The 72089-nt window shown below is 35.8% G+C and overlaps 4 protein-coding genes across 4 annotated transcripts; all 4 read left to right on the top strand.

The window, feature by feature from the left end:
- Positions 1-8460: 8460 nt before the first annotated feature.
- Positions 8461-13739, top strand: LOC134845993 (uncharacterized). Its single transcript, XM_063863144.1, has 5 exons — positions 8461-8635; positions 8702-8833; positions 11655-11976; positions 12097-12347; positions 12711-13739. Exons 1-5 carry the CDS (start codon positions 8499-8501, stop codon positions 12943-12945), a joined length of 1077 nt encoding a protein of 358 aa, XP_063719214.1. The 5' UTR covers positions 8461-8498; the 3' UTR covers positions 12946-13739.
- Positions 13740-14518: 779 nt separating this feature from the next.
- Positions 14519-18748, top strand: LOC134845730 (serine/threonine-protein kinase PLK4-like). The gene is made up of 2 exons (XM_063862789.1): positions 14519-17338; positions 17642-18748. Exons 1-2 carry the CDS (start codon positions 14735-14737, stop codon positions 17939-17941), a joined length of 2904 nt encoding a protein of 967 aa, XP_063718859.1. The 5' UTR covers positions 14519-14734; the 3' UTR covers positions 17942-18748.
- A 4012-nt stretch (positions 18749-22760) lies between these two features.
- On the top strand, positions 22761-54184 carry LOC134846893 (cholinesterase 2-like). The gene is made up of 3 exons (XM_063864306.1): positions 22761-22824; positions 39028-40586; positions 52712-54184. The coding sequence occupies exons 2-3, from the start codon at positions 39920-39922 to the stop codon at positions 53980-53982; spliced, it is 1938 nt and encodes a 645-aa protein (XP_063720376.1). The 5' UTR covers positions 22761-22824; positions 39028-39919; the 3' UTR covers positions 53983-54184.
- Positions 54185-65771: 11587 nt separating this feature from the next.
- Positions 65772-66113, top strand: LOC134846596 (trypsin-like). The gene has a single exon (XM_063863980.1). It carries the CDS (start codon positions 65772-65774, stop codon positions 66111-66113), a length of 342 nt encoding a protein of 113 aa, XP_063720050.1.
- Positions 66114-72089: the final 5976 nt, after the last annotated feature.

The raw sequence follows: 72089 nt of genomic DNA, 5'->3' as shown, positions 1-72089 counted from the left end.
CTGGATAACTTTGTCAGGAATGTCTCCAAACACCTGTTCAGGGGTTCAAAGGCTGTGGCCATTGTCGTAGCATCTCTCGAGTGCCCCGCCTGAGTATCATTGCACCTTGTTAAGTGCTCTGTATTCGGTGCATCCCTGTAATCCGAATCGCCGTGACTGTTTCCCCCTTGGCCCACATGACTCCTCCCTGAGCTCGCATGTCTCCTGTTACCGGAATCACCTCTCCCAGTCGCATGTGTGCCTTGCTTTGGTCGTTCGTTTGAGGTCTGTCTGTTCCCTGTTGAACTTGATCTACTGTGTGGGCCCCATGTTCTATTATTCCTCGTGGCATAGCCTGATGAACTGCCCCTACCTCTAGTGGATCCATGTGTCCTCCTCTTTTGATGGTCATTGAAGTTCACCTTCGGTTCCCTGCTGGGACCCCCCGAATTCGGTTCCCTGCTGGGACCCCCCGAATTCGGTTCCCCTTCTTTTGGTCCACTCCTGCTGCCTAATAGCCTGTCCAACCTATCCATGATAGCCTGAGTTCGCCTCTCCATCATCGCATCTATCTTTGTGTCAAGAGTCCCAAGAGACTGCTTATGCTGAATTCTTAACTTCTCCATGTCGTCCCTTAAGCGTAACTCTCTCTGTTCCGCTTCTCTTGTCATTCGCGACAAGTTCTTCGCTATGTGCTCGTCCGTTCTTTACTTTAAGCGTTTCTCGCTCCTACCAATTTCTTGTCTATTGCGGTTTTTTTCTTCCCGCAGACTGTCTCTTTCAACGTGGACTGCTCTTTCTAGTTCACTCATTCTTGTGGACATCTGTTCATTTTGTTCTTCTATACTGCCCACTATGTTGTTCAAGGCTTCTTCTAATGATGCCCCGTTTTCCACTAGTGGCGTCACTAGTGGCGGTGTCACCCTGTCGATCCCAGGTAGCTTCGTGCTGGTCGAGATTCGGGCTTTGATTCTCTGCCTTGACGCCTTTTCATTATGCACCTCAGGATCCGCCGATGCGTTGCCTAGCCCTATGTTTCTATTCTCCCCAGTTCGCGTCCCTGAGTTTGTCATACTCGCAAAATCTCTTGACTGGCCTGATGTGTTTGTGTCTTTACTTATCGTTCTCACCACACCAAATTTGTCCATGGTTCCAGTCTTTCTGCCGGTGTATGCCTCATTCTCCTGGGTTAAACTATTGAGGCTGACTTGAGATCCAAAGTCCACTTGCTCCTCATCGTACTCTTCTTCTTCCTGGGATTCACCTTCATTTCCTGTGCCCGCTCCCATGGTAAATGGAAAGATGTTTCCGAAAGTGTTCTTCATTCTTTCTGAGAACGATGAGGACGTTGTCTGTTTCTCCGTCACGCCTGCCATCATGGTGTTGTCTGTCGGAGATCTTCTAGTTGCCACAATTCCAGTAGAGATGTCGGACAGTTCCGACATCTCCTCTCGGTCCAGTGTCCCAGTGGAAGTGGCGAAATTTTGGCCTTGTTCTACCGGAGTAGATTCACTCGCCAGCATTCTGTCTCTCCCCTCCGGTCCATGTATTTCCTGGTTCTCATTCATGGCATGGTCCGGATGGACATCCACTTCTAGCATAGCTTTTAGCTCTTCTGAGGACTTCTGACTCCTGGTTTCAACCATTCTGCCTGAAACCGTCTCCCCTTTGTCGGTCCGGGTTCGTGTGATCCGTTCCACAAAACGGTCGGTCATTGCTTTTCTTTGCTTTTCAGGTATGAATTTCCTAGAGCTGTTACCTCGTTTAGGTATTCTCGACTTGTCTAGACTCATTTTCACTTCTTACTATCTATACACTCAGTTCGATTATTAGTTGTCTTTTGATCTGACTCTAATAACACAACACAATAAATTCCAAAAATTTCTATTAAATAGTGACCACGAATCCTTGTATGTTATCACGGCACAGCGTATTTACAACTTATTCTCAACAATCGATTATTAGTCGTAAGATTTGAGAACTAGCACAGTATGATGATATCAGTCAATTTAAAAGATAGTGTATTCACTACCCAATCAAGCACAAACTGTTGATTTAAAACCAGATATAACAAAATAAGAATATTTTTATGAAAAACGTATGTGTATTGTACTTTTAGGCGGTCGCAGTACAATAGTCGAACTTGCTTTATAAAGAAAGAGCTTTCCCTGCTTGGTGCTGCACCAAACAGACAAAACTTGAAGGCAATAACTTTCTCAAGTGGGTGTCTATTGCACCCACCGAGTCCTGTGTTACCTATCTGTCTTCGGACTGCCCGAGCTAGACCTACTAAAATCCTCAGGGCAGTCACTTTTCTCAAAAACGTTTTGGATTTCAATCCACACCAATGAGTTACACACTCTTTTTTAATTTAAAATTAGTGTCGCGAATATCCGAGTTTGGACCTGTTTTGTTTTGGTCTGGTCTTTTTTTTAAAGGCAAGTTACCAGTGCAGTCACTGGTTCCTAGCCTGTCTCTTAATAACCTATTACCCCTCACTATTATGTTTTCTTCTCTTTGCCTAAGTCCTTTAATAAAATAATACCCCTCCGGGTTGACAAAAAACAGTACCCCTCCGAACTGGCAAAAGTAGGACCTTTCCGGATTGGCAAAACTGAGACCCCTCCGGATTTGGACCCCTCCGAATCAGGAAAAATTTGGACCCCTCCTGATTGTGACCCCTCCGGTTTTGTAAAATTAGCTTTTCTGAGACTTCCTTGATTTTCAACCTATACCCCTCCAGATACGTTCTCCGATGCTATTATGCTGTTTGTATCAACTAGAAGGGTATGTGGTCCTTCCCTAGACCCTTCCGGATTGTAGTTAGGCCTCTTATTTGACAATTCACGCTAACGGTGAAGGGTCTTATCGCTAGCCTAATTCCGGCACTATTAAGGTTTTCTGGTGCCTTTAGCCTTCCCTATTCTTCTAGAACAGCGTAAAATTGCCTTATTCAACCGTTTCTACCCTTTGGTAGGGGTGTAAGGGCTTTCCAAAATTTTTTTTATAAAACGTGAGGGGTCTACCCTCCCGAATTGGTGAATTTGCTAAAAACAATCTCAAAAATTTTCACGCTTACTTTTTCGAATAACTTTTGTTCCTATTAGTAAGATCAACTAATTTCTGATCTATTGGTACCAAAATTAACTGGATCTGTCCAGTAGCTCGAAAGTTATTAACCAAAACGTCTTAGTTCTGAAGTCAAGAAATTTCTCTCTTATAGGTTCCGCCTAATTTTTTCCGCGCAATTCTGTTCTTTTCAACCTAAAAATTATTGATCCGAGCTCAGAAGGCCTATACTCTTCTAGTTAAAGGCAAAAAACACGATCTAAAACGCTATAGTTAAAAAAAAATTACGAAAAACTATGCTATTTGGACCCCTCCGGATTGATGAATCCACTGAATCAAACACGTTAGGTTCAATTTCTCTGTAACCCGGAAGGCTTTCGGTATGCGGGTTTTAGAACCTGTAGATTCACTAGTGGAAGTTGTCCGAATAGCTACTTTTTCTGTCCTAACTCAAAAATTAAAAAAAAAAAATTCTGATTTTATATTGTTCCGTTTTCTCAAAAATCGCGAAAATGCGGTTTTTGGTACCAAAATAGTTCCAACCACTTCCGAACTAAACTTAACCGGTTCTACCTACTATAGTAGTGCAATTACGATGTAACACACCAATTTAGCGCTTTTTTTGTTTCAAAAAATATCGATATGTCAAAAATCGCGATTTGTGGGGGGGATCAAAATATCGCTATTTTGACCCTAAAAACCGGTCCACTTACTGTGTTTTTCACTGAAAAACGATATAGGAGTATTAATATAGGCTATTTAAGTAATAATATTAGTAATACTATACCCCTCCGGGTTTGTTCAATATATAAGACCCCTCCGGATTGGGACCCCTCCGAATCAGGAAAAATTTGGACCCCTCCTGATTGTGACCCCTCCGGTTTTGTAAAATTAGCTTTTCTGAGACTTCCTTGATTTTCAACCTATACCCCTCCAGATACGTTCTCCGATGCTATTATGCTGTTTGTATCAACTAGAAGGGTATGTTGTCCTTCCCTAGACCCTTCCGGATTGTAGTTAGGCCTCTTATTTGACAATTCACGCTAACGGTGAAGGGTCTTATCGCTAGCCTAATTCCGGCACTATTAAGGTTTTCTGGTGCCTTTAGCCTTCCCTATTCTTCTAGAACAGCGTAAAATTGCCTTATTCAACCGTTTCTACCCTTTGGTAGGGGTGTAAGGGCTTTCCAAAATTTTTTTTATAAAACGTGAGGGGTCTACCCTCCCGAATTGATGAATTTGCTAAAAACAATCTCAAAAATTTTCACGCTTACTTTTTCGAATAACTTTTGTTCCTATTAGTAAGATCAACTAATTTCTGATCTATTGGTACCAAAATTAACTGGATTTGTCCAGTAGCTCGAAAGTTATTAACCAAAACGTCTTAGTTCTGAAGTCAAGAAATTTCTCTCTTATAGGTTCCGCCCAATTTTTTCCGCGCAATTCTGTTCTTTTCAACCTAAAAATTATTGATCCGAGCTCAGAAGGCCTATACTCTTCTAGTTAAAGGCAAAAAACACGATCTAAAACGCTATAGTTAAAAAAAATTTACGAAAAACTATGCTATTTGGACCCCTCCGGATTGATGAATCCACTGAATCAAACACGTTAGGTTCAATTTCTCTGTAACCCGGAAGGCTTTCGGTATGCGGGTTTTAGAACCTGTAGATTCACTAGTGGAAGTTGTCCGAATAGCTACTTTTGCTGTCCTAACTCAAAAATTAAAAAAAAAAATTTTCTGATTTTATATTGTTCCGTTTTCTCAAAAATCGCGAAAATGCGGTTTTTGGTACCAAAATAGTTCCAACCACTTCCGAACTAAACTTAACCGGTTCTACCTACTATAGTAGTGCAATTACGATGTAACACACCAATTTAGCGCTTTTTTTGTTTCAAAAAATATCGATATGTCAAAAATCGCGATTTGTGGGGGGGGATCAAAATATCGCTATTTTGACCCTAAAAACCGGTCCACTTACTGTGTTTTTCACTGAAAAACGATATAGGAGTATTAATATAGGCTATATAAGTAATAATATTAGTAATACTATACCCCTCCGGGTTTGTTCAATATCCGAATTAAGGTGCTTAACTCGGATGTTCGCAGTTCGGTGAAGGGTCACTACAGTGCAGCACTGTCGAGCCCCCCACAGATTACTATCATAATTTTGTACCAAAAGGGATACAAAACTTGTTAACGATACCCAACAGTCGACTTTTGTTGTCGTTGAGCCCCTCTTTGTTGCTCCTTGTACTGCTTGCCGGATCAGTCTTCTCCCAAGACCCCTCCGGATTGAGCGCAAATCAGCAGACCCTTCCGGATTGAGCGCAAATTAGCATTAACTTGCTTAAATACTCAAACAACCCTACAATCCTCATAAACGGGCTACAAAATGATCGTAGCGATCCTGATTGATATAAATGCCTGTAACAACAATGTATCTATCAACAACAAACGGGAGGGTCGGATCACATCTTGTCTGGGGGGATGATTTCTACTGATTTTTTTTTCTTTTTTTCTACTGTTTTTGGTTTTTTCGGTTATTTTTTTACATTTTTTGTTTTTCTTGGGTACTATACTAATTTTTGTTTGGTTTTATTTATATCTTTAAGTGTTTTTGGTCACGGAGCTCTCAGGGAACGAGGGGATGGCCGATCCCCCACCCTTCCTTGTTCGTGAATTTTCGGTCTTAACTAGGTTAAAAAGCTATTCACGGTAATCCGGAAGGCTTTCGCCTTCCGAACTACCCTTCCGCCTCGGCGGTTTTGGCCTATTAAGGGTGTTAATGTGAGCATCCGCTCAGCGCGGAGTGCTCGTTAACGGTTCTGCCGGTCATGATGTTAAAAAAGAATAACACCCAGGAGCGCCATAAAAACATCTATGTAACATTCGCCCGGAAGTACATATCGACGGAAAATAAAGCTAAGCTATAAAGCGACTGGCCAGCGTCTAAACTAAGCTTTACCTACTTTTCACCGTCTCTACCAAAACCAGTTCTTTTGGTGGTCTTTCTAACATCGGGTCGACAAAAACGTTACTGCTTTCGGCTTCGGTCAAAACACTCAGATTAACTTAATTACATGCAAAAAAAGTGAACTCATGGCTGGGTCTCAGTATCCCCAGACCACGAGGTCACTCCTAAAATCAGGGCTACTACTACTTATAATATTTTTATTGTTTTTGTTCAGTAGATAAAAATCATCATCTCCATCGAAGATGGATCAACCCTTTCCCCCAACTGCTAGCTTCTCATCCTTGCAAAATGAATTCAGATGTTATTTAAATTTAATTCAGGACATAATAGGGAAATTAAAAGTTTGTATAAAATGATATCAGTTCCAGTCCCGAGACCCCTCCGGATTCTTGAATCCGGGGAAATAAGACCCTTATCTTCCTTCCGGAAGGCTGTCCTCTACCCTTCACCGTTGTTTGCAACGGCCTTGCATCTATTGTAGTAACACAATAGTTGCAATTCGGAACGGTCTCTCTCTGCTACTCCTGTTTTTCTCCGATTCTGATTCTCAATTTTCACGTTGTTGTCGTCGTCGCAACTATTGTTGTTCTGTTTTTATTTTGGTTTTTCTCCAAAATGGCCGTTCTTGACGTTTCTCAGAATTATTCCGTCATCATTTCGAATTTTTAAAATTTCCGAATCCTTCAGCTTTCACGATTTGTCTAATTGTCTGAATAACGCTCTTAATCCTTCAAAACTGCCAATTCGGAAGGTTCGCTGCTAAAAACTCGAAACTGTTGTATCTGCATTTTTGTCCATTCTGGTCGAATGTCACAGTCTAGTACAAGTCAAAAGGTAGGTAATGTGAATATGAATGCTGTTTGAATTGGTATCACGTAAAATGCGATGATATATTAGATGATGGGTATCGAAATATAAGTGAAACTGTCTGGTACTCTAGAAATTGCATCGCGATAAGGTAGAAAAATAAGTCAGTGCAGCAAGCTAACTTTTTTCTCCGTTACGTTGACGATATTGTGAAAACAGTGAAAAGTGATACTGGAGTGGTGCAAGTTATTTTTATAAAAACAGGAAAATTATTTGTTGATGTTATCAGAAACCAACAGATAAAGGAACCATGCTACATCTTAGAAATTGCGCCTCTTCGAGTACAAGAGAAATGCGTTGAAACTATATTGAGAATGCGTTAAAACTAAATTCAATCGAACGTTTTCGCACATTTTTGTGCATCTTCAGGTTTTAAAATTCTAAACTATCTGTACGAAACGATCAAAGATCACAAAAAGTGTCATACAAATCATTATTTTCTCGAGTCGATTTGTTTTTAATGAAGAAACGTAACCCGTATTGAGTTTAATTTTTAACACAGCAACACTAATAATCTCCTTTTTACCATTATCCTTTTCATATCTAAAAAATTTCATGGGTTTTTTCTGGAATATGTGATGGAGGGACTCCTGACTGAAACCTTGGTTACTCTGGTACTCTTGACCATAGTAGACAAAAAAAGAATACAATTGCTGAAAAAATACTCGTTAATTACAGTCAATAAACTACTAAAGTTACGACTCCTGTTAGGAGAAACTAGTCTTGACTTGGCTCAACGCCTTGGGGTTACAAAAGTTGAAATCTAAAAAGGTCGAGGTGTTTTATGGTTCATTATTGTTCTAAACTTTCGATTCGCCATTTGTAATTAAAGTTTGTATTCTTAATTGACTTTTGAAAGAAAAGAAAAGAAAAACTTTCTTTGTAAAGGTTAAGCAACCGATTCAATTGAAAAAAAAAGAAAACAATAAATGGCATCCATTTCCAAAGTTCTGCAATTGCATTGAGTTTAAAAAGGACAACAAGATGGAGATACTTTATTTATGGTAACGATTACTAGCCGCGTCTTCCAATCTTCTGATGGATTGGTACATTATATATAAAAAAGAGCACTTGAATTGCAAAATGATAAGATATAACATGATGCAAGTGTAGGTCATGCAATTTTTGTCTAGGATAGTAAATTTTTACAGAATACTAGAGTAACAATGATAATTTAAATTGTTTCCACGATGTTTTTCCATAGGTTGCCAGAGAGATATCTTTATTGAAAATAGATAGAAATTAATTCTTAAATTTAAATTTCATAGTTTTATAACTTAAGCTGCTGTTGGTAATGTTTGCATTCTTGCTTTCAATTTGGTTCCATTCTAAATTGAATTTCTGAAAAAAAACTGTTTTTGATATAATGACTGCTGAATTTTTCTTTGAAGTCTAATTTTTTTGTTATTGTTCTCATCAATTTGGTTCTCGTACTTGATTTTTAGGTATGCTGGTAAGAGATTATGTTTAATTTTCCAAAGGTGACAGACTAATTTCCAATTGAGAAACATTGAAACTGGTAGTATATTGTATTTTAGTTTAAGATCAGATGATGAATCCTAAGAAACAGCGCTGATATCATATCAATGTTTTTTTTTCAGGCAAAACCATGGTTGTTCCAATATTTATATCGACTCAATATAAAGAAGCTAAGGATCTTGATGCTCAGATAGGGGAAGCTGACGATGTGGAGCACCTTGAGAACCCTAATTTCGAATTCGAAGAAACCTTCGAAGTGGAAGCAAGGTATGTAAGTTTTCAATAGAAAAGTTCGAAGATTAAACTTATAAAAATATTTCTTGTAATTTTCAGGGATTTGAAACTACGTCCAGTCAGAAAGCACAAGTCGGTCTGGCGTTCTGGATGGTTCTTATTCTGCATTTTCATCCTTATTTGCATGGTTGGAGTGCTGAGTTTCCTTGTGAGCAGCTATATCTCAAAATTGTGAGTTAATTTGCCTATGTAGAAAGTAGCACGGATTATTCTCACCATTCAATGGTCTGTCTTTGTTTGAAGAGGGTAGTTGCCTAACATTAATATTAAGCTTAAGGTAATATGAGTTAACATGAGAGTAAATAATCGGTATGGTCGTCTACTCTTTTCTCATTCAATCTTCCTAAGGAAAATGGTCAAAATAAACCAGTGCGAGGATTGTGCAATTTTATATCGCAATAGATTGTATTGCAGAAAAAAAAACGTCTCTGTTTATGCTTAAGAAACATATTTATTTACTCTAGCGTCAGCTTAGTGTGTTATTAAGAACCTTCTTTTTTTTAACCTAACTTGCAAATAAAAGTGTTCATTAAAAGTCTTTACTTATTAGGAAATTTCACTGTAGCATTGGAAATTGCATAGCTTCTGTTCTCTTCTTTATTTGTGGCTAGCGTTTAATATTCCATCTTTCTGTGTACTAATAAGCGTCCGTGGCCCGAGTGGTAAGTGTGTGTGACTCTAAATCGGAAGATCTGAGGTGCGAATCTTAGACGTAGCCGAATTTTCGCAAATTCGAGGCTTATTAATACTTTTTCATATTGTACTTAATAAAGCTGCTTGTCGTGTTCTCGCTAGTGTTTGCGTAGCGAAGCTTTCCCTCTGTCTAGAATATTTATGGGAAAACTGAAATATCGGTTTTATCGACAATTATGTTTTTCCCATGTAAACAATTCTTATTATATCAGTATAAACCATTCTTCTATCAGAAGCATTGTTAGCTGTAGTGGAAGTAATGGCATGTTGGTTTTCTGGAAAATGGATATTAACATTCAAATGGGCGAAAAGTCGCATAGAAACGAATTACTTAAGGTCGTTTTTTTCTGAATACATGGATTTGGATTTTTTAGTATCGGCTTATTTGACTGACAAGGTCATTTAAATGCTGGAAATAGATTTTGGCGTGTGTGCGCTCAGTTTTTACTTGCTGGAGAGTTTTCTTACGTGACTAATATTTTTGCTGGACTGTTTTGCTAGCGCATTTCATCTATTCTTCAAAGCGCAAAATGAGACAAACATTTGAAAGTATTGCAGTAATGAACTTTTTTCAAACTTTTTTTAAGAGTCATGAACGTAGTGAATACTCATAGGTTTTGCTAATTTTTTTGTTTGCTTTCATGAAAGTTTTAAAAATTTTTCAGACAAAATTTGATGTTTCGCGGTGTTTAGCTTTTGAAGTTTTTTAAGTTCACCTCATTTCATTTGTTGAAAAGAAGGCAAACTCCACTATCGAACAGCATAAGTGTAAATGTCACAAAAAACGTGATCTAGCTTCGAAAGTGGATTTTAGTTTTCAGATTTCCCAGCGGAAATAAATTTCACCTATTGATCCAGTTTTCTCAAATTGTTTTTTAATCAAAAGAAGTGTCAATCATAAATTGCTCTGGAAAGTCAAAGAGCTTCTAGGATATATACATATTTTGCGTTCATTGGCTCTTTTTTCCAACTGTTGGCTATGTTTTCTACTTCGAAAAAAAAAGGATAACCTATTGATAGCTGCTCTAGAAGTAGTTAGCTAACTCATCAAGTTGCTATTAAGTAATTTAGGCTGAGATAATCATTCAAAATATGGCATCCCTTTAAATTTGTTCAAGCTAAATCTGATTTTTTTGTGGTTTGGCTTCTGAGTTATTTTAAAATTAAAATCAAGTTTGTTAGCTGAAAGGAAGGCAAATCTAATTACGAAAGTATAAATGGTGCAAAAAACGTGAATAACTTCTTTTTTCGATAGTGGTTGTTTTTTGGATTTTCCAGCAAAAAAAAATTCTTAAATCGATTCATTTTTCTCAATTGAAGTTTTTACCAAAAAAAATGTCGATCATAAATAGTTCATGGATATCAATTTGATTCTCTGAAGCTGGAAACTTGAAGTTTTCAAATTTTTTTTTTGGTTTCCTTGCGTTAGTTGATAATTTTCCCCCTGTGTGTTGACTATGTTGACTGCTTTTAGCTCAATTTGAAAAAAAAACTCAAACGGTGATTTCTTGCAAGATAATGGGGTTTTGAAAATTGACCATTTTGGACCAATTCGCGGTAATTAATGCGCATTACTTACGTGTTTATCAAAGGCTAATACTGCTCGGAAATTATTTCAAAATAAACGAATGTAAGGTAATTGCTTCAAATAATAAAATAATACATAAAACGCGTGCTTATCCTTCCGTGCAGGTATAAGTTGGGTTTCGAAGTTGTAAATTTTTCATTTGAATTTTTAAACCAAATTTACATCAAACACGGTAAAGGACAGTTGTGACCTACAAAGCTTCTCCCTGATACGAGCAGTCTTGTTTGCTTGCAGTGCCCTCAAAATAAGAGTACAGAAAAATTATTTGATAGCTTTCTAGGTTAACTGCCTCAAAATAGATGTCGATATCACCCCCCATTTTTCTAATTAGAGTCACTCTCTTCTTTACACTATTTTTTTAAATCCAACCTAACTCGCAAATAAAAGTGTACATTAAAAGTTTTCTCTTATTTAGTGGCCTTTTTGCTGTAATCTTGATCTGTTGCATATGAAGTTTCATAGCATCTGTTCTATGCTTTATTTTTGGCTGGTGTTGGTGATGTTTTAAGCGTCTGTGACTGAGTGGTTAGTGTGTGAGACTCATCATCTCTAGGTCGTAGATCGAAACTGAGACTTAGCCCAATTTTTCTAATTCGAGGCTTGTTCTTTTTCTTATTGCACTTTATAGAGTTGATTTTTGTCGTGTTCTCGCTTGTGTTAAATATGTTACTGGATAAAAAGAGATAAATTTAATGTTGACAATCCACCTAGGTATGGCGGTCGACAGAGAACGGGGTGGTGCAAAGTTGAGTACTCGGTCGAATCTTTCAACCGAAAAGCCCACCATGACTTCGTTTATGGACCCGGACGCCATGTGGCGAGAAGCGAACTGCCGAAGACAGACGAGTGGATCCGACTGAACGATGGGGTCTCGTGGGAATTGGAATCGGAGGGAGAGTTCAATTACAAAATTGTGACTGATCTCGAAACAGACATGTCTGCTCTGAAGTTTGTGGACTTTATGGATGGGAAGGACTACTGCTTCATTGGATCACGATATGACTTCGGCCTTCCCTCATACAGGGATGTTGAGGTTAGTAGCTGACAGACAAGGTTAATTCACCCAACTTCTATGACATGAACTCGAACTAGCTTAGCAAGGCTTGGGATTTAATCGGGCCATTTGATGAATGATTCTTTTTTGTTTTTGTAGTCTTTCCTGGAAAACCTGCACGATAAGGCGGAGATATTGGTGGACCATGTTCATGAGATCTACTTCCTGACTGCTGGAGACCTTCTCCCCCCTGGAGTGTACCTGGACCCCCCAATCAGGCAGCTGTGTGGACCTGACACCTACAAGTTCTCCGTGGCTGCTATCAACCCGGACAATGACCCAGATATTGGCCGAGTGGCCAAGGCAGAGGCATACTACTACTCAGCCAGCAAGAACGTCGACATGAGACAGTATGTGTTCAGTTATGAGACTTTTCTTTTAAATTGAAAGTTTTAATTCGTGAATTGTTTCATTGAGTGGCTTGCGAGCACGCACGCCAGCTTTTTTTTTCTGGCAGATTTTTTGCTAGCTCAATGAATTTAACAAATTAAAAGCTTTATCGAAATGTCTTAAAAAGCTTCTGATTGAAATATAACCAAAAACGAGATCTGCATTTTTTTCGTGAATCAAGAATCCAACGAGGAATTGCGAGATTGCTTCCAAAGCTCTATAGATTGCTTTAAAGCTTTAATGATGACCATAGGTTGCTTCCAAAGCTTACTTTGTGATTAAATTGATTTTTTTTTGGAAAAAACGAAAACTTTTTTTTTTAGACTGGAGGACATCCTGACTGTGATGCAGACCCTTCAGCGACTGCAGGAAGTGCTGGCGTATCTGCCCAGTGGTGGATACGTGACTCAGAGTGGAACTGGAAGAGTGGTCTCCTTCGAGATAGTCCACCCCAAGTCAGCTCTGGACATTAGCACTGGATCTCTGTCTCAGTATCCGGCTATACAGAACAACGCAAACAAAGAGGTCAAGGAAAGCCAAGAGAAGAAGGATGAATAAACAGAAAAGCAGTAAAGACGGCGTTTTCTGATTACTGCTTCACGCCTAAAACTTATTTTTTATGTCAAAATCTGCATGTGTTCTAAATTGTTCGTAAATTGGGCGAAAGGATTAACAAAATTAGTCAATGTAGGAGTATTTTCATGTCTTGGCATCAAAATTTATAGTTTTACGTAATACTAGGTTGTTTTTCGATTTGTTGACCTTTCGACTTATTGGCACAACAGTTATCTCAGTGCTTGTTTGCTGTTCTAACATTTAAAGCGGCTATCGCGGCTTTGACATCCAAATGCGCAACCAAAGAACCCAATGTACCAAGAAGAGAACGAACACATTCGAATTTTAAAGAAATTTGCTTCAAATTAGTAGTTTAATGCTGAATCTATGCACAATTGTAGAATCAAGTTGAAACGCTGTGTTGTCTTTAGAACTAAACCTAGAATAATCTTTCGGGTGAGTCTAAAATGAGCGATCTGAAAGCTTTGAGAGATACGTACTCGTAGTTAGAATTTGAAGAAGAATGCAAATGATGCTGATGATAATCAGCTACACTGACAGCCTTTCTTCAGTTTTATCTTTCATGCTACCCCATTTTTAAATGAAACATTAATCGTAGTTAGATGAAAATTTACTCTATTATAAATGAGCTATATTAAATATAAATCCTAATATAACGGGATTGGTGAAGGGATGTTTTGATGAAGACTAACCATGTTTTCCTTTATAACTAACATAGTGCACAAATGGAACCAGTTTGTATAAATTAAGTGAAATCAAAACTTTGTTTAATTTTGTATGATTCGAGGTTTAAGTTTGAACTAGACGTTGCAACGAAGCCTACAATTTGAAGTTTTGTGAAAGGTTCCTCTGGAACCGAGTGCAAATTTAGAAGCTGGCTTGTTGGTTATAATTTTCCAATCTCTTTTACCGCCTCCAAGACCCTTATTGCAAAGAGGGAGTGTGAATATATTAAGTAGGTACAATATTCGACATGTGCATTGGCGTGAAATAATCTTGTATGGTGGTGCATATTTTATTTATTTTTATTTGGGGGGGGGGGGGGGGGGTGGGGTCAGTTTAAGAGGTCAAGTTTTTCAATAAGTCAAGCGGCGCTGCAGTACTTTTTATTTTATAGCAACCGTGTGATTTTCATAGTGCGAGCAAATGGTATCAAAATTGGAGATTGAGCGATGCTTTCTAGTGCTATCAACGATGAATATATTTTTGGATTGAACCTAGTATCGGGCAGAGCAGTTTTTGAAACACCACGCACATACTGTAAATTGAATTAATTTTTATAACTATCATATACTTTTTTTTTCGCTCAGTTAGAAGTCATTAGAGGTTCTGAGTTGCAACCGTAAGGAAGGAGCAGAGTTCTTCTTTATGACTCCTTCGAAAGGCTGCAACAGAAACAGTCACTAAATTATTGCAAAAGTATGAATATCAAGAGAGACAAAAAATATGCAGAGTTTATGAACGTTTATTCGACGTTAGCTATCGGATTCAATCGATCAAACAAATAAACCTGTCGGATTACTTTGGTATAAATCAGTTGACTCTATTTTAGATGTCATGAAAAGTGACCAGCCGCTCTCTTGCTGGCATGAAGATGCATGTATGTCCTGAAGATTGTCTCTAAACGCCAACAAGCAAAACTACTTACAGACCCCATATTCCAATCATTCACAGCATTTCGAAATTGAATTGAAACCAACATGCTTATTATAGTGACCGCAGATCCTGAGTTCACAATCGCGACGTAAAGTGTCCCAAAAAATTTCGAAGCATGCAGCAAGCTTGGTTACCTAGTAGCCATTCGAGCAATGCTTTATCCGACGGCCGTTCATCCTCGCGTGGAAGCTCCAAAGAACGAAGCGGGAGAAGTAACGACGTCGAAAAGATTTCGAATTACGAAGTTCTTGACTTGCTAGGAAAAGGCGGGTTCGCTTGTGTTTATAGAGCTTTATCTAATAGAACAGGACAGTATGTAGCTATTAAAATGATCGACAAAAAGCTAATGAAAAGCGCAAATATGGCTGGTAGAGTTAAAAACGAAGCTGAAATTCACTGTCAATTAAAACATCCGTCTATTGTCGAGCTGTATACTTACTTCGAGGACAAACATTACGTATATATGGTCATGGAATTATGCGCCAAAGGTGAACTTTACACCTATATGAGATCTAATCAGAAAGTGTTCACCGAGTTTGAAGCTCAAAAATTGTTCCGAGAAGTGATTGAGGGCGTGGTTTATTTGCATTCGCATGGAATTATTCATAGAGATTTGAGTTTGGCGAACTTGTTGTTGACGCATTCTGATCATTTGAAAATATCCGATTTCGGACTAGCTACTCGAATGACAGACGTGAAAGAACAACATTTCACGATGTGTGGAACCCCGAATTTTATTTCACCAGAAATTGCCTCGAGAAGCGCGCACAGTTTCGAAACTGATGTTTGGAGTCTGGGATCCATGCTTTATACGTTCTTAGTAGGAAGACCTCCTTTTGATACGGAAAACATCAAATCAACTTTAACCAGAGTGGTGAATGCTCAGTTTGAAATACCGCATCACTTGTCGGCTAATGCACAGGACTTGATACAATCACTTCTGAAGAAAGCTCCTGCGCAAAGGCTGAAGCTTTACGAGATTCTTGACCACCCTTTTATGAAGCAATCTCAGCTTATGTCATTTTCATCAATGCCTGTCAGCAAGTCCCAGGAAATGTCAAACTCAAATGACAGTGGGAACTGCACTATGGGAAGAACCGGAAATGATTCTAGTGCCAACTTCAAAAACTCATCCCGTAGGAATTCCTCGATTTGCAATGAGAACAATGGCCGAGTTGCACATCCCAAAAAAGCGAGCTCTAATGACGAATTGCCGCCTAAGCCTCCTAATTGCGTTACAAGTAATGGGAACTGCGCAAAGGAGGAAAATTTATCTAATAAACAATATCATAGAAGTCGCTCAATGGAAGTTTCCATTGTCTCAGAAAAGTCGGAAAATGTAGTCAAGTCGCGGAACAACTCGGTTGAGTGCATGACTAAGAATCGGAAAGCAAATGGACACGACAATCAGTCGAAAAAACGAGACATCGATCAAAGTTCGTCTCGAGGTAGTAGTCGGCAGAATTCGGAACAGTTTTCGGAAAGTAGTTCGAGGCTGCCTCCGGTGATTCCTCCGTCATCCCACAAATCACGTGACAAAGAGCGCGATAACAGCGAAACGTCGCTTTGCATGCTAACTCCACCCTTAGATTCGAGTCGTCTAAAACCGATCAAACAAGTCACAAAAAGCGCAACTATTTCCATTCTCGAAGATTGCACTGTGTTGTTGGAGTTCTCAAAGACAACAGCTAAAAAAGAGAAAATATCGACGGCGCTTAGTATTTCGCCCGATGGAATGAAAATCACGCTGGTTGAGCCGTCGGGCAAAGGGAACAATTTAGGTAAAGGACCGTGGAACCCTGATAATAGTAAGACATTTACTTATCACAATCTACCTGCTAAACACTGGAAACGATATCAATACGCGGCCCGATTTGTTCTTATAATTCGATCAAACACTCCAAAAGTGACGTTATACAACAGTAGTGGTAAGTTTATGCTAATGGATAACGCTCCGAACCCTGATTGTGAAGCTGTTTACAGAAATAGCAGTGCCAAAGTCCGAAAAAGCAAAGAGGGGATTAAAATTGTCGACACTTACGGAGAAAACCACATGTTCGAGAACTTGGAACAACTGCATACTTATCACGACTCAAAGGTGAAAGACCTATTCAGTCATGCTGCGAAAGCTTTTAGCTACTGCGAGAAAGTGGAAAAAGGTATTAAGAACCTAGAGGAAACTTTGTCGGCCGACTATCACGAATCGCTTTTCCCGATCACGGTCGGAAAACGAATGGCATCAATCAGCCCTAGCTCGACTCCTAGTTCAAACGCCCAAAGTCAACTTACAATGACTGGGGGCGAATTCTCAACGACAAGTTTTGGTCAAATAAGCATGTCATCAACAGCGTTGGTTTCCATGGCTTCCAAGAACGGAAGTTCGGATCGTACCCAAGGGTTCCTAAATGGCTCCGGAAATTCCCTTTCAACGACGTACGACAATGAGAGACAACCGGCTGGTCGATTGTCATCGACTGGTAATGTATCGCCAATTCAAGCCAAACATATGACAACGTCATCGCCTCTGGTCAATGCAATTATCGCCACACCTGGAAAGCAGGTCAACAAACCTCAAATGGGGTCATCATCAGCTCACAAACAGGGTCACCACCAAAGGTCATCTTCAGCTCAGCCGGTATCACATCATGCATTGGGTTCATCAGCTTCAACTTCAGCGTCATTTGGTCAATCACATTCTGGGGTCACTGGGTCAGATAAGGTAGGGTCAACTTAAAGGAAATGATACGAAAATAAAGGAAATGATATGAAAATGATGAAAGCTAAGTTCATAGCTAGTTTTTACTTGCGTAGTGATACATTTTTTTCTTAAGAACTCCAAAAATAGTATGACTGGTTTGTTTATATCGAATTTTTTCACCAATGAAATTTTGTTTTGGTGAGTATCTTAATCCAACTAGTTTGGAATCCAACTAATGAAATCACAGATCTTAAAGATTTTTTCAGATTTTAAGTTCTCGAAATGTTTCTGGGTCATTTCTAAGTCTGCTTTTCCCTGAACTAGATCGAAGTCAAGAGTGACTCTGGTTCCTTCCTTGGTCACGTGTCACAGGACGAGAGACTGGGTACAGTGGTCCAGTTCAAAGACGGAACCCAAATAGTCATCGAACCTAACTCCTCCCATTTCTCTCTTACGTCATCATCATCCTCGTCAATAGCCTCTTCGTCGGGTCACCCGCCGCAGCCGGCAACCACGACTAAGTACAGCTTCAACAGTCGACTCCCAGCAGATGTGCGAGAGAAGGTCTCGCTGCTTCCTCTTTTCATAAACGCTCTCTCCAAACACTCAAACCCTTGTTTCTGAGTTCTGATCAAATGTTCTGTTCTGTTTCACTTTTAACCTGACTGACAAGTAAATCAATCCATGAAACCTCTAAAAATTAACCGCAATCTCACGTTGAGTTTAAAAAAATAGTTCAAGAATTTAGACGAGTTTTCCGAGTTGTCTGGTTGCGTCTCGCGATAAGTTGAATCTTGTTTGTAAAAGGTTTCACTAAACAGTCATGGTTAAAAATGAAAAAGAACCGAATAATTGTAAACATACGAATAATTCGATTGAATCTCATTTTCACGTGTCTTTATTTTTCTATCCCTCGTATAATTCTTCCAAGTTTTGGACTTTTATTGTTAATCAGATTGATTCCAAATTTGCATTATTTTATTTTAATCGTAGTATTCATTTAAATATACGTTGATTGATTATTAGTTCTCCTTAATAGTGTTTGAATCATCCTCAGTATAAAATACGCAATTTATTGAAATGCTCTTATTTTCTTACTTTTCAGAAATCGTGCCATTGTTTTATAGATTGAGTCCTTCGTTCGTTCTTGGTTCCTTTTGAGTTTATTTTCCGGTTCAAATAAATGGTGGCGAAATGATTTGATATTGCGATTATTCGTTTGATAAGGTTAAAATTCTTTACAAAGTTTGACCATATAAATCATCAGTGCCCTTCTTGCCTTAGTTTCAAAAAGTGTCTTCTGCAAAAGTGTTGCCTTTGTGGTCTTGTCTGTGTGCTAGAAATGAGTTGTAAATTATGTAAATATTGAATATTGTAAAGTAGATTATCATTCCTTATGACAAAATAAAACGTCCAAGTAGGCAGTTTTGAGATGAGCAAAACAGAATTCTTTCTTTCTTTTTTTCTTTTTTCTTGGGTCACTGATCATATTTAAGAAGAGCACCCCAATAGATATAATTCATAATCAAAACAAATCAAGTCTGAAGAGGAATGCCGTTTTCAAGATGAAATGGAACCATTCATCAAGACCCATGGGATGATCTTTTTTGCTGAACTGGAAAAGATTTCGCTGATTAGGAGTTGCCGAGACTGAATAACAGGCAGTATGAATGAGTTGCAAAAATGGTCTATCAGAACGGCTGCAAAACGTCGGCTGAAGCGAAACAATTTATCCTAATCTGAAACGGTAAGTGCGAATCACGACCTGCAAAAGTGGTTGGTAGAATCTTACCTAAATGAAGAAGAAGTTGTGTCCTGTCTTGTCTAATCGATATGAGAACAAGATCATATAAGTTGAGGCTTAATGACAGTTTGTTTTTGCCAACTTTAGACAGATAGGCTGAACTTAAGTGTAAAAGAAAAGTGATTTTTCTTGTGGGCGTATTCATGATTTGTTTATTTTTCAGGAAATTCTTGAAATTTATACACGCTCAAATTAGACTGTTTGCGGGTTGACTAATCATTTTTTCAATTGTACCGAAAAAAGTTTTTTTGTTTCAAACAGCACTACAATGATAAAAACTCGATTTCAGAAATTTTCCAACTCAAGTTATTTCTCAATTTTTTCAAATGAATAATTTACACATAATTTGGCTTTATGCTTTCTTATTTATTATATGCAAAAACGTGTCTTTTTGTATTTGGTGCTATTTTTCCTGCAACGATATCGCAATTTATCAGTTGGTGGCTAGTTTTTAGGGATTTTAATCCAATGTTTTGGTTGCTTAAAAATTGAGGTTCCCTATAAAAGCGGAGGTTCTCAAAATTTCCAAAATTTTTGGTTTCCACAAAAAGTCATACAAAAATTTTTCAATGCCCTTCTGGCAGTTTTCCAAGTTTTCAAGGGCACGTGAGATCTCAATATGATAGGGCCGGTTTTTTAACTTGGAGCGTTTTGTAAACTCTAATTTTTTCGTTTTTTTTTGCTTTTTCACGAAGCTTGCATCATGAAGCTATGAGTGACGGAAAACACGAAGTGTTATTATTGCCAAAGGATGTTCTCAAAACAAGGTTTGGCAAAGACTTTGAAGTTGAATAAACTAAATCGAAATAAACAAAAAAGCAAAAGGACTTCTGTATTAATCTATTAATACAGCAGTTAACAAAACTTTTTATCATGATTTTTTCTCTTAATTCGTTCAAATCCAAGTGACACCAATTAGAAAAATAGAAAAAAATGCAGTTCCAAAAACGGATCATTTCTGGTATTCTGGAACACTTATTTAATTGCCACGAAATATCTTTTACATGAAACAAAAACGAACAAACTCTTCTCACTCAGATTTATAAATTTTTTGATTAATTACTCAAAAAATAAACTACTATTGTTATAGTTTTTATACTTGCACTGCCCTGCAAGATTTTTAAAATTAACTTAAAAGTAAAGAAGAACGCCTCAATTCTCGTATAACTTCAAAAAGTATACTTTCATGATTATTTGGTACTGAGTAATAACTATATTCTAAATTTGTTTCGATTAGCTTATGTATTTGTGGAAGTCCTACACAAGTTAAGCTATGCGCAAAAATCTTTCGGAAAAAACTATTAGCGAGCGTTATCAAATTCGACTCTGAAAGCTTTTCGGTTAACAACTCAATTAACAAAATCATTTGAATCATTGGAGAGCACGTCGCAACAATTTAAAGTTTCTGCGTAGTTCGCTTAAAAAATCCGTTACAAAAAAGTGTCGGCATATCGTTTGTCGGGTTGTATTTTTCGATTACTTGCCACTTAACGCAATTTTCTGGCTCTGTGAACTTTTTTTTTGTTGCTGCAGCTATTTTTCCTTCACTCTGTAGTTTTTAATGATCTAACCCTAACTTCGTGTATTTTCCTTTTTTGCTTTTGTCTCGTCAAAGCTTTATTCGGCTTAAATGGGTCGGCTTAGGTTTTATGGACTTGGTGACCTGTTTTTGGTGTCGTTGCGTGAGAAAAATAATTTACGCGTACACTCCAGAAACACGCAAAATGATAGAAGTTTTAAAATTTCAGAGCTTTCTAGCCCAAATTTTTTTATATCAACAAGTTCAACTCAACTGGAGTTTTTTATCAAGTTTTGACGACTATGCTGCGGCTCAATACTCGTTTAATCGGCCTAAATGGTTTCGGCTTACTTAACGACTTTTTTTTGCCTCGTCCCAGAGGATAATAGTTTAACGCTATCCCTCTGTAAACGCGCAAAAGTATAAACATTTCAAAAGTTCAGAGCTTTCTAGCCCAAACTTTTTTTTATATCAACAAGTTCAACTCAACGTGAGTTTTTTATCAAGTTTTGTCGACTATGCTGCGGCTCAATACTCGTTTAATCGGCCTAAATGGTTTCGGCTTACTTAACGACTTTTTTTGCCTCGTCCCAGAGGAAAATAGTTTAACGCTATCCCTCTGTAAACGCGCAAAAGGATAAACATTTCAAAAGTTCAGAGATTTCTAGCCCAAACTTTTTTTTATATCAACAAGTTCAACTCAACGGGAGTTTTTTTTATCAAGTTTTGTCGACTATGCTGCGGCTCAATACTCGTTTAATCGGCCTAAATGGTTTCGGCTTACTTAACGACTTTTTTTGCCTCGTCCAAGAGGAAAATAGTTTAACGCTTTCCCTCTGTAAACGCGCAAAAGGTTAAACATTTTAAAATTTCAGAGCTTTCTAGCCCAAATTTTTTTATATCAACAAGTTCAACTCAACGGGAGTTTTTTTATCAAGTTTTGACGACTATGCTGCGGCTCAATACTCGTTTAATCGGCCTAAATGGTTTCGGCTTATGTTTCGGCTTACTTAACGACTTTTTTTGCCTCGTCCAAGAGGAAAATAGTTTAACGCTTTCCCTCTGTAAACGTGCAAAAGGATAAACATTTTAGAAGTTCAGAGCTTTCTAGCCCAAACTTTTTTTTATATCAACAAGTTCAACTCAACGGGAGTTTTTTATCAAGTTTTGACGACTATGCTGCGGCTCAATACTCGTTTAATCGGCCTAAATGGTTTCGGCTTATGTTTCGGCTTACTTAATGACTTTTTTTGCCTCGTCCAAGAGGAAAATAGTTTAACGCTTTCCCTCTGTAAACGCGCAAAAGGGTAAACATTTTAAAAGTTCAAAGCTTTCTAGCCCAAGATTTTTTTATGTCAACAAGTTCAATTAAACGGGAGTTTACCCAAGTTTTTTCGTCTATGCTGCTGCTCGATACATGTTTCTGATCATTGATTTCACGCTGGCGATTATTTTGCTGGACGTGTTTTCTTCAAATTAAAAATCATTCGTGTCAAAATTATAAAAGTTTACTACCAGATTTTTTCTTCTTTTTTAAAATTGTTTTTAATTTCGTGGCTTTCGGTTCGGTTTTTGTCTGCTAACTTGCAATGCTTTCCCGTGGTATCGTAAGTGGATCGAAGCTCTGCTTTACCTCTGTTTAAAGTACTGGTATCTTAAAAGCCGTACTTGTTTAGTTTTTCTCGCTAGCAGAGTGTTCTGAATCAGTGATTTCCCGTTAATCGAAGCGGAGAAAATTATACAAATTTTCTCAAAGCTATTTTTCAGGGGTGAAAAAAATTGCCAAAGCGACGAAACGACTGCATGCTTTTATCCTTTGAACAACTTCAGGTAACATAGACCTTGAATTTGGGCATTTTTCTCACCAAAACAGGTGCCACAAATAAATTTCCTCTCAGATTGAGCGGTATATTGTTTTAAGTTCATTTAATTGTCATTCGAAGTGCATTAAAACTATAAAAATGGGTCACTGTCTGGAGTAAATACGTCCCATCTGGGTAGATTTGGAGTGATTGATTGGCAATTTACACTATCGTTGTTTTTATGGAACGAAAATAAATCATTGGTGATTTTCATTGCCTCGCCTATATGACTTTTTCTTTTTATTGAAGTGCAATTACCCGCACAATTTTTTCTGCAAAGATTTTTCAACCCTCTTGGACGTTCTGCCATACCAGAAGCATTGTGGAATTCAATTAGAGCGCTGAGATTGACTAAGTTTTGGTCGTGCATTAAACAAAAGAGCCTGTGATCATAATTTTCTTTACTTTTATTTGTCTGACGAGAGCGCAGAAAACAATTATTTAGAGCTTAAACCATTTAGAAGTTGTCTTATTGATGAATTTTACTCTGTTGAATTTCTCAATAAGGTAGTTGATTCTGCCCCGAAGCAAACTCCAAAATCAAAGCTATTTAGTATTCCAGAACAAAAAATTATTGTCATTTGCAGTGTTTACTTTCGACCGCGGATTGCGGAGTCATGTATCTCAGAGAAAAGCGTTTAAAAATTAAAACTATCGTAAAAAATTTTTGCTCTTTAACATAAATAAAAATATTTATGAGTCTGGAACGTAGTGAACATTCTTATATAGGTCTTGGTGATTTTTTGTTCGTTTTTTTCAGGAAAAAGTCATACAATTTTTTCGGGCTGAAATTTGATATTTCGTAGTTTGACTCGTATTTCGTTTTAAACTCAGTTATTTTTTTTGTTAAAAAGAAGGCAAGCGCACTATCAAACAACAAAAGTGTAAAGGTAAAGAAAAATGTGATCGATGTCTAGTTTTGAATTTGAATTTCCCAGCGAACTGAAAAATTTTCATGCTGAGTCAGTTTTCTCAAAATGGGTCATTTTTATCACAAAAGTTTCAATCATAAACTGTACTTGAAATTCAAAGAGCCTCAACGTCATATTTTTTCTTTGAAATTCGAGTATGTACTTTTTGTTCCGATTTTCGTACCAAAAGTAACGTAACTTTTGTGCTCGGGGTGGGTTTTTTGTCTTCAGACAAATTTCGACCTTTTAACTGGCCATTTTTGACGGAATTTTTAAAAATCATTCGAAAGGTATTGTTGTCCTGAGCTCAAATTTGAAAAGATATTTTACCAGTGATCAATTTTACCAGTGATATATTTCGCGCTATTAACGCGTAAGCGGAGATTTAATCCGTCTTAGAAATCGTTCCAAATTGGTTGAAGGAAGTCTATGTGCAATAATTGATTTGTTCATAGGAGCGAAAATTATCACTTTTTACTTTATATGGCGATTGGGGGGATGATTTTCACAAAAAATCTCAATTTTTTTACGTTTTATTTTTTTAATTTGATTTTTTTCTTGTTATTACTGCTCCATAGAGCTTAAAAGGCAGTCAGAACATCCAAGGCTTCAACCTGATACGAGCAGTCTTGTTTCTTTTCATTTTTGTTCATTGACTCTTTTCTAACTCTCTGTTGGCTATGTTTTGAACCTACTTTACAAATATCGGATAAAAAATTGTTTTCCTTAAACTTACACATAGCTTTTTCATTTCCAATAAGGCATAATTTATGTTCGAAGAAAACGGAATACTTATGCATGGGGTGGTTTTTTTTATTCTGTCAAATTTCGGCGATCGAAATAATTGTTTTTTAACAAAAATTTTATACCCCTTGAAGATATTGACTCCTTGAAATCAAATGTTAAAAAATATTTAACCTCCGATCATTTGTTGCGAAATTCTGAGAGTTCAAAAATTGCCAATTTGGCCACGCTCTGGTTTTTTTGTGCGCGCTTTGAAGATTGTATTCATAATGCTGAAAGCGTTACGCGACTTGTTCATGCGCGGCGAATTACCCCGCACAACAAAATTGGTCCAAATTGAATTCAGGCTATCTAATCGGTCGTAATAATTTCGTACGACTCAAGTTTTTACACTTGCTCTTTGATATTGTCCAAAAGTTTATATTTTTTAAATTATTTTTACCCCTAAAAAGTATTCGACATGGATTAAGGGACAGTGCGAACATTCAGGGCTCTGCCATGATATATGAGTAGTCTTGTTAGTTTCCATGAACAAAATGAGTTGAAAATATTTTGATTGAGATCGCAATTTATGTTCCCCAGCGGAGCTCAGGTTTCTTTCTCCAGTAATGCTGCGTGTCACATTCAGATTTAAAAATAAGTTTATCATTCAGATTACTCCATGGAATAAAACAGTTCCTTCCCTTTTGTCTATTAGTCTAAAATTGGATTTATTTGGTAATCAATTACTTGTTGAAACTAAAAGAACTCTTTTGTGGGTGTTGAGATAGGTTCCATGATTTTCAAATTGGAAATTAATTGAAGATAACTGGTTGCTGTTCGCCCAAACTGATTCAAGAAAAGAATTTAAACATTAAAATCATAAAAAAGTGTTTCAAGTTTTTTATCATTTTTCGTTTAATTTTGTTATTTTTTTCCTGTAAAGCGTGTTAAATAATGCTAAATTGATTTGTCATCAAGGCGAAAATAATGAGAATGAGAATACCATTTTTTCTCGTCACAGACAACTTTTTTTTAGAACTCAACAGTTTTCAAGAATCCGAATTACGGACAATATGGCTTTATTATGATATTACTTTTGGCCGCCTGCGAGCTTTCTTCAAGATTGTAAAATTTGGCTGAAAAAAATACCGTAAGCCATTAATCTTTCGGTGGTTGGAACAAATGCTTTCAATCAAATCTGCCGTTTTTCGATCGGTTTCTGTAAATTCAGTAATGTTTTTCCATATTTCTGTTGACGATTACTCATTGCTGAAGGGAATTAATTCAACGGCAGATTCGGTATTATGATATATCAGCATTATTTAGTCTAATTTTTGGAAACAATCGGCTGGTACAGACTGAGTGCTTGTCGGGCTAGGGACATAAACACTTATGAAAACATCCAGACTATATCGGTGCGCAGCGTCGACGCAAACTAAGCGCCTACCGCAGTTCTATTGGAATAGAATTTTCAAAGCCAGACAAACGGCCATAGGAAGAATTCTGTTAATTAAGTTTGTTGGACGAAATCTGTAGTAGAATTATACGTGCACCTTCCTTACCCTTGCATGGTCATACAGTTTTGATGCTCGATGGTTTGTAGATATATTACTATTTTTAGGTTGACCGCTTCAAAATAGAAAAAACTTGGGGAATTTCTAATGTTAGTAAAAAATAATCATAATCATAACGTTATCAATTCGGAATGTAGACTTCTTTCGAGTTAACAACTAGTTTAACAAAATCAGCTAAATCACTTGTGACAATGCAGCTGTGCAGCTATAATCATAAGAATATTAAATTGTTTCCAAACGATATCTAGTTAGAGAGTTATTTATAAAAACTTACAGATACAACTTGCAATCATTTGGTAGAACACCATTAGGCCAGCACGGCCCGTTTTCAGATGTCTCATTAAGCGGAGAGTATAAAAATTGGTTAAAAATTGGATCCAATGCAAAGGACCGTTCTACCGGTAAACATTTATTAAACGTAAACCCATTTATTCGCACCTTTAAATACTTCTCTGTATATTAAATATATTTTTTTGTTTTCTCGGGTAGTCTTTTCTACCCATAACCTAAAAACTAACAGATACAAATTCTACATAATCAACAAAAAAAATCTCTCAAAGCATGCGCAATAAAACCGTATTTCGTAGAATGTAATTATCCAAAAATTTATGAATAGAACTATTCAATTGAGACCGAGAAGCCCTTTCGAGAAGTTGACCCAGGCGGGAAAAAAATTTACAACAATAATAAGCATTTTTCTAATTTCAGATGTAATCGACCCTCTGATGAGTTTATTTCTTATTGTAGCTTACTTTTGATTTGATTTACTCTTTGAAAATATCACGTTTATTTCTTGTTCAGTAATGGCATATCTCATTAGATCATTTTGGATAATTTCCCCGGATATTTTCAGAATTTCGTTCAAAAAAAATTCTCTTACGGTATATAATTTGTTTTCATGCATTAATTCAGCGATTGAATCCATCCTGCGCTTATAAAAAAAAATATTCTATTTAGCTTTTTGATTTCCATTTCCAATTCTAACAGTTTGGTTTTGTCTGTGTTTGCATAAACTCAAACTCCTTACTGGATAATTGGTTGCACATAACTTTTGTACGCAAATGTTAATTGCTGTCCTGTTAGAAACTTTCTCATTTGACAAAACACTCCACAGAATTGCAAAACTTTAATTTTTATCTGATCAATATGCTGATGGAAATTCAATTTAATGTCGAAGTGAATCCAAGATATTTAAAACATTCTACATCTTTCCTATGGGTGTCATTAAAAAAATATTTGACAGGTCCTTTTTCAGTTCTTTGGGTCCGACAGTGGCCCATGGTCTCGGTTTTTTGATATTTAGTGTCAGTTTGTTCTTTTTTAACCAATCATTTACTTCAAGCAAAGCCGATTGATGTGCGAGAGCAATAGAGTCATATAGTATGTGTTGCTTGTGGATTTCAAAACAGTGTCATCAGTTTACAAAATTACTCCTTTGTTTTTCGTGACTATTTGAAGATCGGTTATGTAAAGTATGAATAAAAGTGGGACACGGATGGATCCTTGAGGTACTCCAAAAGATGCCAGCTTAAGTTCGTTTTTTAAAGAAATTGTTTCGATGTGCTGACAGCGAGTGCCAAGGTAAGATTCCAAAAAATTTAAGACAGGCCCTCTGAGTCCCATATGTTCCACTTTTATTAGCAGATTAGAATGATCAACTGTATCAAAAGTCTTTGTGAGGTCTAAAAAGTTTGCTGAACTGTTAGATCTTTGTTCGATAGCGATGTTGAAACTTCTTTCAATAATGTAAGCATGGAGTCAACAAGGCTCCTTTTTGATCTGAAACTGAACTGAGTCTTTCGGATGATTTTAAATGTGCTGCTGCATTCTGTCACTCTTGTTGGAAGTCAGCCGATTTTGTTTTTTAACATGCCATTCCCTATCAGAATATCCTCAATTTTCATTCGCTTGTCGAATTTAACAGAAAATTTACGTTGAAGTCACTACAAACTATGTGCTCAGTTTCAGGCTCTAGCGGTAATCCATCCAAATAGTTTTGCAGACCTTTGAAGGTATCATCGTTGCTTAGCGAGTTTGGTGGAATGTAAAGACAGGTTACTACAATTTTTTTTGTTTATTTGAGTTTTTATGAGAACTGACAAGATTTGAATATTGTTTTTTTTTGGTTTTATTATTCTATGGTCTATCCCGGTGTTAACATAGATGCCTATACCTCCTCCTTGCTTAACTCAAGCGCAGCTATAGAGAGGTTCGTTTGCTTGAATTTAGTAGATATCTTTGTCAAAGTTTAAGCTAGGTGTCAGTTAAACAGATGATATGTGGACGTTGGGCCAACAGCTCTATTTTTAATTCAAGCTCCTCAAAGTTTACGGGTAAAGATCTTATGTTTTGTAAAAGCACTGAAAACGTTTTAGAATTTGTTTCCACTTGTCTCTTAACCATATATTCTGTGTAAAATTATTATTCTCTTGTGGTTTCTTAACTTGCAGAATTTTGGCGAAGATCTTGCTTTTTTTTTTTAAATTCAGGCTTCCTAACTTCAAAAAACAATGTTAATTACAAATCAGTGGCATTCGCCACTATGATTTGTCAGAAATCACTTAATGCGATGTAGAAATCGCACAAACTCTAGGTGGTTTACAAAGCAGCGCGAAAATCGCATCATTTTTTTATGTCTGTTAAAAAAGACTATTTAGACTGTTTTTCTGTATTGCGTCTTACACCAACAGTGCGGAAATTACAGAAACTGACCTAAGGTCTGTTTGGAGAATACTAAATTTTTTGTTCGCTTAGAGATCCAAAGTAAAAAAAAAACGAAAACGATAAAAACACAGAAAAAAAAGTAAAAAAATATTGTCACCCTTTTTCTTTAATATTTTGTTGTCCATTTAATTAGAGTAACAAGAGAAAGTAATTTTAGCATATTTTGTCGCTAACAATACTACCCAATTTGGGTTAGAATAGCTTTTTTCATGGGTTTAACAGGCGGCATTATCCGTTCTAAAATCCAATCAATGGGACCGTTTTTTGTTTGCAGGGGATTCCCCCTCATTGTGTTCATGACGAGAGTCGGTGTAAACTCGTTTTTTCTGTTTAACAGCATTAATCGTTTGCAATGCAACAACTGCCTCAACTCGCATAACTTGGTATCGTCACGACGTTTTTCATCATGGACAAGCATTGATACTATGCAATTATCAGTGTCATTTCTCAAGTTCATATCATTGGCCGCTTTCTTAATTACTGCCTCTTGTTCAGGAAGGTGTTCCGTAATGTATATGTTACGCTTGTTTCAATGGTTTTCTGATATTTTAGATTTGTCCTGGCCTTGTACATAGCGTGCTTATTGTCGAAGTATACAAACTTGCAAATGATAGTGGGCATATTGGTTCCATAATTCATGTAACAACCTTTAATTCGCTCACGATGAATATTTACTTTCAGACTTGCCCTGAAAAAATGAATTTTCGCATCCGTTACGTCAATTACTGCCCTTGCATCGAACGGTGGGTTCCATACTATAGTACACATTCCCTGCTAGTATACCTTTCCTGTGCTGGCAGCCTTGTAACAATGTTTGACTGCTTAAGTTTAGGATCCGTAACTTTACACTCTTGTTTTTCAAATTTTCCCCGCAAAATTAACAGTTCCGATTTCACATTGGTCACATTTTTTGTCTCCCGTATTTGTGCTCACGAATACCTCTTGGGCTGCAGAAACCACCTGAAGATGAGTTTTACTGTCGGTTTCCATCGTAATTGCAAAAACTCAATTTCGTAACGCAAAGAATTCCTGAAATAATTGCTTGTTTTTAAACGTCTGAAAAAATAAACCAGCGTGGGAAATTATCTGAATTGATGAGAATTTCTCAATTTGTCAAGGCTTTCGAAATTGCCGATGTTTTAGATTTATTTGGGGATTGATTCATTTTAAGGGGTTAGATGCGTAAATTTGCCATTAAAATTTTCTGGTGATTGATCTCTTCTATGCTGTTTCGAAACACGCGAGAAAAAAAACGTTTAGAACATTTACAAGGTCATCCGACAGATTTCTAAGTCAAAAGTTCTCGTTGAGCGGCACTTATGAGTACTTATGACTCACTATGCAGTTGACATGCTAAATTTTCTGAAAAACTAAATTTAATTACTGGGTGTATACTAGTTACTCGAGGGTAGTTTCAGAGGGAGTTCTGAAACTGTTAAGTTTTTCTTTACAAAATCAGTCGTTTTGGCTCAACTATTGCCTGCTCAAAGATTGTCGGCCTTGGTTGAGCTTCGTAAGTTTTGTTAAGTTGCTTATTTGAAATTAAAATGTTTTGCGTGGCTTGTTTGCCTAGAAATACTGTTAAAAACAGGTAATATGAAAATGTGTGGGATTGGGCTTATGCTGGGGGTTCAACAGAGACAAATCGCCTAGTGGCAAGCTCCCCTGCATCTTTTTTTGAGATTTTTTTCTAAGCTTTTTGAATTTTACCGAAAAATACACTCCCATATTTGCTATTTTGGGTTCATTTCAAAGACTGATCACGTAGTTAAGTGCTGTCAAAGTACTGTCAAAGATTGCGAACTTTGCCTACAAATAAGACTGCTTGAATTTTAGTATTTTTCGAGATATGACGTTTTTTAGGAGTTTCTCAAAATTTTTCAGAGAACTTAGATATAAAAAGTTTCGCAAAGTTTGAAATTACCATCTCTGTAGTGAGGCTCTGTCAAGTTACTCTCAGGAGTTGCAGATTTATCCTCCAAATATGACTGCTCAAAACCTTGTAGTTTTCCAGATATGATGTTTTTTGTGATTTTTTCAAAAAAATATCATGAAAATTATTTTTTTTTTACAAAATTTGAAATTCCTAACTTGAAGTTAGGGGCTATCAGAGTGATCTCAGGGGTTGCGAATTTGGCTTAGTTTAAGAGATACGACAATTTTTGTGATTTTCTCATTCAAATTACAAAATAACTCACAAAAGTGAAATTCCCAATTTCCCTGTAGTTGTGTGTTGTCAGAGTACTGTCAAAGATTGCGAATTTGCCATCAAATCAGACTGCTTGAATTTTACTAGTTTTCGAGATGTTACATTTTTTTTGTTTTCAAAAAAATACCCTCTTTAGAAAACTTAAGGTTGAAGTTTCTCAAAATTTGAATTTCCCTAACGTTGTCATTGGGTACTGTAAGAGTTTTCTCAATAGTTGCAATTCTTGCGCCAAATGCGACTGCTCAATTGTTTGTAGTTTCCCAGATATGACGTTCCTAGTCATAAAAATTATACTAAACATAATCATAATCATAATAAGCATCATAATCATAATAATCATAATAATTATTATAATAATAATCTTAATCATAATGATAATCATAATCATAATCATAATCATCATCATCATCATAATAATAATCATAATCATAAGTTAAATCAAAATCATAATATTTATAATCATAATCATAATAAAAATAAAAATAAAAATAATAGTCATCATGATAATCATCATAATCATAATAATCGTAATCATAATCATAATAATATTCATAGTAATCATAGTCATCATAATAATCAGAAAAATAATTATAATAATCACAATAACCTTAATAGTCATATTAAACATAAAAATCATAATCATGATAATCATTATCATAATAATCATAATAAAAACAATAATCATGATAATAACAATAATTTTTATTTAGTAATCATAATCATAATAATAATAATCATAATCATAATAATCATAATAATAATAAACTTATTAATCATAATAATCATGATATTAATAATACTACTAATCATAATCATAATCATAACATTCATGAAATCACCATTTTAAAAAAAATTATAATCATAATAATCATAATAACAATCATTTTCATAATAATCATAATAAAAATCTTATTTATAATAATCATGCTCACAATCATTATCATAATAATCAAAATCATGATAATAATCATAAAACTAATCATAATCATAATCATAATCATAATAATAACAAAAAATTAAAAATAATAATAATCATAATAAAAATATTGATAATAATCATAGCATCAAAGAATTAAGGGCAGGGCCCTGTGATAGTTAGATTTCCATTTTTCAGTTTAATCAAAGTTTTGCTTAGTCTCTGAACAGATATTTAACTGTGTTTTTTTTTCGGACGATTGCGTCGGGCACAACATGTACAAAAACGACTTATGGTATAACAGAAAACATTGACAATATACTTTTATTTTGGTAACTTATGAAATATAACTGAGTAGATTCTGAAGTCAAAGTAGCTTTCAAACTTGAAGTATTTTAAAATGAATAGTCCATACTGTCGGACATTGAATCCTGAATGTTCTCAACTGAATGGTGCTAGCTGTATCAGTTCTTCACGCAATCTTTTATTGGACCACAGTGCTGTAGTCCTGTTTCTAATGTTGCTAATATTATCTATCCAGACTAAGCATCTTGACAACTGTGACAGCCTGTCTGCCTGAGGGTAGGAAATCTCTCTATCATCTTAACGTTCTCTCGAGTTCACAAACTGGTCAGCCATTTGAAGCCAAAACAATACCTGAATTGACAGCAGACTGATGATAGAGAGATGAATTAGACTCGAAAGTTACAAAGTGGCTTTGAGGCAAACCGATGAAATCGAAAAAGCTATTAAGTTATCATTTTATCTGCTTATTTTATCATTTTTATCATTTTAATTTATCTGATTTCTGATTCCACTAGTTGTTTTTTGATTTTTTTAAACTATTTTTTGCCTCTTATGATAACTGGTTCAATGCTCTGTTGATTAGTGAAATGTAGTTTCGAGGACTCTTTTCAATACTCAGATGAAAATCTCTTCATTTTTGAAAATTGACCAGAAATATTTTCGCCAGGGGCGGATCTAGGATTTTTAGGCCGTTTTTTTCCGAAAATTTTGACGAGTTTTTTTTAGGGCCGTTTAAATTGATTTTCAGAGCATTCCCAGTGCACTATAAAGAACCTATTTGACCAAATAATTTTCCGCTGCATGCAAGTTTTTGAAAAAAACAGGTCAAAAAAGCCGTTTTTGGGCACTTTTTTGGCGCGCACTCCTCTTCTAAATTAGTATATAGTAGCGCCAAAGGCGCCTTCAAAAAATTTAAGAGTTGGTCGGCCTAAAATGGATGTCATTAAATAAAAATTTGGTTGGTATCATTTCATTTGGTTGGTGAGGGGGTCGAATCCCTGAGGGGAGGGGGCCTCTCCCCAAATTTGCCCCTGATTTACGTCAAGAAATTTGGCAACTTGTCTAGCTTTTCAACTCGGAAGTTGTTTGGTTTCTGTGAACAAAGAGTTTCGTGAAAATGTTTTATGATGTGTGGCCAGGCAGTTAACTTGTATTCAACCGATCGATCTCGCTTTCTTGATTTTGTTAGCTTATTAGTGCTTGCGAGCTAGAAAGGTTTACATTCCATTTTCTTTGATAGAGCTTTAGAGTTTGAAGTTGATTGATTGATTCTTTAATTTTAGCGCCTGTAACTTGTATTTTTCTAGCCACGCGGTCGCCCATTACCTGTAAAGTTGTCTGAAAAATAAGGCAAGTTGTCTTCGTAATAGGTTAACGTCTTCATGTTAATTTTGACTCTAATTATTTGCTTACAAGATTATACAACTTTATTTGACCTGATCGAGCGCAAGTTGATACTATTGCCATTACTAACGATTTTTGCCATCAAATTGGATATCTTAATTCGAATATTTGTCCTGAAATTCGATTGTTTCCATTTGATTTTTGTCTTACATGATTTGAAAAAAAAGACTTACTGAAGGGACTTGACTCGTATAATAAACAATTGCTTATTTTATTTGTTCGAAGCATCAATTTTTTTAACGCTTAACAACTTGTCTGACGTTATCAACTTGATCATCAGTGCAAACGCGTGAAATGGTGACCTCCCGTTTAGGAATCTAACTGCTCAAAAATAATACAATAGCCTTTATAAACTTCGGTCGTTTTAAATATACTTCTTGAATTGCTAGTTTTTTGAGATACTTCGAAAACTGAAACTTTCCATTATAAGGTTGCAAATAGAAAGCGTTGTCAAATTGAAAAAAAAAATTGCCTGTAAACACCTTATCTAACGGAATCATTGACTCATATTACATTCTTGATTAAATTTAGTTCTAATTAAATTACTGTTTTTGGCCCATTGGCGCCAGAGGAAACGCGCATGCTTGGGACGACAAAAGTCGAAGGTTCGAGTTAAGCCAATCAGGGGCGGATTTAGGGGGGGCGGATTTTCAAAAAACTTTCGAAAATTTTGTCTACTTTTTTTTTAGCTCGAACGAATTGATTTTTCGAGCTCTCCCTAAGCACGGTTTGTTCCCTGCTTTGGCCAAATTTTCTGCGCGGCAGGCAGAATTTTGAAAAAAAAAACAGTCCAAAAAAGGCGTTTTTAGTCACTTTTTGAAAAATGTTGACAAAAAAATCGCGTTTTTTCTGCGCGCGCTCCCCCCTCAAAATCTGTATTTATTGGCGCCGAAAGCGTCTTTAGAAAAATTTTAGGGTCGGTCGGCCGGCCAGAAATGGATTTCTCAAAAAGTACCAAAGGGGGACCCTTTGGTTCGGCAGGGGGTCGAATCCCTGAGCTTTTTAATTTACCTGAGTACTAAAGCACGGTCTAGCTTTGATTAAAGGATAATATTTTAAAGTATTTTTTTTTAAAATTAATAATGGTCAGATCATTATGTCTTACTTGCACAGCCAACGGTAATTTTTCTTGTACGTTTTTTTTTGTTGCAGGTAATTGAATTACAAAATAATTTGGGGAATTTTCAAACTTGTATAATACATTTTTGCTCAGTTATTTCGCACGTATTTTTGAGAAACCACCTAAACGAGTTTCATGTCTGAACTTATCTGATAGTTTTATCTGTTACTTATCTGAACTTAACTAATAGTTTTGTTTTCTGGTAATAAAAAATTGATGGTCGGTTACTGTGCAACTAGCACAGAATGTTCCGACCATAGTCTAAAAAAAATACAAAGTGTTTTTTTTTTCAAATTAGTATCGTTATTTTCTGCGTGGTTAAAAAAAGAATCTGAACAAAAAACTGGGACTTAGGAATATTTGACAGTCATAGTCAAATAAGAAAAAAGTCATAGAAGTACCAGCAAAACAAAAAATATTAATAAAGTACAAAAATAAATCGCAGAACTTTTTTTGACTTTTTGAAGTTTTTCTTTTTCCAAATGGTGCTTAAAAACTCCAAAACCATTTTTTACTGGGTAAAATAACTTTGCATGGCCAGAATTAAACAGATATAAGCTACTGTAAACCTGCTCGCTCGCATTGTTCGCTCGAACTTAGACTGAAAGTCAAAAAATTAAAACCTTTTTTTTTTCAGTACTGGGACAATGTTGTTTATGTCGTTCGAATCGCGACTGAAAGAGCTTGAATTTGATATTGGAAGTTTTTTTGACAGTGGTTCTGAAAATTGTTTTTTTTTGCCCCAATACTTGTATTCCACCGAGAATTCTATCCTTTACTAAAACATTTTGTCGACCTCATTTTTTGAAAGGAATGAATTTGAACTCCATTTTGACGAGAAAACGGGAAAAAATGGTTCATGCGTGTTTAATTGCTAAAATTTCTGTTGCGTATTTCTCAGAAAGATATTTAAAACATTAGTTTTGCATTTTGTTTTTTCACAGAAATGTTTTTTTTCTTTTGCGTGTTTTAAAACAATCATTTCGCGTTGTCAGTTTCTCAATAGGCGTTGTCGTCTAAAGTTCTCATCAAAAACGGTTGTCGCCTTATTTGCCGGTCACCTCGCGCAAGATATAAGGTGATGATTTTCCTGTTTTGACCACGCAAAGACAAAAACTTTGGTTGGGCGTATTTTTTTTCGCATAAAATCATTCAATACAAAGAAGGATGGCTCAGGGTCCAATGATGTATCTTGTTTAAACCCATCGGAGTTTCTTTAAGCAAATTGTCTTGCAATTGATGGAAAAATGAGATCATCCTCCCCCTCCTTCAAATAGACCAAATTAAGATTCTCCGACCCAGCTTTGAATTTAGATTAAGTTTTCTAAGGAAGCGTGTAAAATGCTCTATTAAAATTTCGAACTCAGAATCAAATTGAGGTCCTTCCCCCTAAATGATTTTCGAGGGAGGGGGAGGGGGGTTTGAAGGATGTTAACTTGGTTCAAAAAATGATTGTAAAATGCATTCACAATTTTTTAATTCATTTCAATGTGAACTTTTTCACAACTAATTGTTGTTCCGACTACATCACTAAAAGTGTCGCTTCTGTTTTATTTCCGCTTGATTTTGACGACCTCAACGAAAACTTGTTGGGGTCAAGTGTAGTATCATTTGAAAGCTCTGCTGTTCGTCATTCGGATCCCACAAAAATTCAAAAAGTCTCAGTGTCGAAAAAATATGGCGTGAATTTTTCAGTTTGAGAAATATCACGATGAGACGCTGACTTCCTTTTTTAGTTTTTCTACAAAAACAATTTTATTTGAGCTATTACAATCTCTGTTAGTTACAATGATTTTCCTTATTCAGTCGACTTGACTTACCAATATTATCAAGGAATTTATAAAACAATGGACAGTTTTTGTGAAAAAATTTGAACGTTATTTATTTCAATTGTTAAGTTTTTTTTTCTCTTGTTTTGAACTTTTTTTAGTTTTAATTACTGTAATCGGAAATTTTAATCTGAAGCAATCCTAGCTATTGGCAGCTTTCTTATTAATAATCGAATAAACTATAAAAAAAGTTCCAAAGAAAAGTTTAAAAAGTTTCTTTTTCTGTGTTTTAGCATTGCATTGGAAATTGCCCGAACACTTCCAAATAACGAAATCTAGTGTTTTTGACAAATAGTTTTGTTGAAAAAAAGTTTTGCTCATTTAAATATTCAGAACACTTCAATATTAAATTAAGCTCAAATATTTTGTTGTTTTGATTTGGCAGTAGTCGAATACACAGTGATTTACCCAAAAAATTTTGCTTTGAATTGCAGGGATGTGATGTTTTAAATGAATATATCATGAATGGAAATTTCCGTTTCTCTTTCTAATCATAAGTAATCGATAACTCGACTTCTTTTCTGTACTCATAGAACTTATCTAGATTTTTGTAAAAATTCTTTTCCAAGTCCCAGATGCTTTGCTTAATTTAATTTCTTTAAAAATTTGCCACCTAGCATTGGGTAAAATTCTCTCGAGATCTGAATTTTAATAAAAGTGCCACTAACTAACCGGGAGTAGAGTGACGTGGCGGGGGTATGGGAAAGGCGGTCGACCATTGGGCTGGAAAATTACACTTTCTTCTCCCAATAGACGTATACCTCTCCCATTATCATGCACCGTGAAAGAAAAATATGGTCACTAAGTTCACATTAACTCAAGTCAGGCTAAGGGTGGTTTTGTTGCAAGTATCTTACCAAGGGTTCGATTTCAGTTAATGCTTAATCAATCTTTGCTCTGTCGCCACTATACAATATTGGTCGTATTGTTTTGGTTAGCCCCCAAATGGTACTCATTAAAAACAGAGCCGGAAAGTTGAAAATGAAAGTGGACTTTATTCAGGCCGAAACTAGAACAGTTTGAAAAGGTGGTGTTGAAATATTAAACCGGTGAAATAATTTCAATGTCAGCATGACCCACCAGGTGCGAGGTCAATTAACCGATGTAGCAATCAACCGAAAAGATGAAAAATCAGAAAACAAGTGTAGTTTGATGAAGTAATTCATTAAGTTTTTGGCTAACATGATAAACTGCTGTTTATCCATGCAATTATGGTTATTTTGGGCGGATCTAGTATTTTCTCGAGGGGGAGCGGAGTGGATTTCAAAATTTTTTTGATTCAACCAATTTTTGATTTAACCATTTTTTCTGCATCGCAGGAGATTAGCAGGTTCTTGAAGTAAACAGTTGACAAAGACCCCTTTTCGAAATTTTTTTAAACCAAAAATTTGTGTTTTTTTGGCGAGCACTACCCCCTGAAAAGTTTATTTTTTGGTCGGCCTTCGAGTTGTGAGATTATGGGGCCGTATCCCTGAAAAAAAGTGTCCGCCCCTACCCCCCTGAATCCGCCCCTGATTTTTTAACTTGGGCAAAAAATGTTCGTTTTGACACTGTTCACTAGTTTTCGGCTTAGTGTTTATCTGTATTTTGAACCTAACCTACCATTGACGCATAGAGAGAGGGTAAATAAATCAATAGCGACGAATTTTTGGGGACCCTTTTGGTCTTATTTACTTGTCCGCGCTAATCGACAGCCAGTTGACAGTCTAGTTATCAATGGGCAAATCGATTATTGTTATAAACACCGATTGAAGGCTTGCTTATTTTTGGTTTTGAGGAAGTGTTTATCAGATACTGAAGTTTGGGGCTTACAGTAGTCATTTTTGTCGAAACTTTTGACGTCAAAACACAGTTTTGTAAACAAATTCGGTCGAATTTGATAAATTTCCTTTTTTGCACCCATTTCAAAATTTTAAAAAATCGGTTTATTTCAAAGTATATCGGTTTACCTTAGAGAAGAAAACTTGGATACAAATTAGCTTTCCATTTTTGACATGTATAAATTAAGACTTGTCAAATTCATACATGATGTTTTAGCTAATCCGCCGATTTCGGACGGATTATAAAGATTGAACTATTGTGCCACACATGAAAAAATATCCATTTAAAAATGCTGACGTGATATATGTACTTGTGAAGCGGATGGTAATAAACATATAAAATCAGACTTACTTGCATTTTATGCGTGCCGGTTTAAATATCGAGTCAAAAAATCTTCAATATAATTTAATTTGATTCTTTTGTTTTCCAACCCAGCTCATGTTACCGCGTCTTGTCGAAGCACCCTCAGAAAGGGGTTTGAACCCCAGGACATATCGCTATAAACAATAAAAAGACATATCTTTTTATTTATTCAAATACTCTCTAATTTTTACTTTTACCGAGTTGCAAAAAATGCAGAAAATTTATTTCTAACCCCTGAACGTGTCATTAAGTCCTCAACTTAGTTACCGGTTTTATCGTTCTGGGCGAACAGAGGTCTTCTGAAATTCAATTGCCCAGAACGTAGCACCTAATCTGGGCCATTTGGAAGTTAAGTTCTTTTTTCTCGATTATCGCAAGAGCTTTCAAGCGATTGCACAGCCTGATTAAATGACTATACACACGCCCATTTGAAATTACATAGAAAAGTTTAAATTTAAAGTTTTTTTGTACAACTTTATGATGTCATGTGAAATAAAATTGTTTCACGCAATTTTGCTGCTAGCTTGAAATTGGCTTGGTTAAAAAAAGAGAAAAAAAACATTTTTTCATCAATATTGAATCAACAAAGTGTCACTCAGCCAGTGGAGATGAAATATGAAAGCATGGTATATATTGTTATGTCACCTGCATTATTTCACTACCCACCTCTTTAATTAGCCTGCTGCTTTTTGGGGTGTTCTATTCCTTATTACTCCTAATCTTAGCAAAATTTGCTTCCTTCCCGAACTTTGGTGTCGAATTTCAGTGCAAAGATGTCAGATATACCAGAAAACTGTATCGAAATTGGGGTTGCAGTTTTTTTATGGTACCTCAAAAATTAAGACGCTCAAATGATTTAAATAAATGGTAAGAGAAAAGACAAGAGAAGCTGTACACGAGTCAATTTCCTCTCTTCCTGAATTTGTCCCAAAAAATCTGCCTGAAGTTGCGTTCAATCTTGTACCATTTTAATCACTTATCTTTGCAAAAAGTGAACAGATTTTAATCGGTTCCTTTGATGCGAAATGATTTACAGAAGTGCCTTTTTCTATACCAAATCCAATTGAGCAATTCATTAAAGTCAGACCATCTCGCTTACGTTTCGATTCCCCAATTGATCAAAAATTAATGACTTGCATTATTCGAATTATTCGTTTTTGTTAGAATAGCGCTCTTACCTTTACTTAAAGATATCTTGCACAAATTTACGATCTGGCTCTGCTTTACAGATGTTTTGTCTTTAATAGTCATAAATTTAAACCTTTATGATTCCAAGTACTATTTTGCTTTCATAAGCATTATTGCATTCATAAGTATAGTAATCATAAGCTACTATTTTTGCTTTACTGTTTATGCAATCTAAACTGTCGTTCAATTTAATTAAGCTGCTGTTTTTATACCGTTGCATTTAGCCCATTTTAAGAAGTAGACCCGGAAAAAACCGAAAACCAAATTTTGTTCTGGATTTCCTCAATTCACCAGTCGCCTTCAGAAACTACTCCAAAAAACTAACAATGGAACGCCAATTATGTTTGATTTTATTCTCTCTTAACTTTGCTGCGCCAAAATTAGTCAGTTACCCAGTTCCGGATTTCAATAAAAACTATAAATTCCAAAAGGAGATCAAAGTAAATTTGCCTCAGGGTACGATAATTGGCAACAAACAAGCGTACACTTACGAAGCGCAACGGTACCTAGTCGGCGAATTTCTCGGAATTCCTTTCGCTGAATCACCAGTGGGAACAAAACGATTTGTTCGTCCAGTTAAACTCGAAAAGTTCCCTGAGAACCCTTTCGATGCCAAAAAGTTCGGAGCTGGATGCCGACAGAATCTTGACTGGGCGTTCGAAGATCCCGAGTTGTATTCGGATCGGCTAAGGGCTGCTTCGTATATGTGGAATGTGTTAGAGCAAAGCGAAGACTGTCTCACTATAAATGTCTGGACTCCTTATCCTTTTGAGTTGGGGGGAGGTGCGGCTTTGAAGCCAGTGATGCTCTGGATTTTCGGAGGTGGCTTCTACTCTGGAGCTTCTAACCTGGACGTATATCGAGGGTACAGAATGGCGGCCTTAGAAGACGTGGTCGTTGTGACATTCAATTACAGAGTGGGTATTTTCGGATTCCTCAAAGTTGACGAACTCGAGAACAGTGGCAATCAGGGACTCTATGATCAGATTATGGGTGAGTTCTTTAACATAAATTTTATACTGAGGAACAATGAATTGCGTGTACAAGACTCTTGTGAAGTAATTCCTCAAACGTTATGTAGCCCTCGTTAAAAACTATGCAAACGACAAAGAAGTTGTTCAAAAAATAACCAAATTTGTATGTTGGTCCTTTTTTCCACCTCTGTGTACGCGGACAGTTTTAGCATTTATCTAACACTCTGGATTAACCTATTCTTCAGTTATTCAAATAAAAAAGCTGGGTAGATTGCATAGTCAATTGTCTGTTTTAACGATTTATTTGAGCGCGTTGCTTTTGAAAGATGAAATCATTAATTGAGTACCGTATTCACTTGATTGTTGATGCATTCTATATTTAGTGTTTCAGCTCTGTCATACCGTATTGAATGATATCTAGCAATATCGAATCCGAACGGATTGGTAAACAACAAATAATGTTAGTTTGAGAACTCAAAGAAAACAACTAGTTCTGAAAGTCTTTATTTAAGTTCTAACCATCATAACATGATGTTGTGTTTTCATAAATCGTACAAGGTCAAGTGACCTGCTCAACGTCGTGAGCTATAAATAAATACAACTAAATATTTAACTTTGCCAATTCGACCGGATGACATTCCCCCAGGAGAAAAACACAATTTTTTTTTAAAACTTTGAGTTTTAGGTTCTTATGTCCCAGTAGGACTATGTTGGGTTTTCGAGTCCTCGTTGGACTATATCTCAGCTTACGCGGTTTCTTTTTCCAACTCCTGTTGATTTTTTTTTATCATCTTGGTTCTCCTTTTGATGTTTTTCTTGGTGTTCCTCTAGATCGTCTCTTTGTGGTCTATGAGTTCGTGTTCTCGACGTTTTTGTTTTGTATGGTCGCTACGACGTGGACTTCATTGTCTTGTTTTTTCTGTGAACTGTCCGGGGGACGCCGAATTGATAATTTCGATTGTTTGTTGCTCTTCTTTCTTGGATTTTGACTTTATAGCCTCCAGAAATTTCACGCATGGTTTATATTCTGGCGATTTCTCATGAAGTCCAATCTCCGAGATGAGGCTTTTCAGGCTGGATTTTTGTTTAGAAGTTGGTTCATGTCCAGACTGTTTTTCTGGTGTTCTATCGGTAGGCGACTCGATAGAAAGTTGTTTAGGTGACTGATTCATGTGTCCTATCGCCTTTATCGGAACCGGATTCACCAGTGCCCCGGCTAGTGCTGAATTGCGAGCTCGACCCGATTTCGTCGTTGGTGCCAAGACTTTTGCAGTTTCGGGGGTTTTGTTTTTGTTTACCCGTTTTAGAGAGGAAGCAGTGTTCTGTGAAGCTGATGAACCCGTGTCACACGACGAGGTTGATTTTTCGCTCTCCGATTGATTCTTTGGGGTTGCCACTGTTTTTGACGACTCCGTTTGAAACTTCATTGCCCCTGGTTGGTCTTTGTGGTTTTCCCCCGGTTCGTTTTCCAGTTAGTTTTGTCTTTCCTTTGATTGGGCTTTCTTGTAACTCCTTTCGAGTAAGTTTCAGTGGTAGGCCCGTCCTCTTGTCTTCTCGGAACATGGGATATTGAGGCACCTTAGGACCATCCTGGCTGGCGTGTTTTGAATGGTTGCAGGCTCCGGGATTCTCCTTTTTTTTGACTCCATCCTCTGAGCACTTTTGAGGATCGTGCATTATGTCCGCTGGAAGTGGAGGGTGCATCAAGTTTTTGCGATCTTGTTCGGTACAGTGGATACATCCTTGTGCCACTTGCACAATTGATCGTTGCATGTGGGGAAACCAGGCGTGTTGGCAGAGATCAAGCATGGCCGCCGATCTGGGCTGGGTGGGGTGTAGATTATCGAGCACTGTCTGACAGAAATGAGTTGGGAGACCAATCCGCTCGTCGATGAGCAGGCAATCGTCTCGCACATGTATCAATATTGTTCAAAAGACAGTTTGAGGGCTTCTCAGTCTCGCTTTATTAGGAAGTTGACGAGTGGGCGCATTTTCCGGTCTTTTCGGGTCGCGGCGTCAATGAAATTGATTCCCAACACTTTCTGGAGGTTTTTCCTATAAAGTTGGGTGTCCTCCTTGATATCTGTGTTGGTTTCCTTGTTGACGGTAGCTACTTGCCCCTCTGTTATCGTTCCGTGGCTAGCTTCCAGTTGGAGGTTTTGTTCCAACGCGTTCGTTGATACCATCGTGCGTGGGTGGTTCCTCGTTTGGATAGATTTCCTCTTGTCTGGCTGTTGTTGTGTTCACGCGGCTCACGCAGTACTCGTATAGTTTATTTGTATCGATTAATAGTTCTGTTTGCGTGTGTATATCTTGGTTTTTGTACTCCGTTTGGGTGGAAGATGACGGCTTACTGGACTTAATGTCGATTGCGTCTGTTTAGGAGACGAAACTTCCGTTGTTATTTGTTGTTTCCATGCTTGGTACTTTACTCGATTTTGCTTGGCTTGCACTGTTAACGCTGAAGCCTTTTTTTTTGCAATAATGATGCTTTTTTTTCTTCTCTATTGCTCGTTTAGTGTTTTCTTTGGCGTCCTTGATTATGGCTGGTGTTGATGTAGATTCTGGCTGGTCGATGTGCTTTTCGGTGGTCCTTTGTCTGTACCAGTGCGGATGGAAAGGCTTTCTTCCCAATCGGACGCTCCTTGCCAATTATCAATGCGGTGACTGGTCCTGCTTCTATCGTTGATGCTTACGTTTTCCGGAATGGATCCTCCTCAAATCCGTTGTAGTTATTCCTTCTCCGCAGTTTATATTTGGTTGTTAGGACTTGCGTTAAGTTTACAATTTTTTTTTCTATTCAGAATGTTTTTTTTTCCGGTTGGATGTTGTAAGAGTTTGTGAGCGAGTGACTGAAATTTTGTTGATGAGATTGACCGTTTGTGAGCTGTTTGGAATGTTTGAAATGCCTCTGAGATTAATTTTGGCTTGTTACCGTCCTTTCAATATCCGTTTTTTGATCAGCGTTTTTTGATCAGCCGATTAGGTGCTCTTTTTTGATTGGCGAAAATTAAGTTGTCAATCATTTCAAGTTTTTTTTTTGTGAATGAGTTGACTGACGCCACCACAAATTGTTCATCCTACTCTCTGTGTGGTATTGCTAATCCAACCGGATTTCAGGACCTTTAGTCAAATCATCCTATCTGGTTTCCCGCCTATCTTGTTTTATGTCAATTTTGAAAAGGATTAACCGATCAATCCATCTTGTGAGTCTACTTTGAATAAATTTTGATCTTTGGCTTGCGTTTAATGCGCTGAATAAAGCCTGGGGTGTCTGTGATGACGGTAAAATTTATCCCGTACAAATAGTATTTGAAGTGCTCTGTAGCCCAAACGACCACCAAGAGCTCAATTTTGTTAAGTGAGTTTTTCTTCCGAAGAATTTAAAAATCCTGACACGTATGCGGTTGCTACCCAACCTTTTGACGTGTTCTGTTTTAGGACTGCACCTAGACAACAATTGATTCGTCGCAAATCACCCCGGTTCCCACGTTCTGATTGAAGTGTTTATTTTGCGTGATTTCTGAAATTAATTTTTTATTCTTGTTAAATGTTATGTCATGTTCTGATTTCCAATCTAGAGCTTCATTTTTTTCCGTGTTTTTAGCAGAGGACGCAGTGCCGCGGCGGTTTGTGCCAGATGTTGCATGCATCTTGTGAGATGATGTTTTCAGCCCATAAAATTTTTCAGTTGTTTGAATGTTTTCGTTGGAGCTAGTTTTTCTATGGCTTCTGTTTTTCTGATTGAAGGTGTTGTACCCTCACTATCTATACTGTACCCTAGTCATTCTACCTCTTTGCATGCTAACTTAAATTTGTCTATAGAGATGGCAAGGTTTTTTTCATCAAGCTTTTGTATTGCTTTTTGTAATGTGTTTTTGTGTACTTCTTTGGTTTCTATCAACAGATCCTCGAGATATGCGTAAGTGTTTTTGCATTTTCTTAGTGTGAGATCGTTTGTTTTTTGGAACTCTGCCGGCATATCTGTGAGGCCGTAGAAGCCTGTTTGGAATTGATATGTCCCCGTGGCTTTTCCCTCGATGAGGCTAAAGTTGCACTGTTCTCGGCTTTGCTGATCCAGAGGGATTTGCGAGTAGGCGTGCCGCAAATCAAGAGATGAGAATATTTTTTGCCCTTTTGTGTCAGATTTTATTGTTTGCGCCATGTTATCTAATAGCAGTTCTTTATCTGGCATTTGATATTTGTTTTTTTTTAAATGAATTTGTTAATTATCTTCGAATCTAGCACCAATTTCACCGTTTGATCCTTTTTTACGGTAATTACGATCGGGCTGATGAACTGTTTGTCCGAATTTTTATCCAATTTCAAAATATGTGTATGATTTTTTGTTTGTTCAATTCTTTTCGCCCCTTCGTGAACAAGTATTGTTATTCGGCGTCGCTTTTGTTGCATCGGAACCACTTTTGGGGTAGACTTTGTTTTCATCACGTGGTTTTTGTTTTGCCGATTCTGATGCATAGTTGTATCCTTGACCCACTGTTTTATTTTCATATTTGATTTTCCCCTTCGTCCATATTGAGCATTTGGTAGTGTTTTGGTTTTTCCTGTACCAGTCTGATCCCGATTTGTGGTAGTAAATTCCGGCCGATTTTTTTTTGCTTTTTGGTCGCCAACTACGATAATTGGGGCTGATTCAATTGTCCTTCCCCCAGACTTGAGTGTGATAATTAGTCGTCCTTTCAGTATAACGAATTTTCCTTTATAAACTGTTAAATTTCAGGCGGCATCCTTCGTGGAGATATATTTGAAAACTGTTGAACTGTCGTTTTGTTGCAGTCAACGTCCTGTTGCCTCTTTTAAAAACGACATTGTTCTGCTGGAATCAGCAATAGCGATTATGGGTTCTGATTTCGTCTTGTTTTTCACACCATGTGTTCATTTAAATCTTCGTCAGTTATTTTTGCTGACTTTTTGACGTCCAATGATTCGGAGATTTCCATCACGGAGAAATTATCTCTTTGTAATTCATCACAACCGTTTTGTGATGTGAATTCGGCGAATGCGACTGGGTGATTGTTTTTTCTACACTGAAGTTGGTCGTCTTCGTCCGTGGGTTGATCTTTGTTGTTATTTTGTAAGAAATTTACCTTTGCCGAACAGCATACTTTCGAGAATTGTCCCCCTTTTTTCGCATTTTGCACATACATAATGGTTCGGACCTAATGTTTTTCCACACTATTTTCGCTGCAAGTTGTTCTGGTTTTGTAAATTCCTGCGTTGGCTTCCGCGTGGGTAGTTTTGACGCCCTCTTGGGTATTTTCTTCTGTTATTGTCTGCCTCTATTATTCATTTGATTGCGTTTCCGAAGAAACTTAAGTCAATAGTTTTTTTGTTCATAATAGTTTCAAGTATTTCAAATTGAGGATCTAGAAAATGTAATTTTTGCTTGATTTCATTTTGCTTAATGAACCGATCAGACAAGTATCATTCGTTTTCAAGCCTGTTTTGGATAAAAAACTGGTCATGATTTATTTTTCTAACAAAAACTGTTTAGGTTCAAACTAACTCTAATTTGAGACATTTTACGAGTCCTAAATTTTTCTAGAGTAAATTCATTTTGATAAACAGCATTCTGTTTTGTTGATTAATTGTTGATGTTTATTCAAATAGTGAAGTTTTTGGTCAGAGTAAATCACAAAAGTTTTTAGAAAAAATAATCTCTACCAAATTTTTTATTCCGACCTCTTAAAATTAGGCGGAACTTCTGCTTTGGATGTGTTTTTGTGCTTTTCTAATCAACATCAAGTACCACGATTAATAATTAGAATGAGTTGAGTGATATACAAAATAACCATTCTTCAGTAATGATTTGAACCTCCCTAAAATTCTTAGTGTCGAGAAAAATTGGTTCGAACTTTTGCTTTTTGTCTAATTTCGATCATTTAAAGCGAGCAAGTAACATTTCCTCAATGAGAATCGGTTATTTAATTTACGAAGTTGTAGTTCTAGTATTAAAGATTTAGTCATTGAAGTTTCTTTTAGTGGCTACTTGGAACGTTAAATTTCATTAATGAAAAATTGTAACTTTGAAAGCTTGTAAACAATTACACAAGCAAAGCTTATGTTATACTATGAGTTTTTTTTTCAATTCAAGTCGCAAATTTTGTTGCGGTGTTATTTTTCCGACAAAAAATTCATTTTGAAAGTGTTTGTTTTGATCCAGTTATTATTTACAGCGAATGATAAGGATATTAACGCAGACTATTATACTACAAATAGCACTTTAGCTTCAAGGTATCATGGGTTTGTAGCGTAGAGGTAGGGAAGGAGACCAGCAACAAAATTTAAGGGTTGGAACCTGGGCAGAGTTGAATGTTTTTAGTGAATTTCTTCGTATACTAATTAAAGTGAAATTCTTCGTATACTAATTAAAATGAGTCCGATCTATAAATTGAGGCATGTTAGTTTGTAGATTTCCTTTTTTTCATATTGACTGGTACTGTTAATGCGTCATAATTAGCTTGCGTCACTTAGCAGCTATGTAGAGTCATAATTGCCGTGCGTCACTCAAGAATTTTTGTAGACTCGAAGTTTTATTCATTAAGTTTTTCCCAGTAGCATTATCGGTCATATTTTTATTTGTGTATGCGGAGTGCAACTTGGCCTCTGTGTTTAAATATAAGTTGGTACTTTTTGTGATTAGTTTTACAAAGACATTTGTTATCAGTTTTTTCAAAATTTTTTGATATTAGTTTTGTAGATCTTTTTTTTCACCGTGCACAAATCTAAGTTTAAAAAAAATACTTTTGTCATTTTTTCTTATTCAATTATGGTCGTATCATTCTGTGCTACTTGAACAGCAACTGACTACTGTTGTTGAAAATGGCCTCAAGTGCATTCAGCAGAAATCAACTTTTTGTTTTACGCACTGGAGCATTTATATTGCCAGCTGAACTAAAAATCATAAATTGTGAACCAGTTTTTTTGACACTGGGACAACGTTTTGAAAAGAGTTTATATGTCAACAAAATCACTGTAATTAGTGTATCATTGGACCCATTCTGATGATTATTTCACAAAAATTTTGCTTTGTATTTGGCATACAAATTTTCGAAACTTTTGTCAAGTTTTTTTTTCAGGTCGACCAAATTGGTTTTACGAGCGCTAGCAAAACACTATAAAGACCCCATTTTGACAAAAAATTTTGAGCCAAGTAGTAATTTAGAGGTTGTTTTTATTTTGTTTTTTTTTTTGATAAATTCTGATTTCGGTTACTTCTGACTCGTCTTTGCGTATACTTTTCAAAATAACAACAAATTTAAAATATCTGGTAAAAAAGAGAACCTTAAGTTTCAATTTTTCTTGAAAATGTGGCAAACGATTTTCTTGATGCGCCGAGAGGGAAAAATTGCTTTAAGCTTTGTACAACTTATGTTTTAGTATCAATAGTTGCAACAAATTTTTTCCAATTTTTCAACATCATCAATTCTTGGGTAGTTGTGTCAAACCAAAACAAACAAACGGGTGCTGGGCAATTAGCAATTTTTTTTCAAACAAAGTTGGCAAAATTAACAGCGAAAAGCATTAAAAAAGCTTAAGGAAGTTTGAAAAACGTAACAATTTCTTAAAAAACGGAAGAATAACTTCCGCTTCAGGTTTAATCTACTCTTATTCAATTAAGGTTAAAGATAAGATTCAGAAAAACTAATGTCAATTGGAAAAAGTGTGAAAAACTGCAAATTTCATTTCTCTTCACAGAAAATTTTTTGAAATGAAAAAATTTCCATCCTACGCTCTAGTTATTTCTACGGTGTTACTAGGGGCTGGTCAGAACAGAAAGCAAATTTTTCGATTTTGTTTCTCGTAAATTTTGTTGAAATTTTTCTTGCGGTTCAAACCACGAGTTAGACAGATTTAGTAAAATACTCAACCACTCAATTGTTCATTTCTTATTGATACCTGGTGGTTCATCGAAAAAACACCCTAATGCATAGCTTACTACGATGATTACTCAATACGATTTTAGGGTCAGTTCAGTTTATTCACTGCAAATCACACGTGTTAATGCAAAAATTTGTGTAAATGTTTTATCGAAACTTTTTTGTTTTTATCGAAATTTTTAATTTCCCACTGAGAATATAGATGGGCGTAGCTCAAATGTAGAAAGAAGTTTGACCTGTGATTTTCTCGCATAATTATTCTTTTTGAAAATATCAGTTTCAAGTTGCTTTAAAGATTTTCGCGTGATTTTTTTGTTCATTCGGTGTCAATGAGCGTAATTTTCAGTTTTTGCTGTTCAATTTTCAAAGTATAAATTTAAACTAAGGTTATCCATTTAAAAGAAGGCAAATACGCTCTCGTGGAAAGAGAGCTGAAATGGCGCAAAGATTGAAAAATAGATATTGACTCAGTTTTGTCTAATGGGGCCAATTTTTTTTTTTACAAAAACCTGGTTCCTCAAAAGTTCTCGAGAATTTAAATATTTTGCCTTCGAAATAGGGAAGTTTAAAAATTAATCATTTTTTTCCAATTTTACTTGAGTTAATTGGAGTTTTCCTAATTTTTTCTTGGCTATTTTTTTTGTCAAAGTATCAATTCCCATTTTCTGATTGCGTGATTTTTTTTAGTTTCGACACGTTCCAAGTGTAGTGGTAGTTTGATTTCGGCTAAGTTCGTCTGTTCCAATAATTTTGTACAACTAAGTTTAAATTGTATTTGCAATACTAAAATTTTTAAGTACTTTTATCATTTTTTGAAGTTTTTCAAATCAGATTTTTGTATTTTTTGCATGTTCCGTTTTGTCATATTTTGAGCTAATTGTGCTACAGTGCTGATTTAAATTATCCGAACGTTGAAGTTAAAAAAGCGTTTTTCTCAAATTGGGTTGATTTTAGGTAAAAAACGACAAAGAGAAAACTTGCATGGAATTTCAGCTGAACCAATTGAGCGCTCCTTTTTTTGCGAAATGCCGGCCCAAAATTTCACCCGAAAAAAATGTCATTTTTGGCTTCTTTTAGTCAATCAAAAAATACTCCAAAACAACTTAGTCCACACTGACATAAGTATTTTAAAAAGAGCCTCTTACATAGCCCAACATTGTTTAGGAAGGGTATAATCTCCAAAGCATTGTGAACGCTTTTTGTTTTGTTTGAAACTGAATTACAAACAAAAAAATTGAATCTTTTTAAAAGAATGAATTTTATGCACTCTTTTTTTTTATTAGAAAACCGTAACTGCCAAAAAAGCGCTCAATGAAACGTCCAAAACTGTTTTTCTTTCCAATCAAATCAAGTTTTCTTAGCCTAAAAGCCTAAAAAAAAATTTATTTTCATATAACGAACATTGCTCGATTGCCAGCTGAACTAAAAATCAAAAATGGTGAACCAGTTTTTTTTGACACTGGGACAACGTTTTGTAAAGAATATAAATGTCAACAAAATCACTGTAATTAGTGTATCATTGGACCCATTCTAATGATTATTTCACAAAAATTTTGCTGTGTATTTGGTATACAAATTTTCGAAACTTTTGTCAAGTTTTTTCAAGTCGACCAAATTGGTTTTACGAGCGCTCGCAAAATACTATAAAGACTCCATTTTGACAAAAAATTTTGCGCCAAAGCAGTTTTTTTAAAAAAGCAGGTCAAAAATGCCGTCTGTGTTTGGAAAATCTAGTTTTTTGCGTTTTTTTGGCCCGCGATCCCATTTAAATTAGTTTGCATTAGTTTTTTATACATTTTAGCAGGAGCGGATTTAGGGTGGAGTGGGAAGCGCTTGAGGGGGCGGACGCCTGTTCTCCCTCAGGGTTTTGTTCCTTTGAACTATTTTGAGATATAATTTTTTTGGCTAACGGACCCTAAAACTTTTCATAAGGCGCCTTTGGCGCCAATATATTCTAACTACAAGTGTTAAGAGTGGAGCTCGCGCCGAAAAAACGTATTCGGTATCAATGAGCGTTATTTTTAGTTTTTGCTGTTCAATTTTCAACGTATAATTTGAAACCAAGTTTATCCATTTACAGGAAGGCAAATACATTCTCGTGTGAAAGAGAGCTGAAATGGCGCAAAAACTGTTATTGATTTTTAGGTTCGAAAGTAGCTTTTAGTTTTATAAGTTTCCAACAGATTGAAAAATAAGCTATTAATTCAGTTTTTTCTAATGGGGCCAATGTTTTTTTTACAAAAACTTGGTTCCTCAAAAGTTCTCGAGAATTTAAATATTTTGCATTCAAAATACGGAAGTTTAAAAATTAATCATTTTTTCCACATTTACTTGAGTTAATTTGAGTTTTTTTGATTTTTTGTTGGCTATTTTTTTCTTAAAGTATCGATGCCCATTTTTTGATTGCGTGATTTAATTTGAGTTTCGTCTCGTTCCAAGTGTAGTAGCAGTTTGATTTCGGCTAAGCTCGTGTAATCCAAAAGTTATGTACAACTAAGTTTAATTTTTATTTTGCAATACTATATTTTTTAAGTACTTTTGTCTTTTTTGAAATTTTTTTAAAACAGATTTTTGTGTTTCTTGCATGTTCCGTTTTGTCATATTTTGAGCTAATTTTGCTACAGTGCTGATTTAAATTATCCGAACGTTTAAGTTAAAAAAGCGTTTTTCTCAAATTGGGTTGATTTTAGGTAAAAAACGACAAAGACAAAACTTGCTTGTAATTTCAGTTGAATCAATTGAGCGCTCTTTTTTTTGCGAAATGCGGACCCAAAATTTCATCCAAAAAATATGTCAGTTTTGGCTTCTTTTAGTCAATCAAAAAAATACGACAAAACAACTCAGTCAACACTGACATATGTTTTTTAAAAAGAGCCTCATACATAGCCCAACATTGTTTAGGAAAGGTATAATCTCCAAAGCATTGTGAAAGCTTTTTTGTTTTGTTTGAAATTGAAATACAAACAAAAAAATTGAATCATTCAAAAAGAATGATTTTATGCACTCTTATTTTTTTTTAGGAAAACCGTAAATGCCAAAAAAGCGCTCGATGAAACGTCCAAAACTGTTTTTTTTTCAATAAAATGAAGTTTTCTTAGCCTTAAAGCCTAAAATAAATTTAATTTTCATATAACGAACTTTGCTCGATTGCCAGCTCAACTAAAAATCAAAAATTGTGAATCAGTTTTTTCGACACTGGGACAACGTTTTTAAAAGAGTTTATATGTCAACAAAATCACTGTAATTAGTGTATCAAAGGACCATTCTGATGATTATTTCACAAAAGTTTTGCTTTGTATTTGGCATAAAAATTTTCGAAACTTTTGTCAATTTTTTTTTCAGGTCGACCAAATTGGTTTTACGAGCGCTCGCAAAATACTATAAAGACTCCATTTTGACAAAAAATTTTGCGCCAAAGCAGTTATTTTAAAAAAAAAACAGGTCAAAAATGCCGTCTTTTTTGGAAAATCTAGTTTTTCGCGTTTTTTTGGCCCGCGATCCTATTTAAATTAGTTTGCATTAGTTTTTTTTTTTACATTTTAGCAGGGGCGAATTTAGGGTGGGGTGGGAAGCGCTTGGGATAACTATTTTGACTATTTTTAAAACTTTTTAAACTATTTTGAGATATCATTTTTTTTGGCTAACGGACCCTAAAACTTTTCATAAGGCGCCTTTGGCGCCAATATATACTAATTACTATTGTTAAGAGGGGAGCGCGCGCCAAAAAAACGCAATTTTTTTAGTGAAAATTTTCCAAAAGGGCCTAAAAACGCCATTTTGGCATTATTTTCAAAATTTTGTCTGCGGCGCAAAAAATTTGACCAAAACATGGACTTCTCAGTACTTTGGGAGAGCTCGGAAAATTAATTTGGTTGACCTAAAAAAATGTCGACAAAATTTTTGAAAAATTTTCGAGAAAATCTCCTGCATTTTAGGGTTGGTTGGCCGAAATGAATGCCATGAAATAATACCAAAGGGGAGACCCTTTGGTTGATGAGGGGGTCAAATTGCGTTCACGCCCCCCTTAAAACCGCCCCTAGTTTTAAGACTTATAAAACCCATTTTTCTATAAGAAATTTGGAAGTTTAATGACTGATTGTTGCTGTTTATATTGAATTTTTATTCTTTTCCATCGAAACTTTTTTCTAAATTGTTTCTTTTTCAGTTAAGTTTTTTCTTTTCCAGCTAAATTTGTTTTCTCCAAAACTTTTTTCTTTTCCAGCTAATTTTTTTTGTATTCCAGCTATGGAGTGGGTGAAGGAGAACATCCGCTCGTTCGGAGGCAACCCCGACAAAGTCACCCTCTACGGAGAGAGTGCGGGGGGAGCGAGTGTGGGAATTCACCTCGTCTCTCCCCTCAGTCGCAATCTGTTCAATAAGGCCATCATGCAAAGCGGATCCCCCACTGCAGTCTGGGCAGTGTTCGATCAAGACGAAGTGGACGCTAAAAACACCCAAGTTCGCAGAATTGTCGAGAAAAGCGCGTGCTCCTTGTCCGACCAAAAAATAGACTACGCGCAGTGCCTGCAGTACCAAAACGCAGAAACTCTCTTGTTGTTAGAAGGCTCACTTTGGATGTCGCCAGTAGCTAGATATCTAACGTTCCCATTTGCTCCTTACATAGACGGAGAAGTAATCCCTGACGCCCCATTAGAAATGTTGAAAAAGGGAGACTTTGCCAATGTTCCTGTAATGGTCGGGTCCAATCGCAACGAGGGATTCTCCTTTATTATTTACCAGATAGGCGGTATCTTCAACGATTTTGAAGGGTCGAACCCCCTAAACTCATCTATGTATGACCTGGCAATGTATCAAGCATTTGGCACTTCGCCTCTGCCAATTTTTGAGTCGGCCCGATTTTATTACCGAAATTGGACGGACATTGAGAACCCGATTTCCAACCGAGACGCCCTAGATGACGCCACTGGCGAGCAGAACTTCCTCTGTCCGATCAACCAATTAGCCGAATATGTTTCCACTGCAGCTGAAAAGTGGCCCGAAACTCACTCCGAAAACAAAGTTTACATGTATTCCTTGCAGCATAGGTTCTCGTATGAAAGTTGGCCAGAATGGATGGGCGTTGTGCATGGCGCGGATGTCGAATGGGTTTTCGGGAAATTTCTAGATCACCCAAATGCCAGCAGAGAAGAGAGGACGCTTAACCGAAACATCATGACTCACTGGGCTAATTTCGCCCGCGATTCCGACCCGAACATTGCTGGTTCCAGCGTCAAATGGCCCGAATGGAGCAATGAAACCCAACTAGCTAAAAACTTAGATGTAGAGTCTAATATAAATGAGAATTCTGAATTCTCAATAGGTCCCAGAAAAGCCCAATGTGCATTTTGGTCTTACTATATTCCCAAGATGGTAGAAACTGTTAATAGAGCGAGAAGCGCCAACTACGCGATCGGTTCTTTTGCGAAAAGTTCCAAAGTGATTGATCACAGTCTAATTCCACTTGTTCACGTTTTTATTGTCATCGCTTTTTCACGATCACTCATCACGGTATGATGCTATGCTTACTCTATTCGAGTTTAACTTTTTTGATTAAATTCAGATTTGTTTGCGTTATATATGTAAATTATTTTCCGCGTTTGATAACTGAAAACTCACAATCTATTTTGTACTCTGTTTGCATTTTTAATAATTGCGACTTGATATATTTATTGTCATAAACTACGAAAACTGCGTATGAATTTAATTTTTTATTTTGTTTTTTTTTGTCTAAAACTGAAAATAAATATTCAAGTTCAATTATTCATTTAACATTCATGCTTGTTAAATAGCATCTTGGAGCAATTGAAACTGATTAGGTTAAATTTGGAAGGAAAACAAGACAGCCAGGTAAAGCATTTGAGTGCGTTGCCCTCGAAGTAAAAAGTGAATCATTTTGGCTCCATTGGAAACATTAGACATCGGCTACGGAAAATAAGGATAGACGTTTAGTGTACAAATAATATAGAATGCTCCGACCATATTCTTAAAAAATGCAAAAAAAGTTTTTTTTTCAAATTAGTGCTGTTTTTTTATGCGAGGTGTGATTAAAGGGTCTGAACGAAAAACTAGAAGTTACGCATATTCGGCAGTCATAGTAAAATAGGAAAAATGAAAACAGTTTTGTAGAGAAATGACTAGAAAAATTACTACTAGAAAGACTGGAAAAATCTTTTTTCTCTGTTTTTTTTTTCACAAAAATTTTTCAAACTTTCAGTTTTTTATTCTCCAAAGATGCGGTGAAAAAATAATTTCACTTAAATAAAACTAAAATTAGGCACAAATAGGCCAAATAAGTCTGCTCAAAGTTAGACCAAAAATTAAATGTTTCAATTGGGATTTTCTTGAAACCGAACAAAAGTAAACGTTTTTACCATACCTATAGCACAAAATGACAAATCTTTTTTTTAAAAAAAAGTTTTTTTTTCCTTATTATTTGCAAAACTTTTGCATGCAATTGCACGTCAAAAAATTAATTCAATATTCTTATGATCTTTTTGCTACGAATCGTATTAACTGAAATTCCTATCAACTGGAACGAACACAACTGCCCGTATCAAGGTAAAGTGATACATGTCATTTTCTCAACGATTTTTAGTCAATGTTTTTGTTCACTGAAAGTAATGAGTCACATAATTTGTCTCTCGTTTGAAAAATTTTTCTTTTTTTTCTAAAAATGAGTGCTTCCTCAGCAGTTTTGTTACTATCAAACCAAAAGAAAAGGAGATAGAAGTCTTTTTATCCTGTATCTACTTCTAAAAATGCAGTGCTGATGTGGTTTAACCAATTAATCAGAACAAAATTGGAAAATAAAACCCGTTTTTTATGCAATATTGAATGCTTAAAAAAATTTGCTGCAAACTGTATCTGAACAGTGTACGGCCGTTTGTAAAAAATAGAAAGCAGTTTTTTGTACATTTTATCAAATATTGCCATCCGACACTTGTAACTGAATTATGGCAAAAAACTTGTGCAACAGAATACGAAAAAAATTGAACGTCGGAAACTTTTGTTGAAGTAATAGTTTTTTCATATTGCATAAAAAAATCAATTTTTCCAAACATACTTGGATATTCACAGGTGGTTAATTAGTTTAATTTTGTTTTCACCGATTTTTAGACAAGGCATGCTAATGTTGTACTGAACAATTTTTCGCTCGAATTGTTTTTCAATAAGTAACCCTAACTGTAGCTCTTCTTTAATTTATGACAACATACCAATTAAAACAAACTAGATTAATCAAAGAGTTAAATAAATAGCAGAAAAAAATTTATGAATTACTTTTTGTGAAACGCGATGGAATTCGAAAGCACTAACAATTGCAACTCATACAGAGTACCCGAGCCAGGGTTGACTTTTTTTTCAAACCACCGCGACCAAAACAATATTTTCAAACTTTGCAGACCATAGAATTGCGTCAGCGACCGGCACGACCGAAGCAAGGCCAATCTCGACTGACGAAACCGTAGAAAAACTAAACACAACCAATGCAATTTTTCGGACTCTAAAAGTTATCCAAAAATATTTGACTACTACTTTTCCAAATATGAAAAGTGTTTGATGAATTACATATATGACACACATAGTTAATGGTACATTTTAAATATTATTTGGAAAAGTAATACTCATAGATTTTTCAAGCAATTACGTAAGTTCAGCAAATTGATCAACGATCAATGATATTTCGTATATGGAAACTCAATGATTAGCATTTTTTATCAGCCAAGAAGTCGCATTATGAGGCCAAACTGCATTTTGTAAACTGTAAGAGGATTCCGCAACAGGCCAAAAAAAGAATTGTTGAGTCCGCAACATTGCCACTTTTCTTTGATCTTCTGTGTTGTTTTGAATTCCACGGACAAATTGCTTAATCACTGTATTGCTCAAAAATCAGGCAACCTTGCGGAATCTAGAACAAAATTTGTGGATTCCGCAACTAAGTAGGTGAAATCCGGAATAGTTTGTGGAATCCACAAACAACTAATAATATATGGACTGAGAAAAAATAAGCTGTCGTGGAATCCGCAAACTGTGAGCGGTTTTGCAAATTATCAGCGGATTCCGCACATTGTAAGCGGAACCCACAAATTGTAAGCGGAACTCACTTACATTTGCGGAATCCGGAACAACAACCTATATTCGCTCGTCGAGGAATCAACGGCAAACTATTATGCCAACAAAGTTTGCATTACAGGTATTTGTACGCCGAATCCATGGAAATTTTGTAAGTGGAATCCACTTACGGTTTGTAACATCTTTAAAGACTTGTCTCTGAAATCCAGGAACTTACAAACACAAAACTACGCGCCTATCCAGTGCATAGTTTGGCCTCGTAATGCAAGCTTTCTATTTTTTAAATCATTTTTTGATGGTGTTTGTAACCAAACAATAGTGACAAAGAATAGTAAAATGCGCTAAGACCATGGCCAAAAATGGTCTGAAATTTGAACAAAGGCTTTATTTAAATTTTAGACCGTTTCTCCACAAATGTTTTTTAGACCGAAGCAAAATATCTTCGACTCTTACTGTGCAAATGTAACTGCTTGAACCTCGAACTAAACAGTAACCGTACCAGTTTGTCAGAAAAATAGAGTGAAGTGGCTGGCACGTTGTGACTGGAAGCGTGGGACGCGAGTTCGAAACACGAAAGTTGAAGCACGAAGCACTTACTGCGAATCATCATAAGAATATTGCGTCTAATTTTTAGACTATGTTGCTACTAAATTTAAGAATAAGCCGCGATCAATTTTTAATTCATGTCTAGAATAATTTCTGCACCGCGCGGCTATAAAGCTCTGTTCAAAATATGGCTGTTTTTTCGCGAAAAAATATCGGCCCGACCGGCAAAATCAAAAGTCTAAGCGCGGATTCGGCCATGTAATCTTTTTCTAGTATCCTAGTGCTAAATAGTTTCTGTTATTAAACAGTAACAATTACCTAGATAAATCTAAGAGTTTTGAAAAAAAAATTCTGAAAAATGAGACAAACAACTGAAAATTTAAGGTTTCATGGGTTTTTCATTGATAGTTAAAAGACTTTTCAAAAGTAATGAAATACAAGTTTAATTTAAAAAATACTCTAGTGTAAGTAATCGGTAAAGTCTTTTTACTTGCTTAATAATCTAATTATAAGAAATAAATAATGCTTACAGAATTTTCTAAGCACGGCAAAAAAGACGATCAGAAACATTTAAAACCTGAATTCATGAAAATCGAATAAAAACCGAGACGAGACTCGAATGGATCTGACTTTCGATAACGACCATGAAGAGACTTCGCCGTTCCAGTAAATACTATCCGCTAACAACACCATGAAGAGTGGTAGAGTGGTGGCTATTTCGGAGCCAACAACGATGTCGACATCCACAACAAACAGAAAAAAAAGAAGATGATCCACCATTTTTTGTCATCATCAGCATTAAATGCTACGATTGGAGTTCATTGCAACCGCTACAAGAAAATACCAACGTATGTAGCCGATCAAAGTTGTGACAAGAAGCAGGGTTGAAAAAAGAAGGAGGGGTGTTGCCCCACAATTTCCTCCTCAATTGCGACAAATCATGCTGGACACGATCCACATGGCTAAACCAGGAGCAGATACCTTGCGCGAAGTGTTCGAAATCAATGTTGAAGGGCTTTTACAAAGTAAATATGAAGAATAGACAAGACTGCTCGTAGAAAGGCAAAGCCATGAAATTTCCAAGTGTCATTTAATTTCTTTGGAGTAAATTTAATTAAAGCAATGTTGCAATTTTTAAAAAGATGAAAAACTTGGTTTTTTTTTTTTTTCCGAAAAATCATCCCTCACAAGCTATAAAAAACAAAACTCTCATGGTTTTTATCTGCTGAAATACCAAATACCACTTCATTTGACCAAATAGCTCGCTCATTTCATTTTGGAACCTTTTTGAACCAATTTCATTGATGCCTAAGCGTTTAAGCATGCAATCACCTCATCTCAAATCACCAAATGGGCAATTTTTCAACTCATATTTTTACTAAAAATAACCATAGCTCAATTATCTATTCAATTGTGAGCTCAGCTCACTAATAGCTGTCACGCGATAAAAAACGGATTGTTAAAGTGTCGAAAACTGTCTTGAGAAAAAAAGCACATCGAGCTCAAATATTTTGACACTTTGAAACTCGAAAAATCTAATTGATCTGTATTGAACACCCGAACCGAGCATCCATGGATCATAATCGATTATATTGTCATAATATGGTCAACATCTATAAAATGACAAAATAATCGATTATAATTCATCAAAAATTGATTATAATCCTTATAATTTTTTAAGCCAAAAAAAATCCATTATAATCGATTATAGTCCATTAAAAATGGATTATAACTATTACGAGGCCAAATTGTGCATTTTGTGCATTGTAAGCGAATTCCGCAACAAGGACGCTCCCTTTGTTCTTCTTTTGTTCTTTAATTTTCTTTGATCGTTCCGACAAAATTTTAACATGATTAAAGACTTGGCTCTGGAATCCAGGAACATACAGACACAAAATTGTACTCCTATCCAGTGCACAGTTTGGTCTCGTAATGATCCTAATATTTTTTAAGTCAAAAAAATCCATTATAATCGATTTTAATCTATTATAATGGATTTTTTCGAGGGGTTGGATTATACCCAGTAATGGATTATACTCGATTATAATGAATTATAATGGATTGTTTTTTTTTCACATTTTACATCTGTTATGGATTATAATGGATTTTAATGGATTTTTTTTGTCTCGGAAATCCATTATAATCGATTAGAATCCATGGGATCTCGGTGCGGGCAGCCCTTTAGTTTTAATTCAATGTCGGCATTACTTTTTATAGTTATACAAAACTTTTTATAATAAATTCAGAGGTTGGATATATAAAACATTGAAGCAGAAATAGGCTCTTTTTACTCTCCTACCTTGCAAGAGCATGGATTTTGTGATGTAACATTAAGGCTACAAATGGAGCACAAATTGATTGTCATAGCTTTATTAGTCCGTTTGTCAGCTTTATTAGTCCAATTTAAAAAAAAACAATCAGACATTGTTAACACAAATTTTTACTCGAGGCCGAGGGGAAGAAAAAGAGGCCAGAAAGGTTAATATTTAACTAATATGCCTACCACAATGCTTTTATCGGATTTTTTGAAATACTTCAAAACTTAATTAGGTGAGTTATCAATTTGTGCTTGAGTAAAATAACAAGACTGCTTCTATCAGGGCAAAGTTTTGCCGACTGCTTTTTGAATGTTTTTGATATGTTTTTTGAATGTTATCACCCAAGTAATATATTTTACATACAGCAAAATTATTAAGTAGACTAAATTTAACCCCTCAATTCAATTTGGAACAAAAATCTTGCGCGGTAATTGTCCCAAATTGGCCATACTGGCAATCTTTATACCCACGCAACTGTACACAATATGAGCACAGGTCAAGTATCTTTTCAAAATTTAGCTCAATTTTGGACAACAATAGCTTTCGGATGATATAAACAATTTTTCACCGAAATTGCTGGTTGAATACTTTCAGTTTTTCTTGCGAAACAAACCACGCCGAGCATAAATGTTCCGCATTTTCTTCTAAGTTTTCCGTATTTAAAAGTTTCTCCGCATACTAGTTTGTCTACAACATATTTTAGTTGTCGAGCTCGAATTATTGAAAAACGAAACTAATTGTCCACGCAGAACCACCTCCTATTCTCGGAAAAAATTTCATGGTTTGTATTTGAAACGTTTTTTTTTCATGCATCTGATTTTGTTCTTTTTCGTCCTAGCAGTATCTTTTTTATCCTTTTTTATCCTTCCAGTTTTTTTCTTAGAATTTAGTCCAATTTTCGGGATAACACTTTGGGGCTCTTAATTTGCCGCGTATTTCCGAACTATATATTTATTGATGCAATATGAACACGACTTTTTGCATTAAGAAGAGCGCTAAAAATTCAAGTTCAATATCTTGGCAATGAAACATTGATTTTAATTAGGTTTTTACCGCAAAATAGCGCTAATTTGATTTTTGATATTTAAGTTGATTTCAAATTTCAAACTTTTGAATTTCAAAACAGAAATGAGCTTTTCTTCAAAAATTTGGATCCTTCTTATTTGCGTTGCATCAACGGGGATGTCTCAAAGCACTAAGCGTGGCGAGGTTTCATTCCAAGGTAGATATGCGATTGTCAATGGGTACAAAGCGCCTGATAGACCTTTCTACGCCTTAATAATTATAAAAGAAGGAGGAGATTTTCGCATGTGTGGAGGCACGTTCATATCACCTTCACGAGTGCTCAGTGCTGCGCATTGCTTCAACTTCACGATATGTTTTCTTTGATTACAATGCGTTCAGACAGTAATACGACTGTTTTTAACGGACGACAACTCGTAACAGGTGACCGTTCGTAAACAGCTAAAAGTAAAAAAAAAAGTGGCAATTCACAACAGTCGACAATTCATAGCAGACGACAATTCGTAAAGAGGGACAGCTCGTTACCAGCGACAATTGCTCGTACAGGGCGACAACTCGTCCTAAACGCTAATTCGTAAAGGTGATAGCTCGTAACAAACGATAATCCACAAAGGACGATAAATCGCAAACAGCGACAAATCTTCGTAAAGGGCTGCATTTCGTATCAAGTGTCAATTTGAAAAAGGTGACAACTCGTTACAAGCGGCAAACATCGATAAGGCAGTAAAAAATTGTACACGATTATTTTCCAGTATCCCACTCCCTCGTAAAATTACTAACTAAAACTTTTCAGAAAGTGTTCACACGGAATTTTGTGCATTTGTCTAATGTAAAAGTTGGTTCACCTGTTCACGCTGACACGTTCGCTCCGCTGTGCTTAAAAGCGGCAAAAAATGCTATCAAGTGCTATAAAAAAAGAGTGGTCACGCAACTAATTAAAATGAAAATGTAATTGTCTTTCGAATTATTTTAAATAATCATGTATCTTCTGAACAAATCACTAATGAACAAAACAAGCAAAGTAAATTCTAAACATCCTTTAATTCTGAAACTTCCGATTCTAAACTTCATTTAATTCTGAAATAAATTTTTCTAATTTGACACTGGAGAACTGTTCACAGTTCATCTCGCCACTAGTGCACGAAATTGCAGTAGTAAATGCGTTAAATCAATACAGCTTGAGAAAAAGTTTCACCCGTACCCAGGGGATTTTTTTGTCCAAGATCTGAAATTCTTTAAGTCTTACATTAGTTGATTCTCAGATCTGAAATTCCTTATTCGATATCTTGATAAAAATTTAAAAACCTTAAATCTGAAATTTGGATCTGAAATAGAAAATTTCAGATCTGAAATAGAACTGAAAAACAAAATTTCAGATCTGAAATTAGATCTGAGAAACCCTTTGTTGCATTTGAAACCATTAATTGAGTTTTTTCTTTTTGATGCTTCTGCAATACACAATTATGATTAAATTAACTAGCGGTAGAAAAAATTTTCCGAATAACTTCACAAAGAGTTTTTTTTTCGAAAAAACTTTTTGACCAACTGCAAAAAAAAATTTCAAAAATTGTTAGAAACCTATCAATTTTTTGATTGTCATGCGCTCTTTATGCGTTTCCAATGTTTATCTCCAGCTTGGGGAAACATATTTTGGCAGTTTCCTATTGTAAATTTTGCTGAGTACCTGCTAGTAGCTAGCAGAGGCTATCAAACACAAAAGTATCAATAATAGCAAAAGTTGTGTCAAAACCCTTGATATTTGAGATCTGAACTAACCAAGAAAAACAAAGTTTAAGATCTGAAATTAGATCTGAAATATATTTTTTCAGATGTGAAATAACCAAAAAAAAACAAAATTTCAGATCTGAAATTAGATCTGAAATAACCCATACCTAATTTATTCAAGCGTTATTTTAACATTTCACAACCCATTGCAGATCTGAAATTTAAATCTGAAAAAGATTATTCCAGATCTGAATAAGAACCTTTACTAGGTACGGGCAGGTAATGTAATAATAAATGAGATCAGTAAACATGATCACCAGTTCAGCCTTGAAACTTTCAAATAGTTGAGATTTGTTTGGCTTTTGATATTGGCAACACTTGAACCGAAATAACATAAAGCTTCAACTGCTTGAAACCATTTTAATAGGATCTTATTGGATTTTATCAGTTTGTTGCAAAAAAGTGAATGGGTTCTGATTTTCAATGAACAAAGAAACGATATTCGTCGTATTTTTTTTTGTTACGCTCAGTTTTGAGTCTCCGCAGTTTTGACTTCCGAATTTTCTTTTATTTCATTAAAAATTAAATTGTTAAAAAGGTGAAAAAATTATGCTCTTACAAAAAAAACCGCAGAAAAAAACACATTTCATATATCCAAAATTTCAGCGCTTATACAGGAATATCATTTGTGGTGTTTCTTCTGATTACCCGTACCTAGTAAATGTTCTAATTCAGATCTGAAATAATCTTTTTCAGATCTAAACTTCAGATTTGAAATGGGTTGTGAAATGTTAAAATAACGCTTGGAAAAATTATGAATGGGTTATTTAAGATCTAATTTCAGATCTGAAATTTTGTTTTTCTTGGTTAGTTCAGATCTGAAAAATCAACAATTTTGACGCAATTTTTGTCCTTTTCAATAGTCTTGTATTTGATGGCTTCTGCTAGCTAATGGCAAGAACTCATCAAAGTCTCCGTTGGGAGACTGCCAAAATTTGTTTCCCCAAGTATAAGATAACATTGAAAGCGCATAAGTAGCGCATTATTGTCGAAAAATTGATAGATCTCCTAACACGTTTTGAAAATTTCTATATCACAGTTGATCACGAAGTTTAGTTCGAAAAAAACTTTTTGTGAAAATACTCGCAATTTGTTTTCTACCCTTAGTTAATCTAAACATAATTGTTGTTATGCAGAAGCATCAAGAAATAAAAACTAACTGTTTGCTCGAAATTTATAAATTACAATGGGGAAAAAAGTTTCTCAGATTTAATTTCAGATCTGAAATTTTGTTCTTGAAGTTTATTTCAGATCTGAAAATTTTTATTTCAGATCCAAATTTCAGACCTGAAAATTTCAAATTTTTTTATCCAGATATGAAATAGAGAATTTCAGATCTTGCCTGCGTACGGTTGGGTTAGTTTTCTGAAATCATAGAATGAGTCACTTATAAATTTTTCTTGACCGTTCCATGTCATATCTTTTTATGAGATAATCAAAAATTGAAAAACCTTTGAGGGACGTTTTTGATTTTTGTTTCGGTTTTGTTGAAAGCATTAGCTCTGTTTCAATTTTCTATTGGCTATGTTATTGAGTGGTAACTTTCTACTAACAAGTATAATTAGGTTAATTTTTTGCACTTTGATTTATGTTTTTAGCGAATTTACATTCTTATATACTACCACTGCTGATTTTGTAGCAAAATATATTTTTGCTGTATCGATTTTCATAAGCAGAGTGATGGGTAGATTTTTTACAGACGTTCATGGCGCAAAACGCAATCAGCCATAAACAGATTGGAGACGATGCTGAATAACTTTCGATGAGAGCTTCAAAAAAGAATAGCAAACTATATAGGGCCAAAATGTGCGTTTTGTGAATTGTAAGCGGTTTCTGCAATAAGGACGCTCCTGTGACACAAAATTGAGCGCCTATCCAGTGCACAGTTTGGCCTCGTAATGAAATTTTTTTTTTATAGTTTTCGCTAAAATAACCCCCATGTATTTTAAAGTACAGTATGATTTCTTGCATAGGCTATATTTCTTGCATAAGCTAAATTTCTTGCATAAACAAAATACCAAATCATTAATTTTTTTATCGAATTTGAAATTTTCATTGTCCCTTATCTCGAAAAACTTTATTCTCATTCAAAAATATTTATCCTGACGAGAAAAAAATCTCGTTGTTTGTTTTACTTATTCAGTTTATTTGAAAATTGGAAATACAGAAAATTTTTTATATTTTTGAATCATTCATTGGAGCAACTTTTTTGCAAACCTTGGGTTTATAGCAGTTCATTTATTACGTAATAAAGAAAGACAGCTTGTGGTTTTAAGTGAAAAGTAAATTGCAAGTGACTTGTTAGGGCGTGATTTTCAATCACCATCAAGTGTTGTAGTCTTTTTCGCCGCTACAGTTTATCTCATAAACTCGCTTCAGCTTGTGAGTTATTATTGTGATTTTCATCTGACGAAGGCTTACAATGGTTTATTTTGTATCTCTGGCAACTTTTATTAGTGTTGTATAGTTAACTAAATAGTTTTAAAAAATGAATTAATTGCTCAGAAACTTAACTATGATGTAAAATGGACAATTTAGAAGCTCCTGAAAACGAGCTGCAAAGTTCCATGGCATTCTCGCAATTACAGTGTAGTTTGTATGCGAAATCCTTTTAAGGTCAATAGAGAGTTTTTGGCTTTCAAAAAAATTAATGGACGATCAACAAGGTTGCTCGTATCACCCCATGCGCGAATTGAATCTAACCGCTAATGCGTCAACAGCACGAATTATATCGCGAGTTAATGTTCTAAACAGGCAGAATTGGAAATCGTTAAACCACCATAGTTTCTCAAAAAAATAAAAGGAAGATTATTTTAGTTTGAGTTCAGAACAGCAGTAGTTTTCGAATGATAAAAAAGACATCATCGAAAACTGCCGGTTAAAAACGCGAAATTTGACGGGAGACAACCAATCAAACCGAGCACAATTTTTCCGCTACTTTCTTCGAATGTCGGACAATTTTTTTATTATATCAAATTATTGTTTTGGGCTCTTTTTCTTTTTCCCTCACCTCATATAAGCATCATTTTTTTGGTGTAACCCTGGGTATCACAAGATCAACTTTGAAAACCAAGTATGTTTGTCACGGCATAATGAGCCAAAATTTGTAGCAATTGAAAATTGTGAGCGAAAATTCATTTCAAAAAAATTTTGCATGTGATGAAAAGAAAAAGAGCCCTATTTTGTTTTCCCTTATATATGGCTCTTTTTTTTTGTTTTTTAGTCATTTTAAAAGAAAACTATTATCTAATACGCCTAATTTAATAAGAAAATTGAAAAAGCCGAAAACCTAGTCTTTTTTTCAGATCCTTCATCACACCCCGCACAAAAAATTGAAAAAGAGTTTTTAAAAAAAATCTTTTTTTTGTAGCTTTTTAACAATATGGTCGGAACATTCTAGGCTACTTGCACAACAACCGATTATTCTTGTTGATCATTGCAAGCATTTTAGTGGAAAAAGTTACGGTCGGCCTTGGGGACTTTACTCGGCCAGCGCCACCAGGTGGACTATATCCAATAGATATTCACAGCACGGTGAAAATGCATCCCGAATTTGGTAGAATGGTCAATGGGCGAGCGGATAACGATATAGCGATGGTGTATCTTTCAAAGAATGTATCCAGCAGCCGAGTACTTCCACTCTGTTCCGCACACTATGAACATAGTTTAATTGCTGTCTGCGGATTCGGCTATACGACCATTTCTCCGAGACAGCACCCCAAGGTGCTTCAGGAAATGAAAGTGCGAGAAATAAATGATAAATATTGTCCTTCAAACAATAAAGTTTGTCTAGTAGAAGATAAAAACAGGGCCTCAACTTGTGGTGGAGACTCGGGAGGACCTGCATACCCTTTGACACAGCGAGGGTCCCCAGTGCCTCTATGGAATATTGAGCTACGGTAGAGAAAAATGCAATGGAAAGGGAGTGTACACTCGTGTTTCATCTTACCTCGATTGGATCGAGCAGAATATGTAAAGTTTTAACTGCTATTACCTGATGAAATTTTAATGACAACTAAGAGCTGGAAACAAAAAATTACTCAAAACATTATTTGAAATGCTTCGTGTTTGGATTTTGCTTCGGCACATTTTTATATTATTGTTATTTATATGACTTTTTAAATTATATTACTAACTTCTATAACGCCTATAACATCTCAAATACTTCTACAGTTTAAACACCTATAACATCTCAAATAATAATGCTACGAAGCTCAAATGTTATATGAGGTTTATGATATGAGACAAAACGAAGCTGAATCATCTAAATAGTGATACAATTTCAACAAATATTAGAACGTAGAGTCCATCTAAAACTTCGGCGATTTTTTTCACTCACAAAAAGGGTTCAATGTGATTTCCAGTTTTCTTCTACCTTCAGAATCGATAGTTCAATGCGCTTTAGACTTAAGACATAATTAAAATTTCCGTGATTTTTTTTGGTCGCCCAGAATTTCTAAGTTTGTTAAAAGTGCCTTTGTTTTGGAGCTTCTTTTTAAGCCTCTTACACATTTATGATCCACTTTGCGGTTTAAACTCTTCTTGAAATCTCGACATGATATGGTAAGATTCTCATTTGATAGACAAAGTTCAGATACCATGAAGAGAGTTTTAGTTCAAACGTGAACATGGTTGAAAATTCGAGATATTCAAAATTTTGCTTTATTGAAACCCGCAAAAAATGGCCAAACTAGCAACCACTAGACTGTTTATCACGTTTAACTGTTTGGAATTATCTCAGCTCCATCTGTATAAAAAATATTTGAAATTGTGCAAAGGAAAAAAAGATACAAATTGTTACAATTGTGGTCACTTTAAAAAACCGCTTCGTACTACTAAATATAGTAAAGATCTATGTTCGTCCGGGATTGATCGTAGTTTTCCTTAAAGCACCTTTCTGCATGAAAATCCGCGAGAATGAGAATAAGAGTCCTTAAGTTTGAAAAATGCAGTTTTTGACGGGCGCTGGAATTGGCGAGTCTTGAGTTTCATAATGGTACAAACATGGATGACGTGAAGAGCTCGAACAAAATTATTTAAACCAAAAGTAACACTTGTAAGTTTTGAGAAATCATTTTAATTTAAATTATCGGCTCTTTTTCCTTCCCCCCACCTGCAATTTTTTAGTAGTAAATTTACTGTTCGTATTGTCCGATCGTGATAAAAATTAACATGCGGACTGAATAACCTGTGCCAAACATATTTAGTCTTCAAAATTAACCTTGTAAATCTACTCGTTACATCATAAAATTGATGGTCGTGGTCGTGTGAGGTGGTGGGGGGGGGGGGGGGGGGAGTTAAAAGAGCCAAATTTTCAAAAGAAAAGCTAACATACTAAACTGTTTTTCTAGTGGTTAATGTTTTTCTACGAACCAGTTTCTTACCAGTTCCATGCCAAAAAATGTCAATTTTGGCTTTATGGTTTTTTGAAATTTTCAATTGGTATTTCTTAGTTTTTACAGCGCTGAACCTTTCTTCAATTTACTTGGAGTGAATTACAATATTCTTTAACATTTCAAAATGAATCACTTTTGGTAAAAGCATCTGAGAGTTGAAACCCTGCAGAATGATTCTCAATATACTTGATAATGAATCTTATGTAGAAATTGTTTACTGCTTTAAGACAAGAATATGATATCCAAGAATCATCAATCTCAAGTTTCAGTCATTCATAATTTTCCCAAAGTCTTTCGGGTTGCCAAAAAATGCTTGTCATACTATTTCGTTTAAGGAAAAAATGTTTATCATACTATACTAAAAAAGATTGAATGAAAATTGCATGACAAGCAATTTTTTCATAGTGTGAGTCATTATGAAAGTCTTCTTTCCACAGTCTGGAAAACAAATATAAGCTTTGAATATTATATTTTTTACTACATCCTGACTCAACAAACTTTACAAGCTCATCACTTGTTGTATTGCTGGAAAAAAATAGTGGTTTTACTAAAAAGCAAACATTTACTTGTCAAATAAATAACGGTTTTTACTCAAATTAACTCTCTAGATACATATGGACAATTGAGGTTGCTTCATTTCGGGTTGTTAGGTTGACTAATAAATTTCGAGTTTTTTTCTTACTCTCCCTTTTGTTCACTCGGCGATATCTTGTCGTACCCATTTTGCAATTTTCCTTTTCATGATATGAAAAAAAGTGTCTACAAGCTGACGGGAAATTGTCGCTTTCCAAAACAAGAACTTTATCCGCGCAAGTCTTTTGTCATACATCGACGAGAAACAGAAAACTCTCTTCCGTCAATCATGCTGCGTACGCGATGGCCTAGAAGATAAGATTGGACAACTTCCCGATTGTTCTTAAATGTATAGTATGACTGCTGCTGCCTTATCTCTCGCTTGCTTTCTCGGCTCTTTTTCCTCACCCCCCCCCCCCCTCTCTCTCTCCCACCTCACATGAGTATCAATTTTATCGTCTAACGAAAGACTTTACAAGGTTAATTATGAAAATCAAATGTTTTGCCATGGCCTAATTTATTTGCATGTCAATTTTTATGACAATCGAACAATGCGAACAGTAATTTTAATTATAAAAAATTGCAGGTGGGGAGAGAAAAAGAAAAAGAGCAGCTTTTCCTCTGTGACTCCAATGTGACCCATCATCGATCTATGCTTAACCTGTCATCTCCTTAGAACTTCAATTCCAGTTTCCTTTTCATCTCGTGGAATCCTTCCCGCGGTCTTGTTTGGTATAGGCGCACAACGTTTTTTGGTACTCTTATCTTATCTCATCTTATCGAAGTGAAATCTTTCTTGAATAAGCGGAGTAAAAAAGTTGTTCATGCAACGTGAAACATTTTCAACGAGAAAACGGAAACTATCAGTATGTATTGTTTTTACTAAACTCAGACGTTTCTTAGTTATTCAAGCGAATTAAAAAACTTAGTGCAGATGAGGAACACTGGCATTTTCAGACCCGGATTACATTGGTAAGTCATTGAAAGTATATATTGGCACTTTCACAGATGGTAGCTCTGGTCATTGCTTTCTGTCAATGTAAAAATTTTACTGAATGTCGAAGGAAATTTTGTCCAAAATGTACAATGAAAACAGGAATTTTACAGAGTGAAATCTAGAATTGGCTATTAATTTTGTCCACTAGCGTTAACGCTAAGTATTTCAAATTTCATCCTTTTTCTAAACGTTCTTGTTTCTTGTTTCTACTGTTTCTCTAATTAATTCATAATTGCAGCCTTTTAGATAAGTTAACCTAGAAGTTTACCGTAATAACCAGGTACGTGCATAAAGACTTGGACTGTGGCGCCCACAAACGAAACGAATCTACAATATTTTTCGGTTTTCGACTGTTATTTGGTTTGTTTTGTTAAACTTGTTTATTTTTTTGCTTGGTTTGTGTGTTACTGGAACCTGCTGGACTTCTTGAGGACCTCCTATTCAAACTTGTAGTTAGAAGTACCTTTATGTTTTAGTACGTTTACCAAAACGACTGTTTTAGCTGGAAGCTGAAACGACACAAACCAGCCATACGAAAAAGACGACATTGGCGTTATCAAGGATTGGAACTTCCCAGATTTCAACTCAGCCCTAGTTAACTGCATCTATTAAAAGAACAAATAAGACGTATACACATTGCCCAGTAACCAACGAGCGACATTGAGCTCATCATTGGATGCGACTTCGGCCGCTTTTTTACACTAACAGAAGGAGTACAATCAGCAGCTAGTGTACCCCTTGGTTGGAACAAGCCAATTGTATTATTTCTATATGGCAGAGAAAGCGCAGCAAAACCCAACGACATGAAGGAGACGACAATCAATTGTTTTCCCATATTGCCGTGCAAAAGTAACATCACGGGAAAAACGAAGTATGTCACGTGTTGACTACGACATTCTCCAAATCAGCAAAGACGCTGTCAAAACAGCAACTTGCTTCCTCGACAATGGTCAATACCTGATTGGACTACTTTGGAAGACTATTACTGGCTTCTAAACAAGCAACTAAACAGCCTCCTAGCCCGACTTCAACGCAAACCAGAACATCACGGCAAAAATGAGAAATGCATCACGACCGGCTTACGCAAAGGATACCTCAAGCAAGTCAACAGCAACGACATCGACAATTGTAAGTACCTGCCTCACTGCCCGTTAACAAACACAAGCAAATCCGGCTGAATACGCTGAGTACTGCATGCCTCTAGAAACTATAGAGGTACCTTCCTCAAAAGCAGACGCTTACCGGAACCGACCTTCTCTGCAACCTCATTGGAATCGTCTCGCGACCAATCAAATTGCCATTTCATCCGAAATTGAAGCGATGTTCATGCAGCTATTCGTGGCTCAGGCAGACCAACCATACCTATATTTTTTGTTAAAGATGACAACTAGAATATCTTCACATACCAGTACACGTGACACATCTTTGCAGCATCCGACTCTCCATGTGTTGCTCGCTACGCTACCAGACGATGCGCAATAAAAGGAAATTGACGACGAATTACACTACATAGTGTCAATAACCAAAAAAATCTCTACATTGACTACTTTTACAAAGCCGTTCCAATGACCGACGAAGCCATCAGGTTGAGATCAGTTCTTCAGAACATGTTTAATTCTCGCTGGATTAATTTTGATGATATGGACGTCCAATTCTCAGCAATTTCTTCAAAACGAAGAAGAAAACCTCAGAGATAAAGACAACCGCAAAACTGACGCCAGACTATTGGAAAGACTCTCGGAATCATATGGAAGCCTGAATCAGGTCAGTTTCCGATGCAAGCCAAGAAACTCCAGAAATCTAGGAAAGCAGACATCACGCAACGAAAACTCCTCAAGTTCGCATCCTCGTTAGGTGAGCTGCTCGGATTCACATGTTCTTGACAATTCGTCCTCAAAAAAAACTGATGAATAACTTGCCTGTACTTCAATATCTCATTGTGAAAAAAGAGCTCAAATTGAAGATTTTGTCCGACATCAACGATTGGATTGACGAAATCGTAGAATTAATTAAAGTGGAACTACCTCGAACGTACTTCCGACCACAAAAAAAAAGCATTTGATATTCAACTGCACGTGTTCACCGACGTCTTAGAGTTTGCATACGTCAGGATAGCTTAAAACGACAACCCAGTGGACCTAAAGTTTATAATCGGAAAAGCACGAGTGTTACCCATCGAAATAAAAAAATGTTTTGAACCTGGAGCTTTAAGTTGCAACCAATGGAAGCAAACTAGCCAAGTATGTGAAAGATTGATTAGCACGACATCACGATAAACAGCTTGGCTCTTTGGTTCGACAGCACGACAGTTCTTCACTGGATCAACACAGCCAATCTTGTCGCTGTGATATGTTTGCTCATCTACCACGAGCAATTCAAAAAAAAAATTTTGTCTGTCAAACCTAGCCAGCATTATGTTGATTGTCTTCTGTAGTCGATCCGCAATTTCATTCGTCCTATCATCCCACACTAGCAGTTCTATACAGTCTTGCGCTTAAAGTATTGAATAAAAGATGCCATGCCATGTATGTGGGGTATTTGTAGATAATCTCACTCAGTGATTCACTAGTGTTTAAAACCACCCGGGTTGACGAAAAACCTATCATACAGTTTCTTATTATGATTAAAAGGGTTATCATACTCTTTCGTAGACCAAAAAAATAATATGAAAATTACATCGTAAGCTTTTTTCTTTAGTTGGAAATTTTATAAAAAGCATTTCTTGCAACATTCTGGAATAAAATAACAAGTTTTTTGCCATACATTCTATCACAAAGATGTTTCAAATTTATCAAAATGCAAATTTTTGTACTATAAAATTGAATGATAAGCAATTTTTTCATAATATGAACTAGTTTGACACAAGCATTTTATCCATAAATGAAAGAACAAAAAAATTTTTTCGTTTTGAAT

Source organism: Symsagittifera roscoffensis, chromosome 5, assembly GCF_963678635.1.
Source record: "Symsagittifera roscoffensis chromosome 5, txSymRosc1.1, whole genome shotgun sequence".
Lineage (NCBI taxonomy): Eukaryota > Metazoa > Xenacoelomorpha > Acoela > Convolutidae > Symsagittifera > Symsagittifera roscoffensis.
Note: the sequence above shows the minus strand (reverse complement) of the source record. Positions and strands in the feature narration are given on the sequence as shown.

Excerpts from the sequence above, each read along its gene's own strand:
- LOC134845993 (XM_063863144.1), top strand. The coding sequence starts at position 8,499 with ATGGTTGTTCCAATATTTATATCGACTCAATATAAAGAAGCTAAGGAT. Across the intron at positions 8,636-8,701 it reads ACCTTCGAAGTGGAAGCAAG|GGATTTGAAACTACGTCCAG; the intron begins GTATGTAAGTTT and ends TGTAATTTTCAG. Across the intron at positions 12,348-12,710 it reads AAGAACGTCGACATGAGACA|ACTGGAGGACATCCTGACTG; the intron begins GTATGTGTTCAG and ends TTTTTTTTTTAG.
- LOC134845730 (XM_063862789.1), top strand. The coding sequence starts at position 14,735 with ATGCAGCAAGCTTGGTTACCTAGTAGCCATTCGAGCAATGCTTTATCC. Across the intron at positions 17,339-17,641 it reads GGGTCACTGGGTCAGATAAG|ATCGAAGTCAAGAGTGACTC; the intron begins GTAGGGTCAACT and ends TCCCTGAACTAG.
- LOC134846893 (XM_063864306.1), top strand. The coding sequence starts at position 39,920 with ATGGAACGCCAATTATGTTTGATTTTATTCTCTCTTAACTTTGCTGCG. Across the intron at positions 40,587-52,711 it reads ACTCTATGATCAGATTATGG|CTATGGAGTGGGTGAAGGAG; the intron begins GTGAGTTCTTTA and ends TTTGTATTCCAG.
- LOC134846596 (XM_063863980.1), top strand. The coding sequence starts at position 65,772 with ATGGTCAATGGGCGAGCGGATAACGATATAGCGATGGTGTATCTTTCA.